The sequence below is a fragment of the Leptonotus elevatus genome, chromosome 13 (assembly GCF_054856555.1).
Source record: "Leptonotus elevatus isolate MCC_2025b chromosome 13, RoL_Lele_1.0, whole genome shotgun sequence".
Lineage (NCBI taxonomy): Eukaryota > Metazoa > Chordata > Actinopteri > Syngnathiformes > Syngnathidae > Leptonotus > Leptonotus elevatus.
The window spans coordinates 21,060,764-21,132,852 of record NC_141251.1 but is presented as its reverse complement, the minus strand read 5'-3'; the positions used below and the strand labels follow the sequence as shown (position 1 = coordinate 21,132,852).

At 40.7% G+C, this 72,089-nt stretch overlaps 2 protein-coding genes, 1 long non-coding RNA gene and 3 pseudogenes across 5 annotated transcripts in view; 2 read left to right on the top strand and 4 right to left on the bottom strand.

The window, feature by feature from the left end:
* The window catches only part of LOC147164174 (myelin and lymphocyte protein-like), a 3,709-nt gene extending 775 nt beyond the window's left edge, over positions 1–2,934 (top strand). The window contains exons 2-4 of the mRNA XM_086092297.1: positions 1–130; positions 2,632–2,754; positions 2,827–2,934. The exon at positions 1–130 is cut by the window's left edge and continues 38 nt beyond it. Coding sequence (XP_085948423.1) covers positions 1–130; positions 2,632–2,754; positions 2,827–2,901 — 328 coding nt within the window. The 3' untranslated portion in view covers positions 2,902–2,934. The remainder of the gene's footprint in view (positions 131–2,631; positions 2,755–2,826) is intronic.
* mrps5 (mitochondrial ribosomal protein S5) overlaps positions 1–15,339 on the bottom strand; it is a 20,513-nt gene extending 5,174 nt beyond the window's left edge. Inside the window, exons 1-13 of one of the 2 annotated variants that reach the window (XR_015096799.1) lie at positions 15,273–15,339; positions 14,844–14,972; positions 12,651–12,776; positions 12,455–12,568; positions 12,132–12,251; positions 9,384–9,418; positions 8,067–8,157; positions 7,591–7,637; positions 7,314–7,371; positions 6,577–6,639; positions 6,359–6,495; positions 3,426–3,646; positions 1–204 (exon numbers count right to left, since the gene is read on the bottom strand). The exon at positions 1–204 is cut by the window's left edge and continues 57 nt beyond it. Coding sequence is in view for 1 of the 2 variants with exons in the window: in XM_086092294.1 (XP_085948420.1) it covers positions 3,422–3,646; positions 6,359–6,495; positions 6,577–6,639; positions 7,314–7,371; positions 7,591–7,637; positions 8,067–8,157; positions 9,384–9,418; positions 12,132–12,251; positions 12,455–12,568; positions 12,651–12,776; positions 14,844–14,972; positions 15,273–15,321 (1,194 nt within the window). In the remaining variant the exon portion in view is untranslated. Of the gene's footprint in view, positions 205–3,258; positions 3,647–6,358; positions 6,496–6,576; positions 6,640–7,313; positions 7,372–7,590; positions 7,638–8,066; positions 8,158–9,383; positions 9,419–12,131; positions 12,252–12,454; positions 12,569–12,650; positions 12,777–14,843; positions 14,973–15,272 lie in introns of those variants that run through there. The other variant, XM_086092294.1, reaches the window with a different exon arrangement.
* A 21,287-nt stretch (positions 15,340–36,626) lies between these two features.
* Positions 36,627–38,401, top strand: LOC147164172 (uncharacterized). Its single transcript, XR_015096955.1, has 2 exons — positions 36,627–36,739; positions 37,213–38,401. It is a non-coding gene; the product is annotated as an uncharacterized LOC147164172 (long non-coding RNA).
* Positions 38,402–51,376: 12,975 nt separating this feature from the next.
* On the bottom strand, positions 51,377–55,762 carry LOC147164171 (uncharacterized; annotated as a pseudogene). The gene is made up of 2 exons (XR_015096932.1): positions 52,336–55,762; positions 51,377–51,846 (listed from the first exon to the last, which is right to left on the bottom strand). The product of XR_015096932.1 is annotated as an uncharacterized LOC147164171 (transcript).
* Positions 55,763–56,345: 583 nt separating this feature from the next.
* LOC147164170 (uncharacterized) lies at positions 56,346–57,604 on the bottom strand (annotated as a pseudogene).
* A 39-nt stretch (positions 57,605–57,643) lies between these two features.
* Positions 57,644–58,984, bottom strand: LOC147164169 (uncharacterized; annotated as a pseudogene).
* Positions 58,985–72,089: the final 13,105 nt, after the last annotated feature.

Genomic DNA, 72,089 nt, shown 5'->3' with positions numbered 1-72,089 from the left:
CCACGTGGAGCCACCCAACCCTCTGGGCTGGGTGATGTTTGTGTCCGTCTTCTGCTTCGTCATGACCCTCCTCTGGGTGGTCATCTTCATCGCCGGATGTCACAAGAACGGCTCAACGTGGGTCACCGTTGTAGGGCGTCTCTCCGGCTGTATTCACTCCCACAGCGGCGCAGTTGAAGACACCCATTTACGAACATTGCCCATCTGAAAATTCCAAAAGAAAGCATATTACACTTAAATGCAGTTAGACTGTACTTTATGATTGACCAGGGGTCTGCAACCTGCGACTCTGGAGCCACATGTGCTCTTTAGTACCTGTTTCCTGTGTCTCGCTGTGGATCTCTAAAAAATAATTAATAGAAATTAATACATTTTTAACATATGGATTTGTATTTTTAGATAACGCATTCTTCAAATGAATTGATTTAGATAAAAATGAATAAATAAATATTCCCAAAAATGTCAGTTCACATTTTTAAGTTGTGAAAAATAGATGATTTTTTTTAATTACCTAAAAATGTCCAAAAAGGAAGAGGAAAACAAGAAATTTACCATAATATGTCCATGAAATTGCCAAAAATGTCAGATAATTAATTTGCTGTTTTAAATAAATTTGGCTTTGGGAAGTCATTTATTCACTGGGTGTCAGTATTATATGATTCTCCTGAAGCTACAGTTACTACTAATGGGATTATATATCAGAGTTTTACTCTACAGAGAGGCACAAGACAGGGATGCCCACTGTCCCCTTTATTATTTGCAATATTTATTGAACCGCTTGCATTAGCCATACGCCAGGAAAGAAGGATTCAAGGAATTCACTCTGGGGTAACAGAACATAAAATTAATCTATATGCCGATGATATTTGACTTTATTTAGAAAAGCCTGCTATTTCGTTAGGGGAAGTATTTAACTTAATAACTAAATTCTCACAGTTATCAGATTATTCTATTAACTGGACAAAATCAACACTTCTATTACAGAAAATTCATGGAACCCTGCAAGCCAGGACCCACACTACACATTTCCTATAGGTAATTTAAAATACTTAGGCATAAAAATCTCACCTAAATTAACTGATTTAATTCATTTCAACTTTACTCCACTTCTGGATAGCATTTATAGCGACTTGGAGCGCTGGAATAATCTTCCTATTTCTCTAATAGGACGAATAGCCACTATTAAAATGAAAGTTTTACCCAAAATAAACTATTTTTTCTCAATGATTCCATTTAAACCTACGGCTAACTGGTTCCAGTTGTTGGACTCAGCCGTTACAAAATATATATATATATATATATTTTTTCTTTTAAAAGAGCTCAGTATTGTTCATTCGGTAATGTCATCATCATTGCTCTTTTTTTTTTTTTTTTTTTTGTATGTGGGTGAGTATGTGTATGTGCGTGTGCGTGTGCGTGTGTCACTTTCCTTTCTTTTCTTTGGTCCTTCCTCGGGTCTCCTGACGGCGGTGTTCGATTTAGGTGAACGGTATGGGATTTTTTAATAGGTTTTTGGTGAACTAACGAATAGACACACACTCACACGCACACGCACATTCACATACTCGCCCACATACAAAAAAGAAGAAAGAGAGCAATGATGATGACATTACTGAATGAACAATACTGAGCTCTTCAAAAAAAAAAGAAAGATAATTGAATAAAAAAAAAGGCAGAAAAAGAAAATGTTCAGAAAATACCCTAAAATGCCCCCACCACCACCAAAAAAAGAGGCAGAAAATTACCATAATATATTTTGGGAATTGCCCAAAAAGTTTTTTTTTTTTAAAGAAACAAAGCAACAAACAAAACATTCAAAAAGTTACTATAACATGTCCAAAAATAAAATAAAAAATCACAAAAAATATTATAAAATGTCCACAAAAATACCAGTGTCATAAATTTGCTGGCAAAAAGCCAGAAAAAAATGTCCAAAAATATCCATAAAAAAAGGAAGTAGAGAGACAATAATTCGTTAGGGGAAGTATTTAACTTAATAACTAAATTCTCACAGTTATCAGATTATTCTATTAACTGGACAAAATCAACACTTCTATTACAGAAAATTCATGGAACCCTGCAAGCCAGGACCCACACTACACATTTCCCATATGATTCATATGCCCATGAATTTGTTGAAAATGTCAGAAATTTAACAGAAAGGGAAATGTTGAAAAATGTATGAAAAACAAAGTATGAAAAAAAAAAACCACACCAAAAAAATCCCAAAACTTAAGACGAAAGGTAAAAGAAAATGAATGTCAAAGTATTGGATGCTGCTCTCATACTTTTGTATTGTGGTGCAGCTCTAATCATCCGTTGGGCCCTCAGTAGACTAACACTAACATTTTCCTTCATCTCAATCTTCAAATGTTTTGCGGCTCCAGACACATTTATGGTTATTTATTTGGCCTAAAATGGCTCTTTTGACAAAAAGGTTGCTGACCCCTGTGCTTTACATTAAAAGGATTGAGATTAGACAATTAGAACTGATTATAAAATTTTGTGACAAGAAGGCAAGATTGTGATGACAATGTGATGAGAGAATAAGGAAAAATTAGGACACTTGATTAGTATATGAGAAGACTTGCCAAGCATCAAGTAATTTAACTTACTATGTGTGTGTATTAGGATTTTGCCTATCACGCTTTGGCTGTGTTGTTCTACCTCAGTGCTGGGGTCGACTTAGCCTTCATCACCTTTCTTATGAAAGCAGGAGAGTTCAGAATCTACCAGATTGACATTGCTGCTGTGGTAAAAACATTTACATAAGCTTCTTACTATATCTTCTGTTCTATACCCAATATGTTAATGTGTGTGTTGCAGGTGTTTGCCTTCACAGCCACGCTGCTCTACTTCATTCACGCCGTCCTGTCATCGCTGCGGTGGAAACACTTCTGAAAACATAACGATCCTCCTAATGACCAACATTTCAATTAGCATTGTATTAGCATTTCCTAGTCAGCCTACATTAGCATTTTTGAGCCATTCAATTATTTTCTATTGCCCTTTTATATTCTTCATAAATAAAATAAAACATGTTTATGTGGCTTGCTTTTCACCCCTTGATTGCTCTGTGATTTCATGTTGGTTACACCAACAGTAAAAACGCAATTTTTGCAAGCATGTGCAACTTGGTGGTCTGTAACATTGATTCAGTCGCACTTCCTGGTAAATTACAACAACAAAAAACTAGCTGCTGACAGTTTGCCAAGTCCATCAACACGCACTAAAGACTCAAATGAATCACGAGATCCATTTGATTTTGAAGTTGCATTTTATTTAAATGCACGTCACAAATCTAGACAAGGAAGACTGTTGTCTTGTGACATGTCATCATGGTTATTATCATATCATACAATAAATTCACATGATTAGAAAATAACGACATCAATATGAGCTGTTCACATGAATGGCGGTTCTACCAGATGGTGCGCTTGACGCCCGCCCAGAAGGAGCGTTTGAATCCCTGGCTGGCGCGCACGTCGTCCCAGTGCAGACGTGTGTCGGGGATCTCGTGCTCGGGTTCCGGTTGAGGCCGGGCCCCCTCCTTGGGGGAGGCCACCAACACGGGCAGCAGGCCGCGCTCCTCCCGGAACTCCACCACGTGGAGCTGCTTTTTGTCCGCCAGCATCTGGTGGGTTTCCTGACAAATGTATGAGGATGGTGTTGGTGGTCACATGATGTTTACTGAAGTGTGCATGTTGTCCAATATTAGATTCAAAAGCTTTCAGAAGTTATATTACCAGCAAATAGACAGTGAAATTTCAGGATGGATATAGGAAATGCGTATTTATTAATTTAACAATTAGTTAAAACCATATAAATTACTTCTAATTATAAAATACAAATTTGTACATATACAGTATAATTTATATACTATATTTTTAACAACGAATTGATTAAAAATAATAAAACTTTGGATGCATGCATGATAAATGCATTTCTGACATTTACATACATACATATGCATTTTAATGATTAATACTAAGTATAATATACTTTTTAGACCGTTTTTAAACGGGCTCTTAAGACTTCTTTTTATAAAAAACTTTTGCTTGGGCAGGATTTTTAATTTTTTACTTTGTAGCACTGAGATTGTTGAAATATAAAGTGCATTACAAATATTTTTTTTTATTATTATTATAAGGTTATTTACCCAATTAGAAAATACATTAATACATACATTATTTTTTTCTTCAGCCAAAAATATTTTTGGACAACAGTATATTAATTATTATTATATTACAATTAAAGAATATTTATAACACCATAACCGCATAATTAAAAAAATAGGGGTGTCAAAAGTAGTGCGTTCATTTAATGTTCCTTTAACTGCACTTTTTTTTACCGCACAATTAAGTACTGCCCCTTACTTGGAAAGCCTGTACTGGGGGAATTCCAGTCACAACGCAGCAGACACATCCACGGCAAAATTTTGCAAGAAAAATGCACTGAGCTGTCACCAACAACCTACAAATGTACAATTGTTTTAAAAACCCAATGATTTCCGCCACCCTGACCGCCTTGGTGGAAGGCACTAGAAATGACAAAAGCCCAATTGGAGCCCTGCGGGCTTTCTCCCATATGGCGTAACCCCGACTTTTAACTTAACAACCAATTGTTTTATTTAGGTGTGTGGGAGCAGAAAGGAATTACACATCTCCACCATATTTTCTTAGATAATATGTTTATATCATATACATCCTTGCTCCAAAAATACAAAATAAAAAAATGATTTTTTTTACATTATCTGCAAGTTCAAAGTATGATAAAGAAACAAATTCCAACAATTCGGGGTACGCGCCAACCGCCTGTTTTTGCTAAAGATATTAGAAAGCTTTCTCCGACAACAACAAAAAACCTCTCAAAAATATATGTTACTTTCGTATACTGATAAAATGTATTTACCCATATCGAAATGGGAGACAGACTTGTCTATAGCTCCGAAATCTGACTTTTGGATTCAAGTTTGTGAAAACGTATTTAAAATGACAAAACACACAAATTTACAACTTATCCAGTCCAAAATTATACATAGAACATATATTACTCAATATATAATGAAGAAAATGGGACTCTCAGACTCCGACATTTGTCTCCAGTGTTTACAAAACACTGCAGACACTTATTTTCATGCTTTATGGTAATGCGCTCCGGTTATGTATTTCTGGACTAAAGTCTTAGAAAAACTTTCCGCTATCTTGGACTGTAGGATACCTTTATCTCCAAACTTGTGTTTGCTAGGTGACCTAACAACAACTGACTTACCACGCAAACAATTTCAATCTACACTTGTAGCCCTTAATATCGCTAAAAAAAAACAATTATTGTTAACTGAAAAAATAAACAAACTGAACATCGACCAATGGTCTAATCTCCTCATAAAATCACATTTTAATGGAAAACATATCTGCCTCGAATAAAAAACAAACATCAAAATGTATACATCTAAATCTGGTTACTTAATTCTGCCTGTTAACGAGAGCCACCACATTGCGATAACTTATATTGCTGTTTCTGTATTTGGCAATTTGTAACTAATGGTTGTGTTTTTATAGTCAGGAACCCAGTTGCTGCCAGCAGAATCGAGCAGACCACATCAAATTACACCTTACAGTCACCAATTCCTCAAGATTCACTTTCAATGGGCACTAAGGGTTAAGGTGGAGACACCGTCTTCGCCCTACAACTCCCCTCCAAATTTAATGCACCCCACAACGGGGGGGAGGGTGCCTTGGATTCTGAAGTATTCGGTTTAGGTGAACGGTATGGGATTTTTAATAGGTTTTAGGTGAATTAATGAGCACACACTCACACGCATGCATGCACACACACACCCGCACATACAAAAAAAAAAAAAAAGGAAAGCAATGATGATGACATGTCGAATCGGTAAGATTACCGAATTTACAATACTGAGCTCTCTCTCTCTCTCAAAATAAATAAATAAAATAAAATAATAATACTAATTAAAAATAAACTACAAATGCAATTATGCTAGCTAGTGGCAGTAAAATTACCTCAATATAAATCAATATCACTCATTTTTTTACATCAGAGAACATTTTTAATTTTAACTCAATTCCATGAATTATAAAATTACTGAATCGATAACTAAAAGATGCAGTCATATTTCTATTAGTTTAACATTTTCCACTTCTCTTTTAACAAGAGTATGAAAAAAAAGAAATTTTATTGTACATTTAGAACATTGCAATTAAGCACGAGTTAACTATTGAAGTCATGCGATTAATTCCGACTAAAAATTTGAATCGCCTGACATCTCTAATAAAAAATAAAATACTTTAAATGTTACAGTAGATTATGTGAACTGTGAACATCCGCCTGCCATTACCTGTTTGGCCAGGCCAGAGAAGAGCGCCCTGGTGACGTTGAGCAGGTTGACCGAGCCGTCCACTTTACAGTACATGTCCTTCAAGCCAATCAGCTTGCACATCGTGATGATGGCGCGGTGACAGTGAAGGCCGTAACCTGGAAGTGGACATCACGGAAACCTCTTTGGAAATAATTTTTACGAGGACAAGAAACCATTTGTTATACAACAGTTTGTACCTTCGGTCTGTTTCTTCATACGAAGCGTCGTCCTTTTGAACCTGGATTCAATGTCATGATAAACTGTTGACCAACACAAACATCAAATGTAAAGGGAAAAAAATGACTTGCATTATTTTTCACCATTTTTGCTTGCTTGGCGTCTTTTTTCTCCTCTTGCCCCCTTTGAAATCAAGTACAGGGGTACCACGACTATGCAGACAGTACACAAAATGCTCGCAAGTATATATTCTTTATGTGTCTATATATGTGAAAAAAGACTAATGTTCCATTTTAGTTTTGACAGCCTTTTTTGCACCTTTTTTTCTGCCCTCTTCTAACAAAGCAAGTACTAAAGTGCTGCTAAAACATTTGTCTTTTGTTTGTTCTTTAAAAAAAACTAAAACTTTTGTTTTCCATTCTGCTAGCGCTAGGTGTGACATCTTGTGAAAAAAAAGGACATTTAAATGTCAGACAAAGACGAGCTTTTGGAAACATTGTGTGCCTCATGAATCACACGTCAAGACTCAAGTAGAAAACAATTTTAAAAAATAAGGCCAAACCTCCTTGTTGCTCACTTTGTTAGGTCATTGTGTTGAGCTGACTGACAGCAAACGCCTTGTTGACGTCTCGAATGGCATTTCGGCAGCCAATTGCGCATTTTTTTGTTGCTTTCATATTGCAGCAAACAATTTTGAGGCATTTTTCTTCCAGTTTGGTTCTCAAAGTGGCGACTAGCAATCGAAGTGTGTACTCACTGGTGTGGTCGTTGTATCTTTCTATGAAGTACAAATAGTGGATGGCTCGATTCTTTGCCTGCACAAACACACGTAATTATGATCCCAAAGTCAACAGAATACAACAACAGGCACTTCAATATCTGCACAACAAAGCATCTAATTCAAGAGCTGTATGGGAAAATTCTACTCTTAAAGACACCGCAGGACGATTACCGCTGCCAATAAGTTTAAGAACTTTAAAAATATATATTCAAGGTACTCATAATGTCAAAAGAGTTCTAATCATTACTCTCACCTTCCTCAGAGCTGTTCTTCTGTCTGCCGCCTTCCCTACGGCAAAACCTGCACACAAAATGGAGTCTCCTCATTCACACATTCTAACCTTGTAACTAAATTGAAAATGAAAAAGAACTTGTGATTGACAGGCAGCTCCATTTCGGATTCTGTACCGAGAATCCTTCGCTTTTAATTCATCCTCTACAGAGCAGTGATGAATCCGGCGTACCCCAGGGTGCTGAGCTAAGTCAACTTTACATTCAAGATGGAAAGCGGAAAATTGACTTCTTTTTTTTTTAATGAATGAGCCAACATACAGTATACATTGACTTCAAACATTAACATAAAATGAGTCCTAAAAGTAGTTTAAAACACTGGATCATTCAAATACAATTAGGACACAACATTAGGTACACCTGCACAATACACTAAATGTCACCTTCTATTGCTTATTGTGGTGGTTTGCTGTAGGGGACAACCACACTGAGTTTGTACCTGCAGCGCCTTGACCGTTGCCCACGGCGACCAAAGCACTGATGGACCTCTTCCTGCCATCTTTTGCCGTCATGTTGAAAACACTCTTCACCTGTGGCACAACAACAAATGATAAATAAGGACATTCAAACATGTAAAAAGGCTTTACAACCACAAGGTGTCAGCACTGATAAACTACAAGGAAGAGACCTATAGGTATGATAGCCAACCAATTTGACTAAGGCTAGAAAAGAGGGCTTGTGGAGATGGCCATGGACATCACCTCTCCATGTTCTTTGATTGCATCACACTTATTTATACTCTTTCCTCACCTATTCCCTTTTCTCCACCTCCCTCCTCCTCCTCTTCTTTGCTGTCTGTATTCAGTAATCGCATGCTGGTGTCATCGTCCTTGGGAGTCCAGCCTTTTTATTCCAGTAAGCCTTTTTCATTTCATTAGGCTACAATGAATGTGCACACAAACACACACACCCCCAGAAAAGCACTTGAGATGGTAACATAAAGTGGCCATCGGGGGAGTCTAATTCCTGCGACATGGCTCTTTATTTCTGGATGGCTGGAGAAGATGCATGAATGGAAAACACACACATAATCTAATTGTGTGTGTGCGTGTGTGTACTGAAAAAAGCGAGTAGAGGTTGAAGACAATCTTCTGTTTCAATTTAGTATAACTGTTTAGATTTAGTCATAACTGTGTTAACTCAGTAAAGCTTGATGAGTGAAGATTCTTCCTTCCTCTTATCTGGGAAAAGGAGTGTGTTGGGAGGTTTCCTGTGTTTTATCTGAGGATGTGTATGTTTAAGTGCTGTCAGAGTTTCTGCTCATCAGGTCATCAGGTCTAAGGTCTAAAGGACAGATCTGGGGTTGAACTAAAATATGATGCTGTCAAAGTCTTATTTGCTTTCTGCTGTCTCCCTTCTGGGGTTGAACTAAAATATGATGCTGTCAAAGTCTTATCTGCTTTCTCCTGTCTCCCGTCCATTATTCACAGGACTGGGAGAGAAGAGGGAGGGACAGCAGAGGAAGCGGAAGGGGAGGGACTTTTTAGAATGACTGAACTATATTAACGTTTGCAGGGGGAAAAGCGTTACACACGAGGAAGAACAATGCCGGCGTTTGGCCCCTCTCTGTCATCAAAAGCTTTTGATAATAAATCCTTCGAAGGACCCTGATTCACAGATCTCAACTCTGATTCTGAAAACAACTTTACGAACACGGGAAAACTTAAAAGGATCGTTTTCCAACAAGGTACACACATCAAACGAGGTTTGACTTCAAATCTCATTACCTCACTGTTGGATAATGAACGGCACTCACCTCAATGACACGAGAGTCGAAGTCTTCATAGGTCTCTACAAAAAAAAGGAAAAAAATTAGCGCACACATATACGCAACAGTCCAGGCTAACCGAAAATTAGGGGTAGTACAGACAGACACAGACACACAGACACACAGACACACAGACACACACACACACACACACACACACACACACACACACACACACACACACACACACACACACACACACACACACACACACACACACACACACACACACACACACACACACACACACACACACACACACACACACGCGATTGGAGTCGGTTCCAGCTGGGTGCCTATTGTGGTTTCTTTTCCTCACTTTATTTTTACAACCTGCAAGTTCTTGTTAGCAGCGAGGGCGCCAGGGCGGTAAAAAAAAAAAGGGGGGGGGGGTAGTCCAAGCGAAAGGTGGCGACAGGCATCGCTGCGCATATCTGAGTCGCATAAATGCTACAACAGCCATACAGTCAGAATATACAAAATCTCACAAATATACTGCACTAATGTATAATATTATGTAACATGAAAAATATAGAAAAGTGTCTTATTTGTGCATGTATTTGCAAACTTGTTAGTAAATTGCTTTGTATAATATTATTTCCAATGATTAGATACATTCTAAATTATAATATTGATGAGTGTTTGACATAAAAAAACAAAACGTTTTTTATTGTTTTTTTTTTAACTCTTTGACTGCCATAAACGTTATAAAACGTTTAGCATAAACCTAGGGAAGGGCGCCGAGGACGTTAAAAGACGTCCCCTATGTTTTTTTGTTTTTTTTTCAAAAACGGGTGCAGGAAAGCCTTGGGCAGCTGTGCTGAAAGTATCAGGCAGATCTGATTAGTCAAAGACTCGTTTTGGCCCCTAGAGGGCAGCGATGACTCTCTTTGCACAAGGTTGGATGGGCCGCCCACCGTGGGCGTCAGTAGAAGACGTGAGGCGGAGCTAGAGTGTTGAGGAGACAATGGCTGAATAAGCCCACAATGGCTGCCCAAGCAACCGGTTGCAAGCAGCTCACGCTTGAGCATTTTTTTCAAAGACGGAAAGCATCAATCAATACTAAAAAGCGCATTGATGTCAACGATGATGATGACAACGAGCTCTACGCCAAAGTTGGAAGCTTTGGCGTGACTGTTATGAACACGTAGTAAGCCTCACCGGTAAGCGCGGCTAGCGCGGCTAGCGCTGCTAAGGCCGGAAAACGCGCACAATAGCCGGCCGGGTACTTCTACACAATCGGACATTCGATCGGGCGATGGAGAGTTGGCATCGACCAATGCAGATTGATGATGATGATGAGGAGGACTCCGAGCTCTACGCCAAAGTTGGAAGCTTTGGCGTGACTGTTATGAACACGTAGTAAGCCTCACCGGCTTAGCGCGGCTAGCGCTGCTAAGGCCGGAAAACGCGGAGCTGCACAAGCGGACATTCGATCGGACAATGAAGAGTACCCCGAGTCCAATGCATATTCATCGGAGGAGCGGGTACAGTCTGATCATGGAGAAGACACTGTTTCTGGACTACGATGCCACCATGAATGGAGTGGATAAAATGGATCAGAACATCTCCTACCACCCGGTATAGCAACTGAAGGACACGGGGAAGCGAGACGTAACGAAACCGTAACGTAACCGTAGCATGATCCTGATATTAGACTTGATGACACACTGCAGTATATACTTGCTATTCCCCGGAAAAAAACGGCCGGCAAGAAAGTGGCGCACGCGAAGAGGCAATCTGTTGTGCAAATGCTGTTGCGTCTCTTTGCACGCAGGAGAGTGTTACAAAAAGAAAAACTGTCGTTGAAACATCCACATATTTGTAAATAGCACCACAGTTGCACACATTTGTAAATAGTTTGCCAAATTGTTGTCAAATTGTTACACTGTTGAATGTAAATAAACGTATTTTGCTATCAAAAAACACTTTTTCATTCTTGGTGGTAGTGTTTTATAGAAGTAAAGCACTATTTAGGTGTTTGTGGCATCATTCATGGACAAAAAGAAGTGTCAAATTCACTAGAATGCATGAAATAATATCGTTTCACTAAAAGCTTGATTTCTCCGTATTTTGGTCCAACACAGGCGAAATTGGGTCAAACTAACCATTTTCTATTGTTGATTACTAAAGAACGGAATAAGGTAGAAACAAACTCTTTTTTTCTGATGAAAGATGAAAGTCCAATCTTTCATTTGGTAGTACGTGTGTTTCCATAGTCCAAACAGAACATTTTCTGTGGACCTTGAAAATCAGTCAAAATGCTTAAATCGGCTGGCACTGGCGGCATCCCTTTTCTGAAAACGTCTGGCAGTCAAAGAGTTAATGTCCATGAAAAACATGCTGAAAAAATCCATCAGGTTAAAAAGAGGGAACACAGATTTAATAAAAAACATAAATATAATAATTTTTGAAACACATTTAAAAAAATGCATGCATCCATTAAACAGTCAAAAAAATCTGCACCAATTAAAAAATGTATACGTTTAAAAATGTAAAACAAAAAACATTGTCCCTAAAAAAACAGGCAAAAAAAGAAAAACGTAATAATTTTTATTTATTTACAAAAATTCAATACCAAGTCATAAATTGTATAAACAATGTGTTTTGAAAAAATAATTATAGTAATGGGTGGCATTATAACCACATGCAACATGGCCGCATGACCCAATCAGACATGTGAATAAAGTCATTTGAGGAAAAGGATAAAAAACAACAATTAGCAACCAACGTTACCTCCATTGGGTCCCGGATCAGGGGCCCCCAGACTGATGCCCCCCCATGAGTTCCCTGTCCAGCCTCGTTCCCGCTTTATCTTCATCCTCTTCCTCTTCTCCCAGTCATCACGCTTACGCACTGCAAGGGAGGAAACAACACATTTTCACAACATCATCAAAAGATTGTGAGAGTGTGTGTGTGTGTGTGTGTGTGTGTGTGTGTGTGTGTGTGTGTGTGTGTGCGCGCGCGCGTGTACATGTGCAGAAGACCGATGTGTGTGTCTTTTGCAATGTGTATAGAAGGTTAAAGTACACTGTATGTGTGTGTTCGTGTGTACATGCCTAGTTCAGCTTGTACTTCCTGCTGCTCAGCCTGTTCTCTGCGGCTCATACTCTGCAAAGTGCCGTCTTTTAACACTGGTGCATTCAGACCGGGCCACATGAAGCCTCCGTGACCTATGCAGTCAAGTTAAAGACAAAACTGTCTTTTAAAGTGAACTCATGAACACTTCAGAGATCCAAAGTTCATTCCCCTCACCTTCTCCAATGGCCTGGCCTCGGTTCAGATCACGCCTCAGCTTGCGTTTGGTTCTCTTCCCTCTGCCCTTCCTGGCGCCGGCCCCTGACTCGGCCAGCACGCCTTTCCAAAGCTCTTCGGCCGTCACTGGGCACAAACACGCCCTCAACATTTATTAGTTTCCCTGATCTATTCTCAACCCTATTGAGAATATTTATAGCATAGTAAGTTTAAAAAAATAATAAGTATAATATCAAAAAAACGATCATGAACTGCATTTACAGGTATTTTAAAGTGGCTTTCCCTTGAATAGCATAAAAAAATATGCTCCCATTAACAGAGATTGGAAGTAACGAAGTAGTTGTACTTCGTTACTTCCCACTGTACTTGAGTAATTTTTTCCATTACTTTGTAATTCACGGGGAATACTTTTATACAATACATTTTCAAAACAGAGGGTCGTTACGTGTTACTTTTCTTTTATATGCATGACAATGATTAAAAAGATAAGCGCAAAGCTGTTGTCAATGTTCCTGGCTCAGCCAATCATATGAAGCGTTACACACGGTCCCGGACATCCCCGTTTGGGATAGGCTCTATCTCAACCTATGAGATGACGCGATGGAGTGTCGAAGTTGAAATGAGATTGAAACTGTCAACATTATGGACTCCACTCAGAAGGAGCCAGCAAATCAGCTGGCTGTCTACTCAGTCCGCCCAACCATGGCCTTACCTGCGGAAAATGCTCACCTTGGTCGACTATTAACAAGGTGTTTTTTTTTAAGAACAAGTATGTGCTGCTTTGAGGACCCCCTTTTTCATTTATCACTCAGTTCCTTAAACCCCAATATTAGATTTGGCAGAGGCATCTTTCGTTGAATTACAGTTATAATTCTTTAATAAAAAAAAACCCTCCTGTAAACATCATTAAGCATATAATTTATACATGTATTTAAGTCAAGTTGTAAAATGTCTGAAGTCCTCTTGTTTATGTTTAACAAATTTAAAACATCTTAAATCATGTTGTTGAAATACTGTCTCAAATGTTCTCCAATTTCGATACTGTAAATGTATAGCCAGGAAACGTTTCTTGGGAGGAGCATTATGGTGGTCTAACGTCTTGGCCTATCAGCTATCCAGTCATATATTCAGATCAGTGGGTAATTGACTTTAGTTTAGCATTAAATGCTATATTAGCGTAATAAACAAGCTTGGTTCCATTTGTTTGCTGTCAGATTTCATGAAGCACTTGATATTTTTTTAACTCCTCTCAATGGCATTTTTGGTTGATGCAGTGAAAACTTAATTCATTTCCATTGCATGTTTAAACCAAGGGCACCATCTAAAGGAGTAAAACAAATGCTGCAAGCAAGGGCTTCATGAGGCGATTTAGTCAGTTTTAAGGGTTTGTTCAGTGATGGTCTTTTAAATTGAATGGTCTTCAAATTATATGACACGAGGAGGAAACAATAACATCCGGTAAAAATACTTCTTACATTTACTTGTAAAGGACATTTTAGTCGCGTGTACTTTTTCCACTTTTACTTGAGTAATTATTTAAATGAGCACTTTTACCAAAGTATTTTTTAATGCAAGTAAATGCACTTTTAATCAAGTACAGAATGTCAGTACTTTTCCCATCTCTGCCCATTAAGAACAATACATTTTAAAAAGTAAAACAAAACAAAATACTTTGTAAACAAAAACAAGTGTCTCGCAGCGGCCATTGAAAAAGAAATACAATTTGAAAAATCTATACATATAACGGCATTCACATTCATGCAGATAATTTTTAAATGACTCTACAGTGGCATCAAAATAAATTAACACCCATTAGATACAATGCATATTCGCTTAATAAGATGTGTTCAAAAAAATCTTCCCCAAACTTAATGATAATGATAAGCACCAGAGTATTCCCTAATAATTTGGACTACAGCATTAGGCTGGGGTGGTGTACTGTTTATTTACTCAAATATAGATGGTTCATGCATCTATAGTGGCTACAGGAGATCTTTATGAACGTGCAATGCAAGATCATCATTAATACTACGCAATGTACTTGCTTACTAATCATACATGAAAGTGTCTTGTCTTGCTGTAAGATAATAAATTGCTTCCGTTGGTGCTACCGTTTTGGTTAGCAACACAATTTAAATGGACTCTGCAGGTAACTGTTCATCCTGGATTCCTGATGTTAGCATTTGTCCTTACGCTTGTTGAAGAAGCTGCCGTGTCTGCTTGGCTGCCAACACGCCATGGGCACAAGAGGTGCGGGGGTCGCTCGACTGAGCAGCTGTGATCCATGGAACGCGCCCCCGACAGCGCGAAGGGGAGTTGCACCTGAGGAGAATACGCAGCCGTGATTAGACAAATCAGTCAGTGTTTGTGCAAGTGTGCGATTCTCCACTACATTATTTACGTTAAAATAACAAGAACAAACAGAGACAGACGCCTTAATAATAAGTATAACCATACGGTCAAGTCGCCGTCCTGACTGACAAACTATGCAGGATTTGTCTCAGAAAAAACAAAACAAAACAGATGTCACATTTGGAATCACAAACACAGGCATAAAACATAAAAACACAATAAACGGCCTTTAAATAGTCCAAAAAATAAGCTAAATGAGAAAAGCCTCACCTCCAACAGCGATACGGAGGGTATAACACACGCGAATGGCCGCCGCCATGTTGGATTTCTGACGGGTCCTCCAAGGCAGAAACGAGGTGGCTGAGCTTCGCCTGTTCAAAAATCGGCAAACAACTGCGTACCTGTTTGAATTACTGTATTTTTATTTTTCATTATTTACTATTAGTATTGCAATACTCAATTATTGTAAAGTTTATTACTATACCACTTATTTACAATTCATTGCATCATGTATTTATTTTTTTTATAAAATAATAACATAGAATTTCTCTCTCTCTCGCTCTCTCTCTCTATTTTATTTATTAATTTAATTGACTTTTACATTTATGTTTTGGTGATATGTTAAGTATTATTTTTTAAATTAATTTAATAAATGCAATTTTAATGGCATGACCAAGTCAGCTTGGGTATGCTTCAGCTCACCCGCAACCCAAGTGAGGATAAGTATAGAAAACATACAGTAATGGATGGCAACAGGAATGGCATGCACTTCGACCCTTTTAGTTATTCATTATTTGAGTATGAAAACCTGGAGATTTTTTTTTTGTTGTTGAAATTTTCAGTAAGGCTTCTGTCATGATTGATTGCATATTCAAGACCCAGCAGAGCCTCATTTCCGCCCTTTGGCATCAATTATCCCATCAAGAGACAAGCAACAATTAGAACATGCAGAATAAAGTGAAGTCATCGAGGGGGATGGCATTAAGGGAAATTGTTGTTAAACTTCTGCTACCAAAATGCTGCGAATGAACAAATCTCTGTAGCTCGGGTTTCATGCCATGTATTGATTAGAGCACATGACAAAATGATCATTTCAAATGTGCCCAAGTGGTGCGTGCTAGCCGTGTTAGCTTCCAGCGCTACACAGGCCAGCTTGTGGCTATTTCTGGTCAGATGGATGCTAACGTGAGTCATTACACAACAATAGCGTCTTAGATCTTGGATCAATATTCTTCCACTTCCATCCTGAATAACGACAAAAGTCATTTTCATTAATCCAAGCTTAAATGCAACTGCCATTGACTTTCCACTTCAGGCCAAATGGGAAATCTTTGTAAGCATTTAGCAGCGGGCTAACGGTCGATTTAAAGTTTCTACTTTCGGGATGATATCATTATGTATTGTTGGTACAAGTGTGTCTCACACTGTATCCTCTTTATTTTTGAGTGAATTGTTGTGTCATGTTATCGTTCCCTATAGCTTCGAAATGTACCGTGTACAAACAGGCCACTGGCACTGAAAGCTTGACTTGTGATGTCACATTGTATAAACACAAATAATTAACTGCAAGGCATTATTTGTCTGTCTTGACTGTATTTAAAACATGGAATAGTTTTGAAAATGTTCAGTCAAAAAAAATACAATGGTAAATAATTTGAAGGATTTCATGTGAAGAAAGGCATCAATCTTCTGTATTTAGTAGCAACCATCAGGGGATATAAAAAGTCTACACATCCCTGTTCAAATGCTAAAAGAGTTATTTAACTTTTTTTTTAATGAATGTGAGACACAATTTAGCTCAGTTTAAAAAAGGAAAGATTTAAATACAATTAAATAAATAAATAAATACATATGAACAACAACAACTGCAATGAGGTTGCACAAGTGTGCACACCCTCTTATAACTTAGGATGTGGCTGTATTCAGAATTAACCAATCACACGCCAACTCATTGGGAGTCAGCACACACCTGCCACTATTTCAAGTGCCTCAAGTTAACCCCAAATAAACAACCATCAAAAAACAGTTGTCCTAGGCTTTTCCTAATAATTTCTTTTGAAACAGCAAATTGCAGATTTGAAATAAGAATCAACCAATATTGAAGAAAACGAAACAAATCCATCAAACCTCCATTTTACAATCCTTGTACAACGTTACTGCTGTGAAATGACGCTTTTCCCCCCCAATAATAATAACAATGCATTGGATTTATATAGCGCTTTTCTAGACACTCAAAGACGCTTTACAATGGAATGGATACATTATTTACTCACACATTCCCACTGTGGTGGCAGTAAGCTACTTAAGTAGCTACAGCACACAATGTGCGGCTATGGCCCCTCCGACCACCACCAAACATTCGCACCTTCCATACACCAGTGTGAGTAGCACTGGAGGCAATGTGTGTGAAGTGCCTTGCCCATGGACACAACGACACATGACTTGGGGAGAGCGGGGATCGAACAGCCAACCTTCTGGTTACTGAACGACCGTCTCTACAACCTGAGCCAAGGCCGCCAACAACAACGCATCCAAACACTTTTGTCCACATAGAGTATAAGCCACACGTTGTACACTATCTGCGCATGTTTTAATGGCAGCTTTGGCCTGAAGTCCAAAGCATATGAAGCAGCAAGTCAGAGATGGTGGCCTTTGTTTGCTCTCAAGCGGCCTAACTTTAATTCTCTTTGACGTTCGGCTACTACACGCTTGTTGGCTTGGGGGCAAAAAGCATGTACGCCGCTATTAATATGAGCACATTGCTATCCTATGGTGGTTCTCGTCTATGCTAATGTCAGACACACCAGCAATTGTCTCGTCACCTCTAATATCGATTTATGATGGTCCTGTATACAACTATAGCTGACATCAAGGGCAGTGGCCTGCTAAATGCTGTAGATGGCAGCGGTTTCCTCCTTTGTTTAGATATTCATTTATAATAAAGAGTAGTGCTTAATCTGCATAAAATGCCTCATAATATTTAGGTTGCTGTTTTGGGAATAAAATTCTTAAAAGTAAAAGAAAGGTAAAAGTTAAAATTAAGAATACAAATAAAAAAAAAAATTACCAAATTGCTTAAAATTTATAATTTCGCTTAAAATAATATATAAATTGTGAAAATGTAAATATTAAACAACGAAATAAAAAATAAATAAATCATTTAGATTTTAAATAGAAATTAAAGATAGACAAATGTAAAACTACTAATTAAAATAAATAAAATTAAGAATGGAAATTAAAAATATGATACAAAATTAAAATGAACAAATAATTAAAAAAGAAATTTAAATGAAAGTAAAAACTCATACAAATGTAAATATTTTAAAAATCTATAAAAAAAAAATATAGTAACAATAAAAATATATACTCGATAAAAAACATTGTCTCTTTTACAATGTTTATAAGTAATGCAAAAACCAAAATGAAAAAAGGTAAAAACTAAACAAAACATAATTTTCACTTGGTCTTTTTTTTTCTTTGCGTTTTTTTTTCTGTGACACCACAGAAGGAAAAAGTCACGTAACAATAACCACAGAGCAGTAAAAGGAATGAATAGGGATGTTGGCAACTCTCGCAGTTTTAACTCTATTCTCCCACATTAAAAGCATTGAAAGTGTTTGTCTGTTCTTTTTCTTGTTGGCATTTTTTTATAAAACTTTTTTTTTGTGATGCCACTACCGAAGTGTAATGAAAACCAATGCTTTAGCAGTAAGAAAAATCACAAACAATTCCAACAGAGTCAACATGAAAGTGGTGCTATTAACACACAGAAAAAGTCAATAAAGGAGAGAGCGAAAGGCCAGACGAAAGAGCACGAGAGCTGCATAGTCCCCAAAAAATCAATAAGTCATTTTGCAGACAAACATCCTCAAACATGACACAAGTAGCCAAGTGTATGCTTCAAGATGGATTAATTGCTGCTTAGCTTCATGACTTTCCTGCTTGATGAGAATGTGTCGATGAATCATACAAAGTGGACATTTCGCACAACCACAGTCCGTCAGACTCTTTCACACACGGATCCTGCAAAATGGCCTGCATTGGTTGCTGGGACAATTTCTTTCAATGCTTTTAATGTGGGAGAATAGAGTTAAAACTGTTTTTACAAAGCGATCTTGCAAAATCCCGCAAAGGCAGGATTTTATCATATCTGATATTACTGATGACATTTTATGACACAATAGCCTTCGATAACAAGCCAGTAGCCACATGCTGCTTCACCATGTCTTGATACAAACACCTGTGATTTCCATTCCAGTCAGACAGCTTGATTCCCATTCGTTAGCCTTTCAAAGCAATAGTGTTTGAGGAAATACATAATGCTCCACTCCCCGTGAGACTAAAAACAATCAGTGCACAGATGAAAACATCATACAAGGACTTTTAGCTGTGGGCTAAACAACACGGACAATAGCCATTAGCCATGAATCATTGACGTCATTCACAGAAATACAATACACGCGTGGGAGCCAGTGGCCGTATAGCCATGTTATTATCAGCTTGTCAGTAGATTGATGAGTGGAAATGTTTGTGAGCGCCATAGTATGTGCGACTTTTCTACAAAAGGAGCAGCAAGACAAACAATAAGCATTACAACATGTCAATAATTTTAGGTACACCTTTTGAATAATATCATAACAGGTTTAGTTCCTATAGAGTACAAGTACATGTCAATAAAATTATATTCTTTGCTTTTATACTTGGCATAAAATCAATCTTGTAACATGTTTTCTGGGTAAAATTTCAACTTTACAAACTTAACGTATAAAAAAATTCTCGCAAAAATAGGATTTTTTTTTCTCGTAAAAATTAGGACTTTTTTATTATTATTAAAAAGACAACATTAACTGTGTAACATTATGAGATATTCTCGTAAAAATTAGTCTCTTTTTTTGTTTTTTTGTTTTCTGTTCTAAAAATAGGATTGTCAATCTTATAACAGATTTTTTTTTCTCATAACACTTTGTTGTAAAAATAAATAAATAAATATTTTTCTTGGGAAACTAGGACTTCCTTTTTTTTCTTTTTTCTTTCTTATTTTCTTATTTTTCTTTTCTTTTCTTTTATTGAGAGCTCAGTATTGTTCATTCGGTAATTTTACCGATTTGACATGTCATCATCATTGCTCTCTCTCTTTTTTTAGTTTTATTTTGTATGTGCGTGAGTATGTGCATGTGCGTGTGTGTGTGAATGTGTGCGTGCGTGTGAGTGTGTACTCATTAGTTCACCTAAAACCTATTCAAAATCCCATACCGTTCACCTAAACCGAATACTTCAGAATCCAGCTAGAGTCGTGAGGTTGTCAGGAGACCCGAGGAAGGATAAAAAAAAAGAAAGGAAAGTTAAATCCAGCACCGACCAGACATTACCTACTACCCACCGGGTTACCAACCAGAGTCTTTCACCAGCCCCAGAAACATCTAAATTCCAACAAATTAGGGAAACCTCAAGAGACCAAATGAAAGGAAAGGAAAGGAAACTAAGACTTCCAATCTCATAACATTACATTTTATTCTCGTAATCTATTCGGACAAAATTTCCTTTTTTGTTGTTGTTAAAAATCCAACTAATTGTTTAACATAACATTTTATTCTCATAAAAATAATACTTTCCAACTTTTAACCATAGACCCCCCTCCCCCCACATAAAATAATTTCTTGTAAAAGTCTGTATTTTTTATTGTGAAAAATTGTGCAGCACAAACAAGCAACATTGCGTTCACCTGCCCTTGAAAGTCAAATGATTGGCAACCTTCAACTTTGTGAATGGAAAACTTGGTCGACGATAAGAAATTGCGATGCTTTCAGGTGACACTTTGATTTATAAATTGTCCTTTTCCTCTCCTTGAATGGCTCCGCAACCGTTTTTGGGATCTCCCATTGAGTGCAACGGGATGTTTTGTGTGAAAAGGTAAGATTACTCCAACCCACCTAGCATCATTAGCCAGTCATCCATTCAGCATGAATGATATTTTTATCATTTCATTCATTCATTTGGTCTTACCTAGGGATGCACCAATTCCATTGGTATTTGTAATTGTATATATATTTTTTTACTTTATAATGTTATTACATATTTTATTAAAAAATGTTTTTTTTAATCCTTGTGTTAGTGGTATCTGTGTCATAGTATTGTAGTATTTTAATGGGCACAAGTACAGTATTGGCATCCCTATTTACAACCATTATCCACCCACATTTATTTATTTATTTGTCCTCATCAGCTGCCTTTCCATCTTTCATTTTGCATGATAATTGTCAATCTTGCATTCATTCATTTAGTCCTTACTTTTCCTGCATTCAGTGAGTCATTTTTGGGTGCGGTCACTGTCCTTCATTCATTCAATCTTCCGGCATATTTAATTTATTGAATCATTCATACCTTCCACTTGGCTTCCTGCCTCGAACCCCTTGGGAGGTCGTGGGCATAATAACTGTGTGTGTGTTTGTGTGTGTGTGTGTGCGTGCGTGCGTGCGTGCGCGTGTGCATATATGTGTGTGTTTTAGCGTGTGCGTGGTCTTGTTTTTGTTACGTAGTGGGGCCATGTGGGGTCATTTTGCTGGGCCCCACAAGTTTAGACCTCTTTTTGAGGGTCAAGACTTGGATTTAGAGTTTAGGTTTGAATTGAGTTATGGTTGAGGTTAGGGTAAGAAATGGGGGTAGGCAATAATTTTTGATGGTTGGAGTTAGGGGAAGGGGCTAGGAAATGCATCATGTCAATGAGATGTCCCCACGATGATACAAATAACGTGTGTTTGAGTGCGTGTGCGTGTGAATGTGAGTATTATGTGTGTGTGCGCGCCACCCTCTAAATCAATGTCATAGCTGATTGCGTGTACGTGCAGCGGCGCGTGCTTCTGAGAGCCATAAAAGCAGGCCAGGAGATCATCTATGTGCCACCGCATGAACAAATAGATCATATGCAGGAGCTGTAAAAGTCTACACATCCCTTTTCAAATGTCAGTTTTTGTGACGTAAAAATGACACCAAGACAATTCTTTGGAAAAATAAAGAAAATATTTAAGCATTTTGTGCCATGCTTTTCACTTTTTTCCCATCATTTTAGGATTCATTAATTCATTTATTAATCTTGCATTATCATTTTCCACCCTTTTACCATCCATCCATCCATCCATCATTATTCATTTTGTATATTGCATCATCATTCAAAATTAGTTCATTCATCCTCATCCACCTTTCCAACTCATAATTCATTAAGCAACAACAATTTAACAAATACAAAAATTCACCAACATGCAAACACAAACACCCTTCTTCATTGAAAATACATGTATGTGTATCTAAATGCAGTACATGCAAAGAACGACACATTTCATTTGAACACACACACACAAAGTACACAGATAAACATTTCTTTGTGCATAGTATATGCTGAATGTATGTATGCAGGCAGTTTTAATCCATCAGTTTAGCCGATGTGACAGTTCCATTTCCTAGCAGACGCACAAGCTGATTTGGTTTCAGAGGAATTCTAAGCAGGCAAAATTTGTCAAGTCTACACGCTACACGCGCACATATGGCTAATGGCTAACTGCTAACGGCTACAGCAGTAGCTCTCGTACTAACTTTAGAAAGTAGCCTGGTTATCTTAGCTAACTATTCTTTGCTCATTTTTTGATAGTCCATCCATCTTGTGTGCCACCTGCCTTGGTCACCGCTGTAAGAGCTGCACCAAATATTTTGACTCCTTTTACTAATAAACATGAAAATCCTCTTTCCAAGTCTTCAACTAGCTGAACTTTTTGGATGTTTTAGAAACATAATGGCACATCTTTGTCAACATTAGAGACAATTGAGTAATCAATTAACCGAATGTAGCCTGCCTGTTTTTGTGAACATCAAACTTTATCGTTACCTAATGTATCAGAGGACTTAGAGCTTTCAGTGAACCCAATTAATGTTTTTGTAAATATCAAAGACTTATATTTCAGCGAAACTAAAATGCATGTTCTTGTAAATAACAAAGAAGTCAATTTCAAGCCGTCGACTAGCCTAATCTATGTATTCTTTTGAATCTCAAAGATACTTTATTCGTTGTGTCAGACAATTTTGTCTTTAATTAGCCTATATACATTTAATCAACCAGAAAGTAAAATTAGAGTGTTCATATAACGAAATGGATGTTTTTGTAAACACTGTACGACACTTTTGTCTTCACAGAACCAAACAGGTGTATTTTGCCTAAGCATTTTGATAAACAGCAAAGACCATTCAATGACAGCTAAAAGAATGGTGGTGGTGGTGGGGAGAGGGGTTGTGTAATAAAGAAATGCATATAGCAAAACCCAGGAAGACGTTTCATCTCCCATGTTGCAAGGGCATGCCGAATTGCTGTCAGTCCAGCTTCGGCTTCCACTGCTCTACGCCGCTGCCCCGTCACTAGAGCTTATCCTGATCAATGGGAGTGTGCAAGAGAGAGAGACAGAGAGAGAGAGAGAGAGAGAGAGAGAGAGAGAGAGAGAGAGAGAGAGAGAGAGAGAGAGGGAGGGAGGGAGGGAGAGAGAGAGAGAGAGAGAGAGAGAGAGAGAGAGAGAGAGAGAGAGAGAGAGAGAATCGATGCATGAAGGAGCAATATTCATAAAAGAGAGCTGCGTCACTCTCGCCGCCAGGGGGCGCTGTCAGCTGACAGGTGGCTTTACATTGGGCGCTTATGTAACAACAAACTGTACCGCTACCAAAACGCCAAATATATGCACACAATCTGCATCATGTATATCAATTCATGATTATAATTATGCATTTTTCAATGAGTATATAACAAACATGAAAAAAGGCATTTTTATTTAGATCGCCACCAATTAAAAGAAAATCTTCTTCTTTTTTGTGCAATTAACAATGAAAGAACTTCCTTGGATAAGATAATACTTTATGATGCATTGCTATGCATTCATTTAATCTTTTTATTTTAATAAAATATTAATTAAATCATTGGTAACACAAATCAAATGCTAAGGTAACTTTTTATTATTAGATTTTTTTTATTAGACTTTAATTTGACAATTGGTAGGATACTATTAATACATTTATTAGGCTACATACATTACATATATTTTATGCTAAATTTTATTATATTAAAAATATATGATATTAATTACACAATTAATTTATCAGGTTATTATTTGTTTGATCAAAATTACAATTAATTTATTGGTAACACTCATCATATGTGTAGGACAATTTATTGCAATATTTATTAAAATGTGATGAAATTTATGGTACTGTACTTTTAATTGGTGAGGCAAGAAATATAGAAATATTCTACTGATAATTCTGTCCAAACGCTTTGCTGTAAATCAACAAAAAATAGACAACTCTTTTCTATTCTATTGTACATTATTATTTATTTCATATCCATCTTGAGTGTCTACTACAGCATGAACACTGACTGTATCTTTTCCAAGCCACAAGCTGGCTATTTCATGGTCAGGCTACGCTCCAAATGCTATTTTCCAATGATAAAATTCTTGCCTGTGAAAATCAGTGTTTGTGTGTGTGTGTGTGTGTGCTTGTGTTGAGCCAGCAATCTGTATTCCTCCATCTTTATGCTTTGGATGAAAAAGCATCTCCTTGCTTGCTGCACTTAGTGGAATTGAATGTTGTACAATGAACGAACACGCACGCACACACACACAGACACACAGACACACATACCCACACGCATACACCCCCCCCCCACCCCGCACGCGCGCACACACGCACACACACACACACACACACACACACACACTGCTATACTAGCCACTTTATCCTTGCATCCATCTACACAGCGCTCCTTGTCTACTGTATGTGCTACCACCTGTTTTGATGTAGAGGTTCAAGGTGGATTTTGTCCAGATTTATTATTTAAATGTATTATTTCTTGACCCAACAGTCCCTGACTCACTGTTGTGTCTTTTGTTGTTTGTCTGTCTTGTGGGTTACATGTTTGTATTGCTATTGTTGTGGCTTCAGGGTTTCTTCATGTCACGTCAAGCCAGTGGCTACTCCGGCCTGATTGTTTATTTTTTTTAATTTTTTTTATTGTAGGCATCAATCATGACAGACAGGTTAAAAAGTGGTTACACAACTATAACCATATGGATCTTAAACAACAAAAACAACAACAAAACAATCACCATTTTTCCTCAGTGTTGCTTCAAAACATACATAATGTGTGTTTTCATATTCCAGAATCAGGTAGAATTGTGATGATGTCATCCAATCCTAAACTTCAAAAATAATTTGTGAATCAAAGGTACATAACATTGAAGACAGTCCTTCATTAACCTTTTAAACATCATAGAAAATGTCCAGTAATTGACGAGCACAAGGTACATTGTAAACAAAGACAATGAACACAATGAGCTATTTTCAGTCAACGACAATTTGTAGTTGTCATCAAGCTCAATGTACATGAAATGTAAACATTAAAGTATTTTTGAGTCACATTTTCATAAATATCAAAGTCAATTTAGCCTTTAAAGAACATCAAGGATCATTTACATTCTTCAATTGACCTATTGTACATGTTTCCATGAACGTCAAATATAATTTCCAGTATTTGACTAGCCCAATGTACATTGTGTAAACATCAAATGCAATATAGTCCTTAGTTAACATAATGAATGTGTTTCCGTAAATATCAAAGATATTTTTGAACTTACAATAAACTTATAAACATCTAAGACAATTTATTCCTTACGGATCTTAACATGCGCGTTTACATTAACATCAAAGACGTCTTTATTTAAAAATTATCTTTGACATATACAAAAAGTGAATTACGTTCATTGATGCTCTAAATTGTTTTTACCAAAAAACATGAGGTTCATTGAAGACTACATTGCCTTTGACGCTTAATTTTTTTTACAATTCTTATATCAAAGAAACTCAATTGTCTTTGACGTTTGCGAAAACCCATCCTTCTCCTCAGCATATCTCCTCATGAGCTCCATTCCCACCAATCCACCCTGCACCACCTTCTTATCTCCAGCTGCTGCACATGCTAATTTGTGTTTGTGTGTCGTATTATACACACACTGTCAGCTTTGCACGCACACAATGACTGAGGTGCATCATCCAAGGCTGAGGCCACGCAGGTGTGCATGTGTGCATGTTTGCTTTTGTGTCTACATACAATGATGAATGTCCACACGTCACAATTGAGTCATTCGCAACCTTGATCATCACTGCAAAGCCGTGTTGGTATTTCTCTACGTTTAATTTTTTTTAAATACAAATTCTTGTTGCTTAAAATACATTTTAGCTGAGGATGAGATGAAAAAACAACAGGGAGGCTTAAAGTCGTGACATATCCTCAAGGTCACAGGGACCTCCTCTTGCCGTTTTGCTGTCTCGGTAAGAAATGTCAGAGCGCTAACGACACACATGCTAACAAGGCGTGCCACTGTCATGTGTTAGGCTAAATGCCAAGCATGGACAGGCAACGCAAAGAGCAAATGGTAAGAAATGACACTCATTGGAGCGTGTACATCTAGCCTTGACCCATTGACCCTTTAAATGTGTGTTATGTAAAACATGCAAAAAATAAGTACAGTATTTTCTTGTCAGCTAACATTAACAAACAGGGCCTGGTTGTTCAAAACTTAGTACTATCTTTAACCTCTGTTAAGTAGATTTAACTGACCGTTAACTTTAACGGCACTGTTATCTTGTTGTTCAAAACTCTGTTTACTTCAACTGGCTGTTAACTTGCTGTTAAAATTAACACACCTAAGGACCACCGCTAACTCTTTAACAGTGTCGTTAACTTAACAATTAAAAGCCATTGTATTCAAATATTACACAAAAAATACAAATCAGTTAAAAATACAAATATGTCAGACAAAAAACAGATACAAACGTGAGAAACAAAATCAAACAAAAACATGCAATATTCTATGCTACAAAACTATTGGCAAAAATACAAACATTTTACAGAAAATATTCACTGAAAACACATAGTAGATTTTTTTTTATAATGAATAAAAAATAAAGAATTAAAAATACATTATTTCACAAAAACTCCTAAATTGCTTCAAAAATTGATTGAATAACGTTTGTTTGGTTGTTTGTTTGGATAGTATCCATTTCTTTCACCGACCCGGAAGTAAACAAAAAGTAGAATTGTGGGATATATTTGTGCTAACCAGTACCGTAAATGGCATGGTTAACTTTGACTGTGCCGTTAATTAACAGCGTGACTAACCATGTCTTGAACAACGCATATTTAATGGTCGGTTAGTTAACGGCGAGTTAAGAATTTAACCGGTGGTTAGGGGTTAAACAGGGGTTAAAATAACTGAGAAATGAACAACCGGAATGAATTGTAATCCCTCCACATACGGTCAAAGATAGAAACAGCTGCCGATACATTCCACTTTATTGAGCAAACAATAACAAAATAAACACGCTAGCTGTATAGCCATGAACGGACGCTCACCCAGAGGCATACGCATACTACACGCATACTAGCTAAGGGTTAGTCACTTACAAACCAAGCGCTATCCTGAGCCAATAACACTAACATTCACGGACTCCCACATCACTCAACAGGACAGGCCCCGCCTGTCACAGATACTACAATGTAGAACATGGAGAAAAATAATACATAAAACATAGGGTCGCTACTTTGCGGATTTTTGACTATCGTAGGGGGTTCTGGAATGTAAATGTAGTGTTAAATGAGGGATTACTGTACTTACATTCTTCATCTCACATGCACAAAAATAAATTTCCACAACAATGTAAAATAGTTTCAACAGACGTTCTTCATGAGTGTGTGCAATACAAACATGTCCCAAGCTGACTATCTGAGAAATACAACATATGCAATGAGATGGCTGTATATAATGTATGCTGCATGTGTTTTTCAACTGTGCGTTGTGAGATGTGCGCATGTGGCGGAAAATGTGTTTACAGTGTAATCAGAACACACACTTGAAAAGACAAAACATAATGACTTTCCCACGACTCTACATGGCATTCAATGTCAAATATGTCCCCAATAGACACGCTACCTGTATTAGAACAATTTGTCACTGTCCAACAAAAAACATGTACCCGGCATGTCACTCGATGTAGTATGAACAGTAATGGCCAGTGGAACAATCAAAATATCAATACCAACATTGGCATTTGTTGATGGATACCAGTGACATGAAATCAGTATATATTTCTCCTTGACGCACCACTGTGTTTTCATCATATATATATATATATATATATATATATATATATATATATATATATATATATATATATATATATATATATATATATATATATATATATATATATATATATATATATATATATATATATATATATATATATATATATATAATACGAATCCTCTGTTAGTCATCACCTTATCGTGCCTGTACGTTGGGGTTCACCCCGGTGGACGAGAGGGTAGCCTCCTTCCGCCTTGGGGTGAGGGGACGGGTCTTGACTGTTGTTTGTGGTTATGCACCGAACAGCAGCTCAGAGTACACACCCTTTCTGGAGTCCTTGAAAGGTGTGCTTGAGAGTGCTCCCTCTGGGGACTCCCTCATTCGGCTGGGGGACTTCAACGCTCATGTGGGCAATAACAGTGAGACCTAGAGGGGTGTGATTGGGTGAAATGGCCCCCCTGACCAGAACTCGAGCGGTGTTATGTTATTGGACTTCTGTGCTTGCCACGTACTGTCTATAACGAACACCATGTTAGAACACAAAGGTGTCCATATGTGCACTTGGCACCAGGACACCCTAGGCCGCAGGTTGATGATCGACTTTGTAGTCGTGTCATTGGATTTGTGGCCGCATGTGTTGGACACTCGGAGGAAGAGAGGGGTTCTGTGGGGACGCCACTCCCTGCAACTGACCTCATTGGGGCGTTGAGCCCCAGCTATAATCAATTCTCCGTAGCCACATCCAGAAACTCACTTTCTCAGCCTCTTCAGCCAGCTCCTTGATTGCCCTCTTCAGGCTTGCTCCAGTCATTCCCACAGCGTGGAGGAGTCGGAGTGCCTACCTCCCCCCACAAAGCCCCTGTATCGCATCCAACCTCGTTGCTGACCAGCCTTTACCTCTGCATTCCTTTGCCAGATTGCTGTACTTGGATCGCTTAAACTCATGTGCTCCTGGTATTCTCTCCTCCCAGCGCACAGTCAATTCAATGGTGAGGACTTTCAGGTCTTAGCGTCGTCTGTGTGATCTCGGTTAGGAAGATGAGCTTCTTGTCTAGGTCGCCATGCATTTCCCAGCTCTTTCAAGGGCTGAGCAGTTGTGCTGATTTCGCCGCCGCTGTCTTCTGCCTTCTCTCTCCTGGCTTGATGAAGATGATGTTTGGCCGTTGGGGTTCTGAGGAGTTATTCGTCCCTACCCTGCACCTCTCCAACAGCTCCGCCAACTTCCTCAGCACCTGATTGTGCTTCCAACGGAAACGCCCCTGCATCAGGGCAGTGCTGCAACTTGAGAGAATGTGCTGGAGACCTGCATTGGCTTTGCTGCACAGAGGGCACATTCCATTGGGCGAGGTTCAGAGGGCATGAAAGGGTGTCGTACCCTGCCCTCAGGAGGAAACTGAGCCGTGACTGAGGAGTTTGCCAGATGTCGGTCCATTGTACGACTCTGTGGATAGGATCCTCCCAACGAGTCCAAGCTCCCTGTTTCCCCTAGGACACAGCCTTGATGAGGTAGTGCATTTTTTGCAAGACCTCTTCCACAATCATGGTCTTCCTCTCCTCCCTCGTGCCTTTGGACCACAACTGGACTGATTGCCCCCAGCCTTGCCCGGCTTACTTGGACTCTTCCCAAGGTCTCCTTGTGTTGCAGCTTGGAGATTGCTTGGTCCACTTCCTCCTACGCCCTCCACTTCTGCCCATTTCTTGTACAGCTTGTAGGTGAGCCCATTCGGTCCTGGTACCGAGGATGACCTTGCCCTTTTGAGGACCTCTTTAACCTCGCTCAACCTAGGTGGGGAGGTATCGAACGGGACCTTTGGGGAGTCTGGAAGTGGCACGTGGCCTGGTGAGCCGAGTGGTCTATCTTTGGCTCTGTCTGTGTACTGGGCTCTTAATGTGTTGTTCCAGTTCCTCTTCAGAGATGGCTAGCTTGCCACTTCTATTCTCATCCAATGGCTGACGAGCGTACCGGAAAGGGTCCTTAAAGAAGTCTTTCCTTTCCTTCTCCTTCCTTTTCCGCCGCTTCTTAAGTCTCTCTGCCCGCTGTAGCTTGGCAAGTCTCTGCTTGAGATCGTCCCATAGTAACTTTAGGCCTTCTTTTTCCTCTCGGGCTGCTTTCTTCCACCTCATTCGCAGCTGGCTCTCTCTGCACTCCTCATAGATGATGTTACTCAGCAAGGTTAGTTTGCGCTCAACTGGTCCTTGCAGGGAGTGCTCCAGTACTTCTTTCAGATGATCATCGAGTCTGCACCACTTGTCTTGATTTTTCGCCTTTGGCCATTTCATCTTTGCACGCTTTTTGGATGCTTGCGCAGGCTCTTTGGCTGTGTGGCTCTCGGGGGGACAGTGCAAACGTCTCTCTCTAGGGCTGTTTCCCTCTCCTCGCCTGCTTCCACTGAGGTTGCCCTCTCAGCATTGCTGGGTCCCACTGCACTGTGGTTTGTCACCTGGCTTTGGGTCCCTGTCCAACCTGCCGAAGAAGTGCGGTCATGCTGGCTGGGAATCCTAATATAATATTTGGATTAAAATTAAGGAAAAAATAAATACAATTTAATTTACAAAGTACATAGGTACAAATAATACAAATAAATTGCAAAAATATATGGAATACAACAATTGGATTTAAAAAATTGTAACAACTAGATAGGTATGAATACAATATAAATAAAATAGAAAGGCTGGTTAGCACGTCCGCCTCCCAGTGCAGAGGGCGTGAGATCGAGTCCGGGCTTCAGCCTTCCTGGGTGGAGTTTGCATGTTCTCCCCTTGCCTGTGTGCGTTTTCTCAGAGTACTCCGGTTTCCTCCCACGTTCCAAAGACATAAAGGGCAGGTTAATTGAACACCCTAAATTGTTCCTATGTGTGATTGTGAGTGTGAATGGTTGTTCGTCTCTGTGTGCTCTGGATTGTCTGTCAACCAGTTCAGGATGTACCCCGCCTACTGCCCGAAGGCAGCTGGGATAGGCTCCAGCACCAGCGACTTTTTTGGAATATTTGGATTTTTTTCCTTTTCCTTTGCCCCCAAGTAGTGAGTTTGTTGATGTTTTCCACACACTGTCTCCTTTATTGTTTTTACAATATTCATGCAATGTTATGTATTCTCAGCAGAAAAAACATGACCTGCAGAATGGGTATTTATTTATTTTTATTAGATTTTCCAATAAACAAGCAAAGCATTGCAAAATGCTGCAGCTTTGCTGTGCATCTTGTCAACATTCATGCAGCTTCATTTCCCGCTTTTCAGAATTTGCAGCGTCATCAAACTCTTACGGTTTCATTTAAGAAATGGGAATAAGGCAGCCGCAGCGGATGATGGCGTTGTCCATTTGTCATTGTTAGCGGGGAAGAAGTTGCCGAGGGTTATTGCGTTGGACTCGCTCGTGCATGCGTGCGTACTCTGTGAATGATGCGCCGCCATTCCACACTGGCTAAATATGCTTGAGAAGATCATCATTCTTGGACACAATGGCTAACAAGCTGGTAGCATAGAGAAATAACCCACTCCAAGGAAACAAAGCATCAAGGCAAAAGTCATCTAGCAAAGTCTATTCAGTTACGAAATTATAACAATAACTGTTTTTCCCATGCAGCACCTAATATGTCTTCATACAGTTTAAGCGTGGAATGCAAACACTGGAAAAGTTCTGAAGGAAAACTTTCAGGCAGACACCAAGTAATAGCCACAAAAAGCCATCCCCATGAAACAACAAACATTTTTGTAATTAGAAAAAACAGCACTGTAAAATATTGTATGCATTTTATGAAAACACACAGTAATGACCTGAAAGAATGTAAAGAATTAAAAAGACACATTTTTGCTTCAATTCAACGGCCATTGTACTATTCCTTCAAGTGTGAATACCTGCTGATGACATTCTTTGTGCAACCATTGCTGCGGGGTTTCCCTCTTCCTCTAACCTGTGTCAAATGTGCTAAAACAAGCTCATAAAGTATTTTAAGAAAATGGTTTTGGAGTTGCCGTTTTCGAGTACTGCAAGCATTTCTTCAGGAGTCGACATGTCTACATTAACAAACCCCCATGCTGGGACAGGGTCACGTTCACTAACCTTTAACCAGAGTGACTGTCTGCCTGGGACTGATTCATTGGGGAAGGACCTCTCTTGAGAGCTGCACTTGGGACACATGGTCTTCACCGAACTCGGCTATTTTAAGGTGTAAGAAACTATCTCAAGATTTTCACCCTAAAGGTGAAACTGTGTGTTAGGCCATTAATACCAAGCAGGCGATGGCAACTAGGGACTTTTTCTTCTGGAAGACTTTATTCATCAACCAATGGCTTAACAAAGCTAGATTCCACCAGGTCTACTAAAGGCACAATGGAAACATGCTAATCATTAGAATGCTCTAAAGCCGCGGGCTGTAAATCTAACAAGCGTTTTTGTAAGCACCAAATACAAGTTAGTATTCAATGAACCTTAGTACACATTTTCATAAGCATTAGACAATTTAGTATTCAATGAACCTTAGTACACATTTTCATAAGCATTAGACAATTTAGTCTTCACTGAATCTACAGCCATCACCAGTGTTTCTTAAATTGTCATACGTGTATATTATCTAGTGTTATCTTAAGCCATGTGAATGTGTGTACATGGTACCGCTTCATTGTCTCAGCCTTCATCTCCTGATGCTTCCTCATTTACAATCAAGCAGCAGCCGTCTGCATGTGACAGCTCAAACATGAACCTACACTTTCAAAACCTCAATAACGGTCTCTTATACAAATGAAACATTATTCATTTATCCATCTTTTGTGCTTGTCCTTATTAGGGTCACGGGTGAGCAGAAGCCTACATTATTCATTTATCCATCCTTTGTGCTTGTCCTTATTAGGGTCACGGGTGAGCAGTAGCCTGCCACTGTTGACACCAGTATTGGTCGGCAATCAATCACAGGGTACATATAGGGAAACAGTTACACTTATGGACAATTTTGAGTCTTCAAGCAGACTGGAGCTTGGATTCGAACACCCGAAGTAAAAAAGGACAAAGTTCTTGAAAAAATATGCCTTTGGTTCTTGAAAAATTTGTTTTCAAATGACTAATTCATACAGGGATGTGAGATTTATGTGATTATAAGTCACACTGATATTGGTTCTTGAATTGGGCCAAAGCTAAGGTAAATAAAATAAAATGAATGTTTTATTAGTGTGCCCCCATAGCTTTAACTTAATGGCATAATTGCTTAAGTAATTTGTAATTTCAGTCACATTATCGATAAGGGCTTGCATAAAATGTGTATTTGCTTTATATCTGTGTCAATCCAAGTCATGCTAATCCGTACAAGGGAAATGGACAATTTTTCTTTTTTCTTGTTTTCCGGAAACATTAAAAAAAATGACTTGCGCAATTATACCATTAGGCTAATGAAATGTAGGTATAGACCTCTAATTTACAGCTTGTGCACCGGGGGGGGGGGGGGGGGGGGTGGGCGGTGCAGTTTGAGAACCCCAAGTTTAATTTATTCAGTTCAAGTCCCCTTTAAAAAAAAACACAGTACAATTTGTTCAACTTTTTTTGTTAAGTTGCATTCAACACTATTGTCCCAAATAAAAACACATGACTGTATCAAATGTATTGTCCTTCCTTGCTCTTGAGTTGGGTCAAACGAGCTGAATAGTGTATTACCGCCACCGACTGATCTTACCTTCCGTCGCAAGGAAGCCAATGTGAATGGACGTTAGCCGAACTTCTGCCGCCATTTAGAGATGGTTGTCTGATGAGTACCACTGCATTTGTATACAATAAATCACAAAGTCACTTTTCCATTATACTATTGTTCAACTTGAATCTTCTGTGACAGTTTAGTGATGGTTCTTACTTTTAAAGCTCCAAACAAAACCACCTGTCATCAGAGGGGCCACTTTTGATGTGTGCCTAGTGTGCAAGGCACGCACATCATATTATCATATACAACACTCACAATCTTGCCAGACATTCATTTTCACAGATCACTGCCTCATTGTGGCTCTCATACATCACACTCTTGAGTCCATTCTTTAAAGACGTCCTCCATCAGCCTCGTCGTCCTCCATCATGGTTTTCCAGCAGGAACTGAACATGCTTCGGCATGTTTTTCGTCGTCTGATAAGGTCCGATGGGCTTCCAGCTGTTTCTCATTTTGTCTTTGACTCTCGTTCCGCCTGACCCGCTCACAGGCTTCCGATCGTACACAAATCGCATAAATGTACTAAATCTCTCGGGTTTCATCATGTCAGGTTTCACGTTCTGGTAACTGTAAGATCCAATGGGTTTCTTTGTCGTTTTTTTGCTCACTCTGGAGTGCGGCGGCTCCTTTGAGTCATGGAGGTTCCGGTGACTAATGGAGCTGGTTGGCGTCCAGTCATACCTCGCATTTGGCATTCCGTTGTCGTCCGTATCGACAAGACTCAAATACGTGAAAACCGACTTCAGGGGATAACTCGTAAAAGTTATGTTTGGGACGTTCTCCGGCGATTTTCGTTGTTTCCGCTTTTGTGTCCTCTCTCGACTATGATTAGTACGAGGGGTTGGGTCGGACCTGCCAGATACTCGTCGCTGCTTTTTGGTCTCCCAAATTTCATCGTTTTTGCGATATGCAACCGTTTCCACTCTTTCGAACATCTTCTCTGTTTCCTTGGGACTTTTGTGCATGTGGGACAGGACGGATTTCCGGTGGTTTACACTAGTTTTATCCAGTCTTATGTCCTTAGTTTCCTTAAGAATGTCTCGCATGCAGGACTGGACAGGCTTCCGGTGGTTTATGTCAATTTTATCAACTCGTGTTAAGTCCTTAGTCTCCTTAAGATTGTCACGCGTGTAGGAGGGGTCAGGCTTGCGGTGGTTTCCATTAGTTTTGTCCACTCTTATTATGTCTTTAGTGTTGAGAATATGGTTATTACCATTTTTTTTATCGACCCCTTTTATCTCTCTTATCAGCTCCTTAGTCTCCCGAAGACGGTCATGCGTGTGGTAATTCCGTTGGGTTTCACGTGTTTTGTCCCCTCCTATTAACTCCGTAAGGTCTTCAAGACTGCTATGAGTGTGGTTGTTTCTGTTTCGTCTCTCAACTCCTTTTCTCTCTCCTATGAGCTCTTTAGTCTCCTGTAGACTGTCGTGCATGTGAGAGTTATGGGGTTGGTTGTTGTTTCTGTTTGAGTTTTCAACTCTTTTGAAGTCCATTGTGTCCTTAAGACTGTCGCCCATGTGGGTTGCAAGGCGGCTGTTTCCATTTGTGTGTTTAACTCTGACTGGCTTCTTTATCTCTTCAAGATTGTCACCCATGTGCGATGCAAAGTGAATGTTGCCATTTATGTTTTCAGCTGTTATTAGCTCCTTAGTCTCTTCATACTTGTCACCCATTTGGGATACAAAGTGATTGTTGCCGTATGTGTTTTTGAATGCAATTTCCTCCTTAGTGTCATCAAGATTGTCATGCATGTGCTGGTTTATTTTTGTGTTTTCAAATCTTAATAGTTCCATAGTCTCGTCACGATTGTCATGCATGATGGATGTAAGGGATTTCCGGTTGTTTTCCTTTGTGTTTTCGACTCCTATAAACTCTGCAGTCTCCCTTTGATTGTCATTCGGGTAGGATTCAGGGGGTTTCTGTTGGTTTCCACTCGTTTTGTCAACTTCCATGAAATCCTCAGTCTCTGAAAGACTGTCATTAATGTGGAACGTGGGTGGTTTCTGCTTCTTTCCATTTGCGTCTTCAACTCTTCTGGACCCCTTCCTCTCCTTAAGACTCAAATGCCTGTGGTTGCGTCCATTCCTTTCGTCAAATCCTTTTCTCTCTCTCACTTGCTCCTTAGTCTCCATAGGACTGTCCTGCACATGGTGGTTATCCCCTTCTGTCAAATCCTCGGTCTCCTTGAGGCTCGAATGGATGTGGGATGCAAGGGCTTTGCCGTTGTTTCCGTTCATTTTCTCACCTCTCTCCCTTATCAGCTCCTTAGTCTCCTCAAGACTGTGACGCACATGAGGAGGTGTGATGAGCGTATGCGTTCTATGAACTCCCTTCCTTTCACGTAGCATCTCTTGAGGTCTGCGAGGCTTCCGGTCCGGTACTTTGCCCGCCCTTGAACGTGCCTTTTTGACCATTAAACCCTCAATCTCCGAGCACATCCATCGCAAAAACGCTGCCTCGGACCGGTTGCGCAGCGCTGCCCCAGGCTGCGTGGAGTGGAGGCGGATGCACTCCACGACCACGTCGGGCAGCAGGGGCAGCATCTCCGGGGGGAAGTGACCCACCAGCCGGGACAGGCGTTCGCTGTACACGTCCATAGAGAGTAACGAGCGTAGCCCGGCGCTAAGTATGCTCTCTCTACGGTTGACACACGGCGATGTATGCTGTGGTGGTGTGTGTTCAAAGCTGAACCCTGATGTAACAAGGCTCTGATGGCATCATCACATGCCGCCTGGTGACATCGCAACGGCGTCTGTGAGTGAAAAATCCACCATATGGAAAGTACAGTAGACCTCGAAGATGTGCTGATATTAATCATCTGCGCCACCAGTTGCCCTGGCGACAGCTGCTACGCCTACCACTCCGTACACTGGGCTGCAGGTCTGATCACACATTCTCCTCCACACAATTTGTATTTAATTCTACAGTACTGTTCTGCGCATAAGTCATCATTAGATGCTGTTTTAGTAGCGCTATAATGATTCTATATGACTAGAATGCCACTCAGTAGAGTAGATTGGTGTGTGCTAGTCCGTCTTTTTGTTGGATATTACACTAACGAATTGACTGTAGAATTTACAAGAAATAACTGGCAAAAAATTCTTGTAAAATCTCATTTAATTACTGTAAAAATCTATTACAATATATTACTGTATTTACTGTATATAAATTACAGTTACTAACTATTTCCTTTTTGTGTTTTAAGAAAGCAGCAATTCACTGTAATCTAGTTTACAACTGTTTCTTGTTTTCTAGTTTACAGGAATTTACTAGCAACTTCTGTAAATGAATAATACAGTATGTTGTTGTAAAATTCATCCATCCATTTTCTTAACTGCTTATTCCTCAAAAAGGTTGCAGGGGTGCTGGAGCCTATCCCAGCTGGCTTCGGGGCGGGGTATGCTACATCCTGAACTGGTTGCCAGCCAATCGCAGGGCACACAGAGACGAAAAACCATCACCAAGGGACAATTCAGAGCACTCAATTAACCTGTCAAGCATGTCTTTGGAATGTGGGATGAGACCGGAGTACCCAGAGAAAACCCACACAGGCACAGGGAGAACATGCAAACTTCACCCCGTAAGGCCAAAGCCCGGACTCAATCTCACATCCTCAGCACTAGGAGGTGGACATGCTAACCAGTCAGCCACCGCCCTCGTTGTAAAATCAAACCTCATTCTGCAGCCGAGTGTATAAATGAATGTTAGCTGTAACGCTTGTTCATGATGTAGACTGCCCTCGCGCTAAAATATTACTCACCAATTCCCTGAATTTGTATCCTTTTTCCAGTGACAATACAGTTTGCTATTTGCTTCTCCTATAGAGATACCCGTCAAAACCCGACAATCTTTACAGTTGTTACGGTGTGGTCACGGGGCGGCGTGGTGTCTGTCGGCGTGTGAAGTGGAGGACCCAAAATGCAGGGAGGCAGGAGAACCACAGCAGGAGTACGGGCGAGATTGGCGTGCTTTATTTTACAGAAAACACTAACCAGGGTCCTGGTTAATGCTAACTAAACAACAAACTGAAAAGATACAAAATCAAAATGACAGACAGAACTCCGGGGGTGGCAATGATCCCACGCCGACTGATCACCACCCGGGAACTAAATACACCCACACTAATTGGTTAACTACCCACACCTGGGGCCAGGCACAAGTGGCTGAGGGCCCGGATTGGTCAACCCGCGGAAGGGCTGGAACCCACTCAGGACCAATCGGGACCCTCAACCAAAACCAGATCTTCCCAGACATGACAACAGTATCTTATTAAAATTTACAGTATTGACCACTAATTATACATCATATTACTGTACTTTGTTTTTACCCATAATGCACTTTACTTTACCCATAATACATTGCTGCATACAGTTAAATACTGTAAAAGTAAAAAAGAAGAAAATGCAGAATTTTTTTTTAGCTGTAGATTTCATTTCATAATTTTGTTACAGTGTAGCTTGTTTTAGCCTCTAGTAGACAAGGTTGTATTGAAAAGACATATGTATGCGTCTATTGATGGTGAAAATAAATCTTTGTACAGTGGTGGCCTGTCTTAAGAGTTTTTCAGAAGTCAAGCTGTCATTTAGCCGCCATTTTGCTTTGACTTGAGAGCAAAAATTTGTGCGTTGCATTTTGGCAATGACCCTTAACTGAAATCATTTCACAAGAAGCATCAGTTTAGCAAATAGTGAACTGTTTGTTAAAAAAGAACCTTCATGCTGTTTAATGTTACTTTCATTTGAAGTTTAGTGTCAAAATATTTAAAACAAACAAGCTTTGCTTTAGAAGTCAATTTTGCTAAATGCTAGCAAACAATGCAAAACAGCACAGAGACGCTAACAAACAATGGCTGTATAGCTCTTTAACACTCACAAGCATGTGTTCTTTATCATCTGCGAACAATGCAGTTTATTGTACACGTGTATAGCTTTTTATTTGTTTACCCAGGACGTGCACACCAGAAAAAGCAGCACAATGTCCATTGAATTGACGCAAAAAAAAAAGTGGCAATAATAACAAACAATACTTAATAGGGAGTAATAAATAGCTTGAAAAACTTGTACAATAAATCACTGGTCACTCATATCAAGGAACCACTGTATTATTTGAATGACAGCCTCAACAAATGTGTTTTTCCAACTGCTTTTTAACAGAAAAGGCAGCTCTAGTGGTATATGCATTTATATTTTTTCCATCAGTGGAACAAGCCACACACGATGGTATGTACATGTAAAGTATGTGGTGCATACATCCTGTATATACATACACACAATGCAATGGCCTAGGGTTGTAACGTAAAGTGTTTATTTACTTCTAATGTGGCTTTCAACTCATGTAATGTAAATCATAATCATGAATCTGCCATTTTAAAGTGAAATTGCTACATATGTCTTTATCATCAATTTTTTTTATACCACATTGAAGTTAATAAATTGCATTTTGGAGGCGAAAAATCAATTTTTAACTCATCTGTCCTTCCTTGTCGAGTCAACTTGGTAACGAGACTGTAATGATGACCTCGTTAAATCGTGGGCGAGTGAAAACACACAGCACAGACATACACGTGCGCGCACATGCACAAACCTTTTATGACGTCTCTTATTTCCCAATGGTCTCACTCATATTGACTGAGGCACTCCTACGGTGGTAATACAGTATGTGCATAGTGTGTGCGTGTGTGTGTTCGTTTGTGTGTGTGTGCGCGCATGCACACGCAGTGATGAATAACACTAATACTCATTCAGCCTACTTAGCTTGTATGTGGGAACAAACACAACAGGTATCCTTTGAGGCTTTTGACATGTGTGGTTGACCATTAATACCAATACAAAAGTACATGTCAGTAAATGAAGGAAAGAAAAAATGTACGAGAATAACCTTGGGCAACGAGCCACATGCTGCTTCACTAAGACTTAATTATCTGATCACATGTTAAGCAGCTTGTTCTTGTACAATTCCATTTTTATTAGGGAATTTACCCAAATGAGCCCAATTTGAAGCAAGTTTCCTAGAAGGATGGGCGATGCTATACTGCCAAGCTTTTTGGTGTTTGATTATCATTATGAGGATTTGGAAAGTTTGATGAAAAATTAACCCCTGAAACCAATTCCACCAATTGACATTACATTGGGTAGGCATGGCTACCATCACAGACCTCAAGTTGAACAGGAAGTCAGCCATATTGGTAGGGAGCAGCCATTTTCCAGGAACCTTTCTTTGCTTATGCTATCTAATGTGAATGGAAAGTGGTGTCAAAAATTGGTGATTATTTCAAGAAGGGGGCCTCACCTGTTTGCTGCAGCTGCTTTTATTCAAGAAAGTCAATTCTCACTGTGAGCAGGGGAGACTCGTCTCGGCTGCATCTCGTTGCGACACCTTTTGGCGTCCTTGGCTCCAACTGATCTGATGTCTCTCCAGACGTCAGTTTTCCAGAGAGGCCGCCTTGTCCCGGAGGCTGCCCCAGGCGCAAGTGAAGACAAACAGGCGGCTAACATTCCTCACATGGGAAGACAGCAACAAAATGAAGGCAGCATAGACAAAAAAAGAGAAAAAAAAAGACGGCCTCAATCACTAGAATATTCCCTTAGTAGCAGTGTGACAAATGGCGTCTGTGTTCTATACAAGGCATTAAATGCAGCTACTTAATTAAATCCCACACTCCCTGCAGGATGAAGCCAAATGACATTTTCAAGCCTCCAAAAATACATCTGTGCGCTGACACAATTAATACACAAAGCACATAGAAATCTTTCCAGGGAAAAAGTGCAAGGCTGAGTGAGTATGTGTCAGTGTTTGCCATTAGCTACAAACTTCTCTCTTAACAGTAAAAGCAGCCAACACAGAGGTCGCTGACTGTGATGCGCAAATTGAATCGAAAAAGCCTCCTAATACTAATGAGGTGAACCTGCAGTGTCAGAACAGGCTTTTTCACTTAGGGAATATCATTTTAAAAAAACACCCACAAATGGATTGACAAAACACAGGGTTTTTGATTTGATGAGTGAATGACAAAGTGAATGAAAGTGATGGAGCGAATGACGTAGCATGTGTTGCATCAGAGCTGTTCATGATTATTTCTTCTCAAACACTTGTTTTTACTAAAGAGAAATTCCCAAATGATTTTGGATTCTGATATTCAATCTTCAATGTCATAGTTTGGATCCTGATCAGTATTGTTTGGGTTGCTGGAAAGAAAAATAGTGCAATAGTGGTCTAAGTCCAGAATTTCACAAAATCCTATCAATACTTCAAGAAACATAACATGGACGAATGGACGCTGTAATTAATTCTGTTCTTGCAGAATTACACACCATTTCCTTGTGGAATGTGAATTTTTATCTGGTAAATATGTTTTTTTTTCTTCTTCCCTAAAACGATACCGAAGATGACGTTTTCATCCATTGGCATGATTGGTCAAAACAAACGTGAACAAGACGCTGCATCGTCCAATCAGACATTATGTACAAAGTATTGTACAGAATGTCCCGCCTTTCCCAAGCAAATCAGCGTGGAGCATTCCCAGATTGATAATTTGAAGAACTCTCTTGAGTGAATCACAATTATCAATCTGGATTGTCAGGGTAATAAAGGACTGGCCCTTATTTAAAACAAAAATGTAAGTTAACCTTAACTTAAGCCATTTCTCTATTCATTTCTGTATTTGATTTAAAACTGATTAATAAATTAGTCTCAATTAAGACAGTAACAAAAAAGTTAGCTCTTTTGTTGTCTGTGTAGAAGTGTCTAACTGGAAACATGAAACACAGGCAATGGCTTGAGTTTAAAAACATACTATGACGTACAATAACCAAAAGGTATGTAGTACGATTTAAGAGTGTAATTCTCTAGTTAGTTGCTGCGCTTTCAATACAATCAATTGTCTAATTAACTACTGTACACCAGCCATTTTGTTTAGCTACACTTGTGCACCACATTAAGTACAGTATCTGTCTTTTGGTTCAATATCGACAACAAGGCTAAATGAGAAGTTTGTTTGTGTAGCTTAGTAATCAATCAGCGAATACAATGAGCTCCTCATTATGCCCTGAAATATTTGTGAGACACATTTGTCTATCCCATTCCTCTCGTATTTTGTATTACATTACAGGCTAGTCTATTAAATATTGTTGGAAATCATTTCTTTGATTTCTGCGTGTTCAAATAAAACTCAAAGTTGAAGTCTCGTGGATAAGTTTGCCAGCTTTATTTCAGAGTCTGAAAGACATCTTTAGAACCTGGCTCAAACAGCTCTGGTCCAAAAGTGTAACCTTCTCAAAGTACACTCACTCATTTATACAAAAACAGTTCCCTCCCCCTTCATCGACAAAGAAGTACCTTTTGCCCCTACAGACATTGAGCAACCCATGTGGCATTTCAAGCAAAGACAAGAGTCTTCGAGTCTAGACACCCCCCTGTCATCTTGTTCTGTCAGCAGAGTGAAATACACTACTTGATAATCTTACTTCAGTTCCTATCTTAATCCACTCAAGATGTGGGTAAACAATTGGCCCCCGGCGCCTCCTCGCACAAGGGATTTTTATGGACCGACCTCTGATTGCATCCCCTCATTTAGATTGAGGGAAAAGAACAAAGACTATAGATTAACTCCCATGTGAATGAACTGTTGGTCTCCTCAATACTCATCTTTAACTAATATCAAAAACAATTTAAAAAATATAAATTGAAACAGAAAAACAATGTTAATAATCTAACAATATGTTTCTGTATTTTGCTTAGCATTGATTCTTGTATTTCAGCAATGTCACACTTGAGGGCGTGATATTGCTAATCATGATCTGTTTATGCAGTTATTCGGCTAACACAAATAGCTACAGTGACGTTAGCCACGTAGTTAACTATTAGCATGACACACTAAGCAGAGTAGTAGACAATGCATTAGCTTCAAAAGTGATAATCATGACATTAATATTTGTCTTCACTATTTCACTTTAATGGTGTGGGCTGGACGATTAGCACACTTCAGGACAAAATTCAAATACGAATATACAAAATGAAGCCTAGTGACTTGTTGATTGTGCACTTGTTAGCATGTTGGTTTTCCGCTGCTGTTTGTATGCTCAAAGTGCTGCCATAGTGTAGTTTATTTACATGAGCATACCTGGAGGTTTTTGGCGACATCTCAGGATTTAATCTGTCCTTGCCGTTGTCCTCATCTGACTAACATTCACATTTAAAATGAAAATGTAATTCTGGAACTGTGTCAAGCTTTGTGACACAGTTTTCCGTGATGACAATTTTAACAAGCCACAGCAATGTTAGAATTTTCCAGTCTCACCTACTTGTGATCTTTTTCTGTGGTATTTGTTACAATACTTGCTAAAATGCAGCGGTGGCTTAGGGTGTAGAGACGGTCATTCAGTAACCAGAAGTTCGACTGTTCAATCCCCGCTCTCCCCAAGTCATGTGTCGTTAGCTGTGGCTACTTAAGTAGCTTACCGCCACCAGAGTGTGAACGTGTGAGTGCACAAATATTGTATCCATTCCTTTGTAAAACGTCTTTGAGTGTCTAGAAAAGCGCTATAGAAATCTGATATATTATTATTATTAAAAAATAAACACCTATATTTTGTGCTCTTTCTCTCATGCTACAAGATTTCCGCCAAAACACTGATCCTTCTTTTTTTTTCTCTTTTCTTTCTTTTTTTCTAAGAGCTCAGTATTGTTCATTCGGTAATTTTACAGATTTGACATGTCATCATCATTGCTCTCTTTTTTAAATGTATTTATTTCTTTATTTTATTATTTTGTATGTGGGTGAGTATGTGTATGTGCGTGTATGCGTGCGTGTGTGCGTGCATGTGAGTGTATTCAGTAGTTCACCAAAAACCTATTAAAAAATCCCATACCGTTCACCTAAACCGAACACCGCCGTCAGGAGACCCGAGGAAGGACCAAAGAAAAGAAAGGAAAGTGAAATCCAGCACCGACCAGACACCATCCACCACCCAACGGGCCACCACCCAACGGGCCACCAACCAGAGTCCTTCACCAACCCCAGAAACATCTCAATTCCAACAAATCAGGGAGACCTCAAGAGACCAAAGGAGAGACTGAGGAAAGGAAGGACAGACGAAGCAGAGTGAGATCCACAGACACCAGCCTCCACCGATTCAATGACCTGAGGAAGAAGCAGATTGTGTCTGAGTTTCGATAGATGCTGGTGTGGTGGATCTGGCATGCATGAAAATCTCCACCAAAGAGGGGAGCCGTCAACCCCTACAAGGACAGAGCAAGCGCAACACCTCAGGGCCCCCCAGGCCGCGGCAGCGCCAAAGGACGACCCCCAGGCCCCGCTGGGGCCACCGGCCGGAGAGCAAACCCAGGAGCAGGAGCGCCCCCCACCCCAACACGGCCCGCGCTCCCAACCCAACGCAGCAGGACGGGGCACTGCAGGCCCGCCAGGCACCCACCGGTCCACAGCCCCCGCTCCCCCCACGCCCCCCATCCACCCCAACCCAGCCGCCCCCAGGCCCCCAAAATTGGAGGGGAGTTGTTTCCACCCTAGCCCCCCCAAAGTGTGTTATGTGTCCTATATGTCTATAAAAGTGTATTGTGCAAAACTACTGCAGTGAGTTAAGAGGAGCGACCAGCGGGGCCCCCGCCCACCAAACCCCCACCCACCGGGACCCCGGTGGGCATATGGGACCAGCCCGGCGGGGCGATAGGGCTCGCCCCCCGGATACTGGGGCCCGCCCGAGGTGCCAGGAGGTCCACCGGAGCGGGGCGGGCACAACACCAAACCCACCCACCATCCCGGCCCCCGGAGCGCCGAGACCCGGGCCGCGGATGGAGCCAGGGGAGGGGAAGGAAGGCGGACAGGGGAGGGGGAAGGGACGGGGGAAGGAGACGACAAGAACGGCAAGGGGCAGCGGCAGGGCCGCAGAGAGAGGGGGAGAGGAGGAGGAAGGGTGACGAGGGAGAAGGGACAGGGAGGCGGAGGACGGGCGGGGGAGGCAGCAAGGGGGAGGAAGGGGGAGGGGAGAGGGAACCACGGGGCACCCCGGCGGCCCACAGGCCCCGAACCGCGTCGCCGGGCCCAGAGCGACGGACCGCGCCGGAGCGGCGCCGCCCCGGACACCAGGGAGAGCCCCGCAACGCAGCACCCCCCAAGAGACCCAGGGAACAGCCAAGACGCAGCCGCCACCCAGCAGCCAACAGAGGGGCAGACCTGCCCATGCCCAGCCAGGGGGGGACAGCACTTATAGAATTAACCCACTGATCCTTCTAAGGTTTGGCCATGGTAGTGGGGTAGCAGCTAGCATTGGAATAGCTGATCAGTTGCTAATGGAGAGTGCTTTTTTTCCTGTCTTTGAACTGACTGAACTGTCTTTTTGCACAAAATAATGGTAGAATTGCATTTGGATGTGTTTTACTGTTTTATTTTACTAAGAAAACTCAGACAACATTACAACAATCAGTCAACTTCCGACTTTATTGGCAGATGATATTTTTGAGGTGACTAAAAAGGGTAGTCAAGATCCAATTTGGGAGTGTAGAACAGATTCAGGTTCTCAACTAGGGAATTCAGCACAATAGACCTTTTTGCCAACCAAAGGGTAAACTCAACGTGTAGTCAGAGTAGCTATTTTTGAACATGGAATGCATATGAGTGCCCTGACATGCACGGACGGAAGCGTGCCAGCATGACAGCTGAAGCCATCAAGGTGCAAATGAGAATCGCAAACCCGAGACAGGCGGAACCTCGGGCAGCTCAGTGACAAAGTGCTGCCGCTAACAGACTCTTGCTTGTGGAAGTTAACACAAGGCCTTCTGCCACGCAGCTTGCACACACCTCTGTGACTGAGATGAGTAACATGCCAGTGTTAGTAGACGCCACTACCAACCCCCTCAGTGATGAGGGGTTTCATGGGAAAATGAGCACAACACTAGGCAAAGGATAAGAAAGATGGAATGGACACCAAGACATGAATTGTTTGTTGGTATTGGAATGGTATAACATTTAATAGATTAATGGTTTGTTTTTAATTCAGTTGATTGTGCAGAATTAATGAACCATTCTTTTGAAGCAATGGAGAGCAAAATGGAGGGTAATACTTGGCTGCAATGATTCAGTTTCAGTGAGGCTGTCTACACACAATGGAAATTTGCATTATGATCCTGAAAAGTAATAATTGTACTATAATAGTACGGTAGTACATGATAGAACCTTGTTTTTTTGTAAATAATTGATACAGAAAGTCTAACTAAAACAATCACAAACATCGATTCCTATAAATGTACGACCGCGTCAGTTTTTTTTATTTTTATTAAAACAGCAGAATACAGACAAAATGTAGGTGATAAAAATCACTGAAAACAGAATCGTTCTAAAACTAGGGCATATGAACATCAAGGCTCTACTTTTTCAGTGAATCAAGAAAATGTTGTGAGTTTAGTTCATTAACATTTTGAAAATGCTGCTTTTATGACCCATCGAACAACATATTCATCCATTTTACACGTTTCAGTTCTTTAACTTTCAAAATGTAGTTATTCATGTGGCCATAATGAAAAAGACAAAGCGTTTCCCTTTGCTAAACCAAGTAAATTGATCGCTGTTGACAATGCGTAAGCGGGAAACGCCTCTGTGGGCAATTCTCTCACACCAGTTGTAATTACGATCTTCGATCTTCCCTGGCGTTTTACAAATGAGAAGGTGTTGCATATTCACTTGGACGAGTAGCAATACAACCTACTTCTTCACCACTGCATTGTCTTGTGAGGACGCGGAGCCGATCGATGGCCCCCCATTGATCCGCAGCTCTTTGTTTTAATCTATTACTGTCACAGATGACAAACAGTCAAAGCTAATACCCGCGGAGACAGTTGGAATCTAAGGCAAACAAATATTGATAAAAGATAGGGTTGCAAAATTCCGGAGATTCCCAGTTTTCAGCTTAGGTAAATTTATTGGAATTTGTGGAAACACATTGGTGGTGGTGGTGGTGGTTGGGGGTGGAGGGGGGGGGGTGTTGTTAAATGAAATTTACTAAATTCAAGGCTGGCTCTCAAAATATTGATATTAGGATTCTGTCAAATAGCCCTCAATTCTCTTTATTGACATGAATTCCAATAACTCCCATTGAAAGTGTCCAATTTGGAGTAGTTCAAACATTCCTCAAATTTAACTTCCCATGGAAATGAACCCGAAACTTTTCGTAGATTTTCCACCCTTTGAAACTTTCATCACAGCACCTGGAGAAAAGGTGATGGTAACTGTTAAAAGAGTTGAGAAATAGAGAGGAAGAAATTACTGAGGAAAAACGCAACAACCTGTGAGACATTTTCGGATGTCCACATTCAACCTCAAAATGTCATTTAGTCTCCTCTCAAAGCTGGATTTGTCTGCATCTGTGCCCTTATTACTTTCCACCCACTCCTTCCTTCCCTCCTTTGTCTCGTTTGGGTAGCTAATGTGCTGTGTGACTGGCTGGCATCCACGCTAAGTAGAATTTAAGGGTTTTAGTCATTATACATCAGCTGCCAGGGCTAATGGGTACAATCATACTTGGAAAACATGCTCAAAAGAAAAAGAAGAATAGGAACAAGACGTCTCTTGGCACAATGGTTTCAAGCCATTTTCTTGAAACAATGGTTCAAGCATTTTTTTCATTCTGACATATTTTGTTTCCTGATGGACAAAATTGTGGAATTTATGATGAGAGACTGCTTGATTCCCAATTATGAAACCGCAACCAATGCATCTCTAGCTAAAGGTTAATCAGACCCCAAGTGTCACATCACATAATTTCACTTGTCTCTGGAAGGTGAAGTACTTTCAGGTGTGGATTAGGATGGATTGGCGGTTGTTATAGCCAGAGTTAGGCAAAACCAACAGTATTATTTGGAGGGAAACCTGACTTTAAAAATTAAATTCACCATGATGGCGTGGTAAACTTGCAACTTGGTCTCAGACTAAAGACTCCAAAAAAGCAAAATAGGCAAGTTCAGACCCAAATAAAACTCACATTTTCCAGATGACATTACTTGCGGTAATCATCAGTATGGATGGTGCTGAGCAGAAGTAAATGAAATTGAAAGTCATTATAAGTGAAAGATTGCATTTCTGCCTGATAGAGCATTTCATATTCACAGCGAATATCCTCTTTGGACTTGGCACTTGCAAGCAAACATTTGCACAATTGCTTTCTTGGGCCAAGATGGATGCACATGAAAACAAAGCAAAAGTGCAGCAAAGTTCAAGAAGTTTTAATCGAAGCATTCAGGGACAATCTCCAAATGAGCCACTTGGGCATGGTCTAAACAATTGGAACTTTTCTCGGCTACCGGAGAATAAACTGTCGTTCTTAGTTAAATGACACTAATCCAGCTTAATTGTCACATTTTGTGTTGTCGTGGTAGCAGTCAGAACCAAATTCAGCGTCACGGCAAAGTCAACCAAAAACATTCATGCAAGTAGAAGGTAAAACTTGTGTAGAAAGAACAAAGAAGAGTAACTGACTGAACACGAATGTGAACTATAAAATGAGGACTAATGAACAAAACAGGACTACTGTTTGAAACATGTAGGGAAGAAGGAATTGTGACCAAGGACTGACAACAAAGCTATGAAGGAAGTACAAACAAGGATTAGGACTAAAAGAACACTAAGATTCAACAAAATGAACATAGACGCTAATCAAAACAATGAAACGAGAGTTTGAGACACTGGGGTAGGTATTAACTGTGAAAATGAAACAATCAAAGAAAATGAAAAACTAAAAACACATAACTAAGCATTAAAACAAGATAAATAGGAGACAATACGGTAGGCAAGGAGTGAGCCATGATTAAAACCAAAAACCTGTTAAATGAAGATAGATAAATAAGTATTAGGACCAAAGAATAACATGATCCGGAGAAATATTAAAACTGAAAAAAATAAGTTGTAGACACTTGGTCGGGAAATAACTGATAATGGACCAAAATCAAACCTATGAAAAACAAAACTACTAATCTGCAGCAGAAAAAATATTTATGTTTTCTTTTAACTATTATTTATCTAGGTAGCCCCTTCAGACCCATATTTTTTCTGCTGGGCAATTATTTTTTGGGTGTTTGTGCTAATTTGGACTCTTTTCCCATATAAGAACAACATGGATTTTTTTCTCTCTCATGTTTTTAGTTGTTACAGTGGACACCAGGATAATATGGCTGTAACGTGTTGTAAACTTACCAAACTTATATGCAACATTTTTAATATGAACATCATGCAAATCAACTTGTGATTGTAATTGGTTAGTTAAGATCCAATCATGAACCTGAAGTGTTGACATTTGAATTTACATGTATGTATTTGAAAGGGACAATGCACATTAATCAACATTTTACAATGTAAATGTGCCCAAATTAGCTAAATTAAGCAAATTTTCATTGGCAGTCCCTTGGACGGATGTATGAGGCAGCCTAAAATGAGAGTCATTAAAATCACAAATCAATTTCCAACAATATACAATAATATCGCACAACTACATTTCATGTACAAACTGTTAACCCGAACAAATGAGCAGAACAAAAAAAAAAGTGAGGCTATCGGTTGCCTCACTTTTTTTGAGTTGATCAACTCAAAAGTTTAAATTTTCTAGAACTTGAATGGTTTGATTACATTAAACTTATTTTTGTTGTTACTTAGAATCTGTCTGTTACAGCAATTCAATTATTCTCATTTACTAACTGTTGGAGAGGCTAGGTTTGGACTGTATAGGTTTGATTCAAATAGAGTATCTCTTTTCGCCCTCGGGGTGTCGGTCAGAACACAGGAACAGTGGAGCGAAGATGTGGATTGGCAGCTTTAATCCAGGAACATCAGCAAGAGGTGGTTACAGTAGTTGCACTTTAGTGTACAGGCATACAGGCATGGGCTGCTATGATGCAGGCACTGTGGCTAACTATGGATGCTTGTAATCCTGAAGTCCTGTGTATGCATGGTCTGATCATCTATGTGTGTGTGAATGTATGTATGGTTCAAAGTGTGGTTCTGCAATAAACAGAAAAACAATACAGCGTATGAGTGTAAATACTTGACTCCTAATAAACACAAATACAGTATTGCATTATTTAACAGCACACATTGATTGGCTAAATAACTGGGCTGCAACATTACTAATTTTACATGAACAAGCACTATGTTAGCTGTGCACATGAATGGCTATAAACATCCACAAAAGTTGTACAACATACTAAACATGAGATAATTACTCAAAAGTATGATGCACGTGTTAGAAAACGATATATGTTTTCTGTGTGTTCGTAAAATTGTTTTCAGAATCAGAGTTGAGATCATGTGAACAGTTTTTTCCTTCGAAGGTTTTATTATCAGAAATTTCTGAGACACAGCCGAGCTCACTCAATCAGTGATTTCTCTCAGTGTGTCATTACAGCAAACTCACAGCATTCTTATACAATAATGAAAAAGTAGTACAAGCATCCCACAGGATGCAGCTCCCCCCTCCCTCAATCCCTCAGCGTGTGAATCATGGACGGAAGACGGAGAAAGCAGATAAGACTTTGACAGCACCATATTTTAGTTCAACCCGAGAAGGAAGACAGAGAAAGCAAACAAGACCTTGACAGCACTTAATCATACACATCCTCAGATATACACAGGAAACCTCCCAACACATTTCTTTTCCCAGATAATTAGAGGGACGAATCTTCACTCATCAATCTTTACTGAGTTTACACTGTTCTGACTAAATCTAAACAGTTATAATTAAATTGAAACAGAAGATTGTTTTCAATCCTTAACTTGGACTCGAAAGAGTCCAAAAAACACAGAAAAAACATCAAAAAACATTTCAGAGAAAAATTCCAGCGGGATCTTCGTCCTCTTCGTCGGATGTCGCAACAGTGGGCTCCTTTGGGGGAGCGATAGACTCAACCATCATATAAGAAGACTTATTTCGTATGTCCTGTTTTTCATTAGCAGTGGTAATAATTATTTGGCAAAGGGAACGAATACATGGAATACAGCAACACCCGCATGTGGTTAACAAAGCAGCAAATACAGCGATAGATATCAAAATCGAGGAAACTAAAGTTTTATAGCACCCAAACACATCCATCCAATTATCCCATACAGAAGTATCCACACCTGAATGTTCTTTCATTTTCTTATTGAGTGTACGCAGCCCTTCAATTGCAATAGTCAAACTTCCATCGGGTGCAGTGTTGTTAGGAATGAAGGTGCAACACTGATCTCCAAATATTGAGCAGACTCCGCCCTTTTCTGCCAGCAACATATCTAGTGCAATTCGGTTTTGGAATGCCATCAAAGATGTGGCTTTGTTGGGGGGGGGCGGTGGTGGGGGTTGCGGGGTGGGGGGGTGCTGGGGATGGGGGGTGTCTGGGGGATTGGGGGCATGGGGGCGGCTGGGGCTGGGTTGGGGTGGGTGGCGGGGGTGGATGGGGGGCGGGGGGTTGTGGGGGGGGGCGGGGGTTGGGGGCCGGTGGGGTGCCTGGTGGGCCTGCAGTGCCCCGTCCTGCTGCGTTGGGCCGGGGGCGCGGGCCGTGTTGGGGCGGGGGGCGCTCCTGCTCCTGGGTTTGCTCTCCGGCCGGTGGCCCTGGTGGGGCCCGGGGGTCGTCCTTTGGCGCTGCCGCGGCCTGGGGGGCCCTGAGGTGTTGCGCTTGCTCTGTTCCGGCGGGGGTCGACGGCTCCCCTCTTTGGTGGAGATTTTCATGCATGCCAGATCCACCACACCAGCATCTACCGAAACTCAGACACAATCTGTTTCCTCCTCAGGTTATTGAATCGGTGGAGGCTGGTGTCTCGGATCTCACGCGGCTTCGTCTGTCCTTCCTTCCTTTTCTCGGTCTCTCCGTTGGTCTCTTGAGGCCTCCCTGATTTTATGTTTTTTGGATTTGTTGGGGTCTGGATGTTTCTTGGGCTGGGGAGGAGTTCTGGTGGGGGGTGTCTGGTCCGTGCTGGATTTCACCTTCCTTGGTTTTCTTCGGTCCCCTCGGGTCTCCTGGTGTTCGATTTAGGTGAACGGTATGAGATTTTTTTTTTTCTAATAGGTTTTCTGGTGAGCTAACAAACACACGCACGCACGCACGCACGCACGCACACACACATACTCACCCACACACACAAAAAAAAAAAATGTATGTATGTATGTATGTATATATGTATATATGTATGTATATATGCGTATATATATATATATATATATTTAAAAAAAAAAAAAAAAAAAAACAAGAGCAATGATGATGACATTTCCGAATGAACAATACTGAGCTCTTAAAAAAAGAAAAAAAAAAAAAAAAAAAAAAAGATGTGGCAGCCAACTGGCCGTGTACAGCCTGAAAACCACTTTGAGTCCAATTTCCTAGCCTTTGTACATTATAATGTACATAATTAATTCTGTCTACGTTTTTGTTAATGGTGCACCACCAGCAAATTATAGATTCGAATCCTGAGAGTACTTGATCAACTAATTTATACTCATCTGGCACACCTCTTGGTACTCCAATTGCATCAATGTAGGTAGGGACATTCTGCTCTTGCCAAGAAGACCGTTTGGTTTTCTGAAAAGAAGGAGGAAATTTTGGTTCCCAATTATCAATCATTTGTAGAAGGTTATCAACAGAGGTGGGGTAGATTTGTACTGGCAGTAGGAGGGTGATGAGAGCACAATATCCTCTTGTATTCAAAGGCAACTTATCAAATATTCTGTTATCACCACACCACCACCATATGTCGCCTCTAGATTGAGGTTGGAACCTTTGTCCCACGTCTATTGCCGAAATGCAGTGAGTGATGTGATTTAGTTCTCCCAATTGTTCTCCTGTTCCTAACATTTTTATACATGAGAAATTACCATCCGAAACTTTGTTTGAAAATATTGGTTTGGTTTCCTGCCAATTTACGAGGGGATACACCTTATCCCATTTAGAGCAATTGGCATTGGGGACAGTTTTATTCATAAGTTCCATTACACAGTGATCCTCTATTTTAGCAGGGATTACTCGCAATAGAGCTGCTTCGCTAGCCAGCAGTAGCCAATTGTTACTGCTGCCGGACAACCCTGTCGTAACACGGAACCACTCAACTACACCATCAAGCGGTATGCTAACAGCCTTCACCCCGGTCACCATCATGTATTTAGTCATTTTTGGTTGATCTAAATTACTCATAGTCTTATTGACACAAACTAAAATGGGAAAATAGGGGTCAGCTCCGGAGAACCATGCCCATAGTAATAATCCCCAACAGGAGGTGTTATATAGAGTTGCATTAGGCGGCCGTATATTTCCATCGGGAAGAGCAAAGGTCAATTCGAGTTGACCACCCATTTTACGCAGTGTTACCCTTTTGCTAAAGAAAATAGCCTCCTCACTAGTTCCCGGTGGCCAGTACCGTCCGTTCTGGGTGGTTATAAAAGCACTCCAGTTTAGCCGTAAAACATGTCCTGTCAAATACCACCAGTATTTTACCCAGTCTCCCCCTTTAGTCTGCCTCCCTTTCCTAAATCTCTTCAAAGACCTAATGGGAATTCTAACAGAGGTGTTCGTGTTTGGGGCCACTGTCACAGCAATTGAGTTATTATAAGTCCAGGATATGATCCAGGGAATGAGTGGAGAATCAATACCTCGCTTAATACGATGTGTTGTGGGTACGTTCAAGGTTGTATTGAGGGGCCTCCAGAGATACCAAATTGGCAAAAAAATCTATATGAGAAAGAGTGTCGTGATGTAGCAGCAGATGGAGATGCGTTCCCACTTTGTAGCCATCTCTGGTTTGTTCTTTGTTGAATGAGAGAATGGCGTGTCAGCTTCTTGAAGGAGGACCTCAAGGTAGACTGCCCAAGGTCCTCTTATTTGTCACCGGGATTATTCTGCCCGTAAATGTGACTCTTCATGGAATGATGCCCAGAAAAAGGGCAGTTGACTCAATCTTCGTTGAATGATGTCCTCAGCAGGGGCAGCTGGACACTGGATCGTGGCCCTCAGGTCGGGTCGTCAGGTAGTCCGCAGGTGGTGGGATCGCTGAGCCTGAGGCGGATCCGGCGGGCCTCGTAGATGAGATGTGGTACCTACCACGTGTCCCCTTTTTCGTGCAATCGCACTGCACAAGATGTCCTCTCCGTCACCTTGTGGGGTCCAGTCCACCTAGGACACTTTTTTCTTTAATATTTCTATTCATTCACTCAACCTGTCCTTGGGATTGGGGATGATACACTGAACCAAATGTATGTTTTAGCCCCAATGCTTTTTCTACTGCTTGTAGATGTTTGTTTCTGAAATGAGTTCCATTGTCTGATCTAATTTTTCTGGGAAACCCATGTGATGGTATGTAATGATTAATCAAATGTTTTACCATGACATTTGCTGTTTCAGATTTGCATTGATATGCCTCAGGCCATCCTGAAAAGGAATCCACTATTACCAACAAATATCTGTATCCTGCCACTGATTTTATCATGTCAGTGAAATCCATCGAAATCACCTGCCCCGGAGCAGTCACTTCCGGATCGTGAGTGCCCTGAGGAGGTTTAGATGTAGGCATACTGTTATATTTATTGCAAACACTGCAGTCCTGCAGTTCACTTTTAACAATTTGTCTCATGTAGGGATGCCACCAGGTGTGTAATCGTCTCAATGTTTCCACTACACCAACATGGCATAATCCATGGGCTTCAGAAATTAGATTCTTCAATTGTTTCTGCGATGGGATATATTTACCTTCTTTCTGCCATATACCTGCTTCATCTTTTTGTCCTCCTTTGGACATCCACACACTTTTTTCTTCTGGACTTGCCTTTTCCTGCCACAGCTTAATTGTTTCTGTGGTTATTTCTTGTCCTTCTCCTAATTCACCTTCGCTCACCATCAATTGTAGTGTTGGGCTGTAGCCCGCCGCTTTCTTTGCCGCCTTGTCTGCCGAATCATTTCCTACTGACACAAAATCATTATTTTTTAAATGTCCTTTACATTTTATCACAGCTACTGCTTTAGGCAGTAGTAAGGCGTCTTTCAAAGCAAAGATGTCTTGATGGTGTTTAATAGGTGTCCCTGTTGCAGTCATGAAGTAATTTCTTTGCCATTCTGCCATGGCGGTGTGCACAACCACATGTGCATACGCAGAGTCAGTATAAATGTTTACAGTCTTTCCTTTCGCTATCTTTAGTGCAGTTGTTACGGCCACTATTTTTGCTCGTTGAGCTGACTGTGGCCCTGTGAGTCTCTCTGCCACTATTGTGTCGAAATTTGTTCCTATCATTTGTGTTACAGCAAAACCTGATTGGAGTCCTTTGTCGCCTTTAAAACAACAGCCGTCCATAAATAACGTCAAGTCTAAGTCATCCAGTGGGATGTCGTAAAGGTAATTTCTCAGTGAGTTCTCTTCCAAAATTCGCTGAGTGCAGCAGTGGGATTGTCCCTCCAACATGCCTTCTGCCATGTTAATTCCTTCATGTATAAACAAAATGTGAGGTTGTGCCAGGACTGATTCAATTTTTCTCTGTCGTCCCCCTGTCATAGTAAATGCTTGGCTGGTTACGTACTGCACTGTACTATGTGATGTACGTACTGTCAGCGGGTGATATAACACAATATGAGATGTTTTCTGAATCAGGCGAGCTAATGCTGAAGCAAAGGCTGCACAAAGAGGATGACGTTGTTCATATTTTTCAAGAGGCGTTGATGCATAAAGGCAAACATGTCTATTACCATTTTCCCCTTTTTGATAAAGAACAGCAGACACGCTGATGTTCTTTTCAGAAACATCCAGAAATAACATTTTGGTGTAATCAGGGGCGACAAGAGCCGCAGCTGATGACAAGAACTGTTTAAGCATAACAAAAGAGTTCTCAGCAGCTGGAGTCCAAAAAAGAACATGTGATAGGTTTCTCATTCCTTTTTCATTCACTAATTGTCTGAGAGAATGAGTCAGTTCCGCAAAATCCGGAACATGATGTCTGGAGTAGTTGCAAAGACCCAAAAAAGCCAACATTTGTTTGACATTTGTCGGTTTGGGATGGTGCAAGATGTCATCTTTGTGTGACGGAGACATACCTGTTCCATGTCTCGAGACAAGTCGACCCAAGAAAGAAACCTGAGGTCGGGCAATTTGGAGTTTGCCTTTGGAACACTTCAAACCCACCGAAGCCAGGTGGCTCAAAAGGAGCTGTGTAGCTTGAAGGCAGGACACCTCGGATGGTGGAGCTAGGAGTAGATCGTCCACATACTGCACCAAAAGAGCATCCGGAGGAAGTTGGAGAGGCGATAGCAACTGTCGAAGGGAAGCATTGAAAAGTCCAGGAGGCAACACAAAACCTTGAGGAAGCCGGGTGTAGGAGTAACACTCATTATTCCACGTAAATGCAAAATACTTCTGCATAGACAGGTCAAGAGGGATACAAAAGAATGCATTAGCAAGATCAATGCAGGTAAAATGAGTGTGTAATGGAGTGATCTGCGATAGAGCCGAGTGAGGATTTGGCACCGGCAGTGTAGGGGTCAAAACTATAGCATTAATAGCTCTGAGATCATGTACCATACAAAATTTACCAGTATTTTTCTTTTCTACTGGGAGAATAGGAGTATTGTAGCTAGACCTATCAATTTTGCAAAGAACCCCCGCTTTTAGCAAACCATCAATTGTTACTGAGATGCCAAGTCGTCCTTCCTCCTTCATGGGGTACTGTGGTAACCAAATGGAGTCGGGTTTTAATTTAAAAGTTACTGGAGTAACATTACACAGGCCCACATCAGTCGGGTCAGTAGACCACAGTGCAGCAGGCAAGGATTGTAACCAGCAAGCTCGCTGTCAGATGTCTCCCTTCCATGATGTCGGTCCAAAAGCTGATGTTCTAAAACAGACATAGAAACAAACAAATCAGATTTAATTCAATAGGCATCAAGAGATTTGGAATACAGTAAGTCTGTATGTAAAGAGTGTTGCCAATCAGTTGCTTTTGTGCAAGCCAGGACAAATGGACCCAAATCCTTCGCCGTGTGCTTGGATGACACCATCAGTGAAACATGAGGATGGCACGGAGGCACAAATGGGTCAGGTGGATTTGCCATCCTATACCATCGAGATTGTTCTTCAGTCAGAGCAACAGAATAAGCCACACCGGGTTTTCCTGCAAACAGATCACCCACACGCAACTCCCAGGCGCTGTCAACAACTGTACGGAACGCTTCACTGTATATCTCATCACCACACCTGTCATAAAAAAGAGTGCAATGCATACAGTCAGATACCATATCATATGACCTTAGATTTCTCACCCAAGATGACCAAAGTGTCCAAAAAGTTTCAGCATCCCTCCAGCCGGAGGAATCTGTGTCAATCTTTGCCCAGTAGATGTCAGCAGTGGTGCATGTCATGGCGTGTTGAGGCACCACTGGAAATAGGGTGGAGACGTTGGAGGCGGAGTCACCAGCGTAGTAATGAGTATGTCCATCTGGAAACTGAAGAGTGAGCCCGTCCGGCCCACACCGGATCAATGGAGCAGTTCTTATGAGAAGATCCCTTCCCAAAAGATTCACTGGACAGTTCGGAGCGAACACAAAAGAGTGTAACAAAGTTTGTGTGAAACACTGGGTGTGTATAGGAGTTGTCATATGCAGGATAGTTTCCTCTCCCTTGAATCCAACCAACGAAATGCCTCCGGCGGTGAGAGAACTTCCAGGTGGCAATGCCATAATGGTAGAGTGACGAGCTCCAGTGTCGACCATAAACGATAAAGAAGTTCCTCCTACCGTCAGTTCAATCATAGGCTCCTGCAGACCTTGGCATGTGAATTCAGGGTCCCATCATTGCGAAACCTGTCCACGAGGTGGCGGCAGGAACTGCTGGTTTGGTACAGGCGGATACTGCTGCTGGGATAAAGCCGGGCGTGGAGGAGGGTTCTGTGACTCACGTCCCCTTGGCTGGTAGTAGCCACGCCCTCTCTGTTGACGCCTGCCCCCTCTGCCCCTCCAGCTTTGCGGGCGTTGATGACAGTCCTTAGCCCAGTGTCCAGAGCGGCCACAGTTAAAACACTGATCTCGGCCCATGAATGGTCCCGACTGGTACATAACACACTCAGAAACAACAGTAGGTGATGAATCAACAGTAGGAGCAAAATTCTCCTCTTTTTTCTTCAAATTTTGCAATTGCATAATTGCTAATTGTAATTCAGTATTCCTATGTTTATCAGTTTTTGACTCAATATCTTTAGCATACCTCCTCAGGTGGTGTTTCAGATGAGACAGCCATCTGGTGTGGTCTGCACCAGGAAGATCAGGATTCACCTCCATGGCCTGCACAACAGACTTAGGGACACCTTTCAGCACCGCTGCTCTAAATACTTGCAGAGTCAGTCGGCAAGTGTCCAGTTTTTAACGAATATTCCACAAGGGCACGGTCAATGAATGCTGCAGCCTCCTCATCAGCTTTTGGAGCGAACACCAAGTCAGATATGACAATCTCCGGGATTGGAAACAGTCCGCCAAGCACTTCAAACAGTGTCAGATAATTATCACGTGAGAGAGCCTCACCATTCATTGAAGAGGACATTCCTGAATTAGTCATCAACACTTCAAGTTGAGAGAGAGGGCACGCCTGCGTCAAGAGCGCGCGCACATCCCCCGCAGTTAAAATCTGACCTATAACCTCCCTTTGGAGAAATCGCAACCAATTTTCACCCCCCACCGGCAGTGGGGGAAGTTTCTGCAACAGCACACTCAGGTCAGAGGGCAAATAGGGTTTATAAACCGTGGCAGAATTCCCCGTAGCGGGGTCAACCTTCGCCAACATTGGTGCTTGAAAACCTGCCCGAGAACGCGTCACAGGTTTTTGGGGAGTACTGTCTGAGAGACATTCGTTCATGCTAATGTCACGAATGTGATCAAATGCAGAATCAGGGTTTGTCCCTGAAGCTGTCCCAACCGCACATGTTAGGTCGGCCAGCTTCCTTTGAATTTCTGCAATGCGATAGCTGTTCGCCAATGCACTAGAAGTTTCATTAGTCATGTCTCGCTCTTGTTGCCTAAACAATTCTTCTTGTTCAGCCTTCAATAAACGGTTTTGTTCTGTCAATTCGTCGTCTGCAGCTTTTTCAAAGCGAGTAAGAATTGCACGCCATTTGCTGCAAATTAACTGGGGCACTTCAGAGTGTCTAGTCAGTTCCAAGCCGAAAGCTCTAGCTTGGGTCAGTGTTTCCTGCGGCCCATCATTCATAGTCAACATTTTGTCTAACTTTTCCTCCAATTGTCTCACAGAGGCGGTTACGCCAGCTGCCAAACCGTCAGCCGCGGCTTGCACTACAGATTCACGCAGCCGAGGGTTACTGTCAGCACTTTCACCATTCCAGTCAACATTAAGACTTCCCCCATTCACAGTTAACAGGGGAGTTTGCAAATTTTGCAGCATCTGAATAGCATTTACATATGGGGAATCACTAAACGGGTTAATGGGCTCAAACACATTTTCCGTGAGCGGCACAGCATATGCCAGCGGCGCCGTAGGTGAATTAGCTCCTTTCTCATCTCTAGCACCCATCAAAGCAATCCTAGTGAGTTTTAACGAACTACCCATAGCCAACATTCTAGCATTAACCATCATCTGGTCCACTTTTCTACAGTTCCGTCTGACTTTCCTCCCAGTCGGAGAAAATTTATATGTACATCGTACTTCTTTGTCTAACAACTGCCGTTTCTGCACACATGCTAGCTCTACCGCTTTCATCAAAGATACCAAACAAACAGCGGTTATTAACGGCGGAAACCAACCTCCCTCACAACAAGTCTTCATCCAATCATTCAACAATACTTTCATTCCATCTCTGTCTTTCGCAGGCATAACTCCGACAGATACTTCACACGCGTTTTTAACTTGAGCACTCAACAACAAGTTCCGACCATGATTCGGAAGGACACGTAGGTCAAACCATTCAGTATTGTGGTCAAAGTCACCCTCCATAACTATATTAATTACTCACCCCCTTAGTTATAATTATATTCAAGTCGTATTAGTATTTATTAATTCAGTGACGTCTCACTTGTGGTACCACAGTTCAATAGGTTGCACTCATTACTCTTCCAAAAAATAATAATAACGACAGACAAACACGAAACGTCACAGAAAACAAAGACAACTCCACTCCAAAAAGATGGAACGGAATTGCCCTGTGCCTTCGTCGAACTAAATATATCCGGATCTCTTGATTCCTTCACAGTGGCCGCAGCTTAAACTTCTTATCTCAAAAACGCTAAAAATTGCCTCAGAAATGCACGGACTTATGATCTCTGCAGATTCCGACCGGAACGAGACGGCCATGTGCTTTCCGTAATTTAATAAGACCACTGCTTCAACCTGTACTCACATATAGCTCACAAAGTTTCTTCACTCAGCTGCACCTTTTTTCCACTCAGCTGCGCGCGCGATCCAACGTGACGTCACTTCCGTAAACAAAGACGAACGTGTATAGTTCAATGTCGTAGTAAAATCCAAAATCAGGACTTCGTGTCTCTCAGATTCCGTAACGGAACGAAACAAACCTGTACTTTAAACTCTACTACTACCTGTTCACTCAGATCTCATGTACAATTTAGTCAAAATTTTAGAAGACGAAAACCGGTTGCAGCGGTCCCAAACAGACAGAATTTCCCTACGTGGATAAACGTGTCCACTTACCGTACAATTAATTAGGCGCCAGAAGTTCCGTCTGTCGGAAACCCTTTAACCGGCACGTCGGGAGTCACCATCTGTTAGAAAACGATCATGTTTTCTGCGTGTTCGTAAAATTGTTTTCAGAATCAGAGTTGAGATCATGTGAACAGTTTTTTCCTTCGAAGGTTTTATTATCAGAAATTTCTGAGACACAGCCGAGCTCACTCAATCAGTGATTTCTCTCAGTGTGTCTTTACAGCAAACTCACAGCATTCTTATACAATAATGAAAAAGTAGTACAAGCCTTCCACAGGATGCAGCTCCCCCCTCCCTCAATTCCTCAGCGTGTGAATCATGGACGGAAGACGGAGAAAGCAGATAAGACTGACAGCACCATATTTTAGTTCAACCCGAGAAGGAAGACAGAGAAAGCAAACAAGACCTTGACAGCACTTAATCATACACATCCTCAGATATACACAGAAAACCTCCCAACACATTTCTTTTCCCAGATAATTAGAGGGACGAATCTTCACTCATCAATCTTTACTGAGTTTACACCGTTCTGACTAAATCTAAACAGTTATAATTAAATTGAAACAGAAGATTGTTTTCACACGTAACGAATCACTAAAAATTATTGTGGCCGACTACAGCCGTGGACGTCGTGTAATGGCGCCGCGCAGTGAGAGCATAATGTCCCAAACTGATGGCAAAGTGGGACAAAACATGCAAATAAGCACACAAAACTTTAATGCACTTCTCTACTAATGTCGAACACACAAAAGCGAACACATTTATGTAGTTAAATGGTGTTTAAGACACTGTTGGAAATCATTTCTTGATTTCTGCGTGTTCAAATAAAATTCAAAGTTGAAGTCTCGTGGAGAAGTTTTGCTAGCTTTATTTCAGAGTCTGAAAGACATCAGGGCCTGCTCAATCATAGCATCTGACCTACAATGTGTCCTTCTCAAAGTACATGCATACATTTATACAGAAAACGTTCCCACCCCCTTCATTGACAAAGAAGTACCTTTTGCCCCTCCAGGCATAGTCCCCCATGTGGCATTTCCTGTCAAGACAAGAGTCTTCAAGTCTACACACCCCCATAAAACCCCACACAGAGTACAGCCTTTGAGGAAGAGATTGTGCCCCCCCTTTCATCTTGTCCTGTCAGCAGAGTGAAATACAATTAGGTTATCTTCCAGTCAGTTATTTTAGTCCACAACAGATGTGGGTAAACAATTGGCTCCCGGAGCCTCCTGGCACCAGGAATTCACGCAGACGGCCTTTTGGTCAGACACCTCTCATTTAGATTAAATCAGACACCTTACTTCCTCAGGGAAGAGAACAAAGACTATAGATTAACTCACATATGGGGAACACTTTGAAAAATATAAATTGAAACAGAAAAACAATGTTAATAATCCAACAACACTTAATTAGTTACATAGCGAACTTCAAAGAGGTACTCAACGAGCTGTCAATCAAATCGGCGTCGGAGTTTAATAAGGCACACAAGATAATGCGACAAATAAACACGATACAAATAAACTAAAACACTACTAAGTGTACTCACTTTTGATCAAAGACGCACACGATCACCACAGCTCGCAACACATTCTGTCATGGCGGCGTCCAACTGCACAATGACCGCTGCGCAACAAGTAATGGACCCAGAATGCAATGCGCGAATCACAGACGTAAATATAATGACGTTACTCTATTCTTAACGTGCAATATGGAAAATAGACAAATATAATAATGATGACTATTAATATTTGGAACCTTTCTAACACTAATTTATACATTTTAGTTTTTAAATTACTGGATTAAGTAAACAGAAGTCCAAACCATAAGTACACTGTGTCCTCATGAGGGTCATGAGAATGCTGGATCCCATCCTAGCTTTCTTCGGGAAATAGGCAGGGTGCACCCTGAACTGGTTGCCAGCCAATCACAGGGTAGACACAGACAAACAACCTAGGGACAATTTAGAGTGTTCAATTAACCTAACATGCACATGTTTTGGAATGTGGGAGGAAACTGGAGTACCCGGAGAAAACCCATGCAAGAACGTGGAGAACATGCAACCTCCACCGAAGGCCCAGATTGGATCACAACCTCTGCACTGGAAGGTAGATGTGCTAACCAGTCATCCACCCACCATGTCGCCTGCTATGAGCATGCTTTTATAATGTAACATAAATTATTATTAATTTATGTAAACCAGGTACCAGAAAAGATGATCATTTACGATGTCAACTGCATAGTAAAATAAAATGACAAATTAACAAGTAAAATAAATTATGAAACATATACACAAAACATGAAACAAAACCAACTATTACATTATATACATTAAGTTTTATTTTTAGTATGTACTACAGTTGAAGCCAGAAGTTTACATACACTGTGCAAAAACACACATTTCATTTTTTGTCTCACTGTCTGAAGTCAAATCAAACTAAACCTCACCCTTTTCAGGTCAATCGGGATCACCCAAATTATTTAATTTGGTTAAATGCCACAATAATAAGAGAGATAATTTCTTAGAGAATTTTATATAATTTTCTTCGAGGTCAAAGTTTTACATACATTTCCGTAGTATTGATTACCATTTCCTTTGAACTGCATGAGTTGGGTCAAACATTTTGGATAACCTTCCACAAGCCTCTTACTGTACTATGTGGGAATCCTGGCCCATTCCTCCTGACAGAACTGGTAAAACTGAGTTAGGTTTGTTGGTAGCCTTGCTCGCACACACCTTTTCAGATCTGCCCACAGATTTTCACTGAGATTCAGATCAGGGCTTTGTGTAGGCCACTCCCAGACATTGACTTTGTTATCCTTAAGCAACTTTTTAATTTTTTTGGGGCGGTGTGCTTAGGGTCATTGTCCATTTGGAAGACCCATTTGTGCCCAAGTCTTAGCTTCCTGGCTTTGAGATGTTGCCTTAATAGCTCCTTGTAATGCTCTTTCTTCATGATGCCGTCTATTTTATGAAGAGCTCCAGTTCTTGCTGCAGCAAAACAGCCCCACACCATGATGCTGCCACCTTCATACTTGACAGTTGGTATGGTGTTCTCAGGTCTACAAGCTTCCCTCTTTTTCCTCCAGATGTAACGTTGATCAAAATGGCCAAACAAATCCACTTTATTTAATCAGATCACAGGACATGTGTCCAGAAGTTTGGATCATTGTCTTGGTGTCTTTTTGCAAACTGTAATGTGGCTTTTTTTTATTTATGTTTGTTTAGGTGTAATGGCTTTATTGTCAGTGAGTGGCCTTTCAGCCCATGTCGGTACAGGACTTGTTTCACTGTGGATAATGACACTTTCTTACCAGCTTCATCCAGCATCTTCACAAGGTCTTTGGCTTTTCTTCTGAGGTTGATTTGCACATTTGGGACCAAAACACATTCATCTCTGGGACACAGAGCCGATCTCCTTCCTGAGCGGTGTGATGGCTGGACATTCCCATGAGGTTTATGCTTGCATATAATTGTTCCTGGCCAATTTCTTTTTATTTCGCATGATTTTAAACAAGGTTAGCAGAGTGTTGGAGTTGTATGGCAAGCCCTTTGAGCATTTATTCCATATCCTTGATTTCAGACAGTAGTGTTTCTCACTAGTTCAGTCTTTGTCAGCACTAGTTGGACAATTAGCCACACTAGCTGTGCACTTTGTCATACTGGTTGCACAGAAACTTTGATTAGTCTCTCATTTTCAGCAATGTGTTAATTAGTCAAATGTAAATTCTTCACACTAGTGAAATGTGTCCTATGATTTCCTTGCACTAGTTAGGTTGTGAGAGATGACACACCCACTAGTTAACGAGTAAAAGACAAAACACAGACAAGTTAACTAGTGAACGGCTCTTGAAGTCTACATGTTGAACTAGTGACATGCAAATGTTTTACTAGTTAACTAGTGAGGTCCAAAATGTTCACTAGTAGAACTAGTGGATGCCAACATGCTCACTAGTCAACTAGTTACACACACAAACATTTTTTTTTAATGAGGAGGTGGGGCAGACGTGCATCCAGGATTCCTATTGGCTCTGCACTTAAAATACACCAATCAAGATTCAGATTTTGTCATTATCCCACCCTCTTTAATTGCATGTTGTACACTAGTTTACAAGTTGTCCTGAGGAATTGGATAAAACCATACAAAGTTACACCAACTTAAAAAAGTTAAGTTAGTAGTAGTTTTTATAAACTTTGAGTATTGTGCACTTAATCTATTTGATTATTGTGAGTGTTTGGGTTTACAGTGCAGTTGATAGTGTTTACTAATCTCTCTCATTCAATGAGAGCAGTTTTGGCCCAACTTCAACCAATGTTTCAGTTTTTTGTTGAAGTCTCTTGTATTTGTCTCCAATTTAAGTTCAGCGGGGAGAACATTCCATAGTTCCCTGATCACAGAAGCTAGACTGTCCAAATGTTGTTCTAAACTTTGTGAGCTCACAGTCCCCATTTATTGAGGCTCTGGTGGTTGGTCTACAGAAGCTCTGACGCCTTACCATGAGACCAGATAACAGTGGTGACACACAGATGTACAAACATTTAAAAGATGGTTTCAAAGTACAAAAATTCACAAACGTTTTTGAATTATTTCACAATGATGCCAGCTCATTGGTTTCCTATCAAAAATCTTAATTGCCCTTTTATACAGAGAAGTTATTGGCTTTAAAATGGAGGCGACCATGCTGTAATGCATTATGACAGATGCGAGAAAAACAATTGGATTAATTTACCTCAAGAATTGGTTCACGCTCTAAAGAAACGTCAAAGATACAATTTGAAGATCTCTTACTGATAGAGAAACGCATTGAGGATATATATATATTTTTTATGTTTAAAGTTAGACGGGATTGTTCAAGCCAATGCGAGATGTTGTGTAAGGCCTCCGTTAACCGCTGCCCAGCCAGTGCAGATGTTTTGGCTGACACATGAATTACAGTGTCATCCGCATAAATTTGGCAGTTAACACTCCTATAGTCTGGAAGGTCGTTTATGTACGTTGTGAACAATATGGGACCCAAAATGGAATCTTGAGGCATTCCTAGGTTATTTGAAAGCAGAATAGACCTGACGTTTCCCACCTTAACACACGGTTTTCTACCTTTCAGGATCCACATAAGAGCTGGACGTGACATTTTAAATTGCTGCAATTTTTTCCAAAATAGTGCAGTGGTCCACTGTGTCATAGGCCTTTTCATCATCAAAATGATGCGTTTTATTGGTTTGGACACACGAATATGTCCTGTCCACTGGGACACTGGGCGTTACCAGGATTAAAAACAACAAAGACCTGTTATATAAAGATTGAACAATGTTTTGGACCAAAGAAGAACTTGATCCAAAAGATAGCTCAAAAACAGCTATCAAAAAGAAGAGGTAGTCAACTAGTATGACAACTCTATTAAAGTTTAGAGGAGTCACAGCGCGCTCCCGTCATCTTGGGCTCATTGGATGGAAATGTATTATCACAGAACGTATGAAAAAGTCTCAAGGACCAACAGCTGAAATTGATCCAATTTCAGTTTTCAAGAGACACCAAGATGTGATGATAAAAAGATTAGGATCTACAGATGATCACAATCCAAAATACAGAACTGACAAGACCAAAGACAACCAATCACTGAATCAAGTACAACTGGAGACACTATGGTAGTTAAGGGCTGAACCAGGATTACAAGCAAAGACCCATTACTAAAGATAAAACGTTTTGGATCAAAGAATAACATGATTCCAGAAGACAAATAAAAAACAAACCAACAAAGGGAGAACGGGCCAACAAATTGGACAAACTACTAGGGCATGTAAGACCTGTGAGCAATGAAGGACAAACACAGATGTATGAAATACAAATCAATGAGAATGAGGATGAAAGACCAGTCCATAGATCCAGATCTGTAAACCTGCTTCCGCCGGTGCTCAGTCGAGGCTTCGTGTCATAATGACAAGAAACAATGCTGCGGTCCACCATCTGTGCCACCACGCCCCCCTATTTATTTTTAATGCACCACATACATTCACCAACACATTTCTGAGAAGCAGGTGGATCGGAGCGGGGGGGGGGGGGGGCGGGGGTATCATTTCCCTCTGCTCCATCTCACCTGCTCCCAATTTTAATGCACCCCCCCCCCCCCCACACACACACACACTTGTATGTACACTGCGTGGGGTCACATCCACGGTGTAGGGGTAGAGTTCGCCAGTCGGCGAGATGGCAAACTCAGTAACAGGGTTAGTTTTCACTATACACCTTTATCCGCCAGGCCTGGGGTCCGGGGGTGCCACCCGTCTCCCGGTGCTTCCTTCTCCCCTTCCGTCCCCAGTGTTTTGCCCCACCACGCGACTGGAGGTGGGGTGGGCGCAAGTGCCCACGCTACGCCACTACTCTGGCACCGATTCCTGGGTATGGGGGGTTACCGGGATTTGGGGGTCGGGGTGCAATAATGATGACATGTTGAATCGGTAAGATTACCGACTGATCAATACTGAACTCTCTCGAAAAAAATAAAAATAAAAATAATGACAGGAAGAGACGAGACCCAAGTGTCCACCTCTGATGAACACACATTTTCACAGAAAAAGTCCTAACCAGCAAAACCGGTCTTGCCTTGGAGACACAATATATACACAATATATGTAAAAAAAAACAAAGAAAATGCGCCTGAGTTCAGAAGGGAAATGATTGGCTGGAGCTATCAAAGGAACATGAAAACCATAACCAGGCATGCGGGACTTCTTGAGTTTTTCCATTTCATGCAGATTTTTCCACTCTACAGTGCCTAATGGCTTTTGGATGAGCCTTTGGTTCCTATCAAACCAGCATACGATGCATCCTACATTCTTGTCTGCCCATTTACTGCTCCCGAATCACGGCACCCTTCTACTTTAGTTCATTCATGATGGTAAAAATGGCTGTAAAACAAGAAGAGTGGAGAGTACTTACTCAGCTTTCAATTAGACTGATAAAACGAGCTCAGTGTAACCCTAATGGATTCAGTCTCTCGTATCCATATGTGATGCTTCAAAGCATCATAATTGAATGAAGTATATCATCAAGTGCAGGTAAATTTGCTTCCTTCCGCTTGCTTCAAATTTCATTCCCGAGTGAGCGTTCACTGACAAGTCCTGATCCGTTCTATTGGTGACTTTACTGTAGATTGCCAACCACTCTGCAAAACACGAATCAGATCAATGACTGCGTTCTTTTGGAGACGGTACTTGATGTAAAAAGTTTGACAGCGAGCAGCTAGCGTTTGCTCTGCTTGCATTTGACAGTCATGCAAAAAGGGTGCGGCGGTAGTGGGTGGTGGGTTTGGGGATTCATTTGCTGAAAGCTGAAAGTAGTGAGTGATTTGTTGTCCTAACGAGCGCCTATTTCATAGCAGTCATTAAATGGTTAAATAGTATAATTGGATTTCCATTGCATTTTGATTGAAGAGAGCCTGATTGCTACTACTCAATTTTATTTGTATACAGTTATTTTTCGGCAGATTATTGTAAAAATAAATGTATGAGTGTGGAATATGAGTTATGTTCTGTCCCTCATATGATAGTAAATTTAGTTTTATTGTAAAGCCAATTTTTTGTGCGAAGAAATCTAGTTATGTTCTACATTTGCCAGTAGATGTCACCCTTGCCATTGTGTGTTCATATATTTGACTTTGTAAAACTTCTACTGGCGAAGCAATGTAAGCAGCAGCTGTATTACTGAAAGCCTGCACACGCAGTTACAACAGGGAGGTAGAAAACAACGAATTCCCTCTCTCACCATTGTTTTTATTTTTATTTTTCGGAGCCTTGGCAGAGCATAATCTGTAAGTCATACCAGTCATAATGCTATTCATGTTTGTGATTATTCTAAGTTTCTTAATGGTGAATTTTCTTTAAAACGGTAGCTCGTTGCTATTAGCTGTTAGCTGCTATCCTATGCTAAAGTCAGTGTTAGCCTACTTGTGCTACGCAGATGTTAAGTAGTATTGCTTATACTGTAATGTTATTTTTTATGCAGGAGCACTTATGTTTTACTTTGACTTCCCCTTTAATTCTTTACACTCTATATACCAATGTGGTTAGGCTATTGTATGTATTATTATACAGTATAGTGCTTTTTTTGTTATCCACTGATAGCATCTTAATAGTCACATAATTGTGCTTTTATTGCTTCAACTGTCTTGTATCTTACACAAGGGCACTTCCACACCCACCTGAGCCATGTTGCCCCAAGGCCACGTAAATAACGTTTAATAAATTCACTTGAATTTAACGGAAAAAATGTAGGTAGTGATATAATTTCGCTGTGTGACAAATGTTTAAGACTTGGGTGAAGTCTCTTTTGAGTCCTCTTGTTTTAATTCGTCCTGCAGCGTAAAGCATTGTGCTTTATTTAGACTGCATTGTGTGTGAAAGTATTTGCCTCCCTTTGTTTAATTGTGCAGGACACGCCATTAAACGGGAAACTGAAGCGTCCTCGGCGGAATGACAAGCGAGATTTTATTATGGAAAACGAAAGAGATTCTGCAACTACTTTGCGGTGAAGCACACAAACAGGCAGTACAAACACTTTAATGTGCGCTGTTAAAACAAAATACATTCATGGCTAGTTTGTGGTTGGATGCATTTAAATGTTTTGGGTTTTTTGGACGTGCCATTGGGCCTTACTGGATGTGTCAGTCAAACTTCAGTGTTTGTTGTAAAAAGTCGTCATAAAATGTCAGACCAAAAAAAACTCAAAACTGGCAAGGTTTTGAGTTTTGAGGCCATTGAGGCTTTTTTGTAATTGTCTCCCCAAATCTCTTTATCACATTTATTCTTGTGACAGGTATAAGGCAGATGCCAACACCATATTTTATGTGCTTGCAGATCATTACTAATAAAATGCACGGGCCACTCGTATGCTTTTGTAACAGTTCGCTTTTCAGGGAGGGCTTGTTCACAAGATTTTGTTAGCTGTCTGTGGCGATCTGCTCACGCCGAGCCTCGGGAGCGTCGGCGAGGACAACAAGCTACACTGATGTTGGATGATGAACAAATTTGTCCTGTGGGTAAGGACGTTGGCACTCTGGCGGGCTTTTAAGTTCTTTTCTGCTCATCATTCGCAACTGTACCTAATTGGGAGTCGTCAAAACAATGCCACGTTTTGCCCCCTGGGCTTGAATTAACTTGACTATGAAAAGCCAAGAACAAGCCCTCAATCAAAGCACATACGTTTGATTTTATAGACCAAAAGAATTACAACATGGTGCCATTTGTTTAAGCATGTCTTTATTGACCTTGGCAACGGGACAGTGGCACTGTCTCCAGACCAAACAACATCGCTGGTCTCACCACAGTTTTATAAACCTTTCCTTTCATTTCAGGTAAAATTCTTCTATCACACATCACACCTTACACTTTTCTCCACCCGTTCCAGCCTGCCTGCTCACGCGTCATCACTTCTTTTCCACACTCTCCATTGCTCTGGACTGTTGACCCTAAATACTTAAACTCCTCCACCTTCTTGGTCTCTTCTCTCTGTAACGTCACTCTTCCACTTGGGTCCCTCCCATTCATACACAGATGCTCTGTCTTGCTACGACAAACCTTCATTCCCCTCCTTTCCAGGGCAAACCTCCACGCCTCTAGCTTCTCCTCCACCTGTTTCCTGCTCTCACTACAGATCACAATGTCATCAGCAAACATTATTGTCCATGGAGATTCCTGTCTAACCTCATCTGTCATCCCGACCATTACCATAGCAAAGTGATACAACACTCTTCCTTTTTCAGCTTCCACCATTTCGTTCTCTGCTCTGCCTTTGCCGTCTTTGTCTTCCTCACCATCAGAGTCATCCTACACACTACCATCCTATGCTGTCTGGCTACACGTCACCTACCACTACTTTGCAGTCGCTGATTTCCTTCAGATTACACCGTCTACACAATATGTAGTCTCCCTGTGTACTCCTACCTCCACTCTTGTAAGTCACCAATATGTTCCTGCCTCTTCTGGAAGAAAGTATTCACGACAGCCATTTCCATTCTTTTTGCAAAGTCAACCACCATCTGTCCTTCTGCGTTCCTCTCCTGGATACCAAACTTGCCCATCACCTCCTCATCACCTCTGTTTCCTGCACCAACATGTCCAATGAAGTATGCACCAACTCAACAACTCTCTCACTTCTAGGGATGTTCTGCATCGTTTCAAGGTCCAACCAAAAGTTTTCCTCCTCCTCCAGCTCACATCCTACCTGTGGCGCATACCCACTAACAACATTGACAATCACACCTTCGATTCCTTTTTTTTTCTTCTTTATCTTCTGAGAGAGCTCAGTAATGTTCATTCGATAATCTTATAGGTTCGACATGTCATCATCATTGCTCTCTTTTTTTTCTCTTCTTTTTCTCTTTTTTGAATGTGCGTGTGCGGGTGTGCATATGTGCGTGCGTGTAAGTGTGTGCTCATTAATTGCCCTACAACCTATTAAAAATCCCATACCGTTCACCTAAACCGAATACTTCAGAATCTTTCACCAACCCCAGAAACATCTAAATTCCAACCAATTAGGGAGACCTCAAGAGACCAAAGGAGAGACTGAGGAAAGGAAGGAAGGATAGATGAAGCAGAGTGAGATCCACAGACATCAGCCTCCACCGATTCAACGACAAGAGGAAGAAGCAGATTGTGTTTAAATTTTGGTAGATGCTGGTGTGGTGGATCTGGCATGCATGAAACCCTCCACCAATGAGGGGAGCCGTCGACCCCGGCCAGGACAGAGCAAGCACAAAACCCCAGGGCCCCCCAGGCCGCGGCAGCGCCAAGGCACAACACAGCAGAACGGGGCACGGCAGGCCCACCAGGCATCCCACCGGCCCACAGCCCCCGCTCCCCTGCATCATGTCAACCAGCTCTCTACCTTTTCCTGTCATAGTTCCAACATTCAAAGCCCCTACTCTCAGTCCTAGTCCTACGAACACACCTTCCTCCTCTCCTTCTTCGACCAACAGTAGTCCAGTTTCCACCGGCACCCTGTAGGTCAACAGCACCAATGGCGGTCACTGTTAACCCGGGCCTCGACCGATCCGGTATGGAAGTCATATATTTGATTTGCATGTTTGATTTGGCCAAAGTTTTTACGTTGGATGCCCTTCCTGACACCCTCTGTATTTATCCGGACTTGGGACCGGCACAAGAAGACACTGGGTTGTGCCCCCTTGCGGCTACATTGATTACTGCATTAAGTAATGTTACTTAAAAGTTTATTTTTTATTTTTTACTATTTTTAATTTGTCATTAAAAGCCTTAATTATACTCTGGTATGTTTCAGTTTGCTGTATATTTAGTTAAGATATAATATATATATAATATATAATATATAATATATAATATAATATATATAATAATGTTATGAGGAAGTCTTTAACATTTCTTGATCCACTATTTGACATGAAAAAATATTCTGAATGTCATACGCAAACATGTATTAAATGCTTTACTGTAATGCATGTAGTTATGTTTATTGTTCAAACACAACCTGTGTTACCTTCAACATAGCCATCCACTGTCAGCTAGGATTATCTGCAGTCAGAATTAATAGTGTGATAAAT